At 38.3% G+C, this 72,089-nt stretch overlaps 1 protein-coding gene across 3 annotated transcripts; it reads right to left on the bottom strand.

The window, feature by feature from the left end:
• Positions 1 to 11,633: 11,633 nt before the first annotated feature.
• Positions 11,634 to 58,381, bottom strand: PLS3 (plastin 3). 3 transcript variants are annotated; one of them, XM_065901217.1, is made up of 17 exons: positions 58,299 to 58,381; positions 54,601 to 54,681; positions 36,999 to 37,162; positions 30,655 to 30,784; positions 30,017 to 30,149; positions 27,717 to 27,798; positions 26,532 to 26,697; positions 24,694 to 24,836; positions 22,520 to 22,546; positions 22,150 to 22,245; positions 18,339 to 18,534; positions 17,149 to 17,227; positions 16,189 to 16,303; positions 15,867 to 16,000; positions 14,861 to 14,984; positions 14,520 to 14,644; positions 11,634 to 12,859 (listed from the first exon to the last, which is right to left on the bottom strand). In XM_065901217.1, exons 2-17 carry the CDS (start codon positions 54,671 to 54,673, stop codon positions 12,727 to 12,729), a joined length of 1,920 nt encoding a protein of 639 aa, XP_065757289.1. In that variant the 5' UTR covers positions 54,674 to 54,681; positions 58,299 to 58,381; the 3' UTR covers positions 11,634 to 12,726. The 3 variants fall into 3 exon arrangements, with proteins under 3 accessions (XP_065757289.1, XP_065757290.1, XP_065757291.1); XM_065901218.1 differs by lacking the exons at positions 22,520 to 22,546; positions 58,299 to 58,381; XM_065901219.1 differs by lacking the exons at positions 22,520 to 22,546; positions 58,299 to 58,381 and having other exon boundaries at positions 12,727 to 12,859; positions 37,080 to 37,162; positions 54,601 to 54,673.
• Positions 58,382 to 72,089: the final 13,708 nt, after the last annotated feature.

Genomic DNA, 72,089 nt, shown 5'->3' with positions numbered 1-72,089 from the left:
TCGTGGCTCGCAGGCTCCAGAGCGCAGGCTCAGTAGCTGTGGCACACGGGCTTCGTTGCTCCATGGCATGAGGGATCTTCCCGGACCAGGGCTCAAACCCGTGTCCCCTGCATTAGCAGGCGGGTTCCTAACCATTGTGCCACCGGGGAAATCCCTCAAGTACACTTCTTAAATGAATGATCTTGTCTAATTGGAATGTACCACATAGTGACCACTGTGATTCTAGATGGTCTTAGTAAGATTTTGCCATTTTTGTAGATATTGGCAGCTTCTGGGACCACAGTTCTTAGACACAGAATTAGCAGGTGTGCCACAAGGTGGTGTGCTTAATTGTTTGAAACTTGAGGATCGCATTTCTTTAGCTAAGTCTTGGGTATCTCAGAGCGAAATTAATACCTAAGAGGAATGTGCCAGTGGGTTGGGGATTTTGTGGTGTTTTACAGCATGCCTGTTTGCATAGAACTCTTCTTTGTTTTTTTTTTGTTTTTTTGCGGTATGCGGGCCTCTCACTGCTGTGGCCTCTCCCGTTGCGGAGCACAGGCTCCGGACGCTCAGGCTCAGCGGCCATGGCTCACGGGCCTAGCCGCTCCGCGGCATGTGGGGTCTTCCCGGACCGGGGCACGAACCCGTGTCCCCTGCATCGGCAGGCCGACTCTCAACCACTGAACCACCAGGGAAGTCCTAGAACTCTTCTTGAGGTTGGCAGGTAAGGTTAGAGTTAGGTGGCAAGCACTCTAACGGCTTTTAAGTGCTTGACCTGTACCCACCAATTTTGTGGCTATGGCTTCTGAGATTCCTGTTAGCAATAGATCTATTATTCCTTTCATGAGAAGATTTCTTTACAGTGGCAGACATCCTAATGGTTTTTAATAGTCTGACTTGTGCCTACTTAGATTTTGATGTGCCATTGGTCAAAACAGTCGAATTTCTTGTCTTAATTTGTTCTCCCAAGTCCCACTCTGGCTTATGCTGTGAACTTACCTTGAGGCTTTGTGACTCCCCTAACAGCTGCCATCTTGTTTTCTTAGATTGAAGAGTACCCATTATTTTCCCCTGTCGAAATAATCCTCCCTAATTCAATGAGACTTACTGTTTCTGGCTGCCTGTGCCCAGCTCTTGAGACCTATGAGGACCTCCTGAAGGCAGCTTACCTTGTAGATGAAGCTGGCAACAAACTCAAATGTTGTGATGCAGTGAGTCTCACCCAGAACAATCTGGAGTCTTTCACATCCTAATTTTCCACTCAGAAGGATGAGGACAAACAAACTTAAAGAGCTCAGAACACAAAATAAGCGGGGATAAACCCAAGAGAAGCTTACCAGAGATCCCGGAGAGTGGCTGAAGAGGCCGCAAACTAAAAGGGCTCTGTGGGTAACTTCACCTGTGTTTTGAAGCGGTTCATGAGATCTTCAGTAGCTGTCTTCAGGTCCCAACTCATTGCCAAAACCGTCAGTTGACAAAACAACTTAGTAATGAGCTTGATGTCCTTTATTTACGGGAAAACAGTCCACGGATTGGGAGAGTACAATGCCTCACAAGTAGTGAAGCGCTCTTCCTGAGGGATTTTGGCAAGAGCGAGTTTTATAGAGTTGAAAGAGGCAGTGCCAAAACAGGGCATGATTGGCTACGAGGTCGGGGAATTCCTTATAAGGCTAGCAAGTCCTGTTTTCTAAGGTAAATTGCTAAAGCTGAGCTGGAGGATAGTGATTGGTGTATAAAATTCCTTGGCAGGTGTTTCCTATAAGTGCTGGCTGATTTAGGTTTAGGTTTGTGATGTGGGCCTGGCCACCGGGGTCGGCTTCACTATATGGGTCCTGATATCTGAATCACCTTTATCAATAGGTACAGCAATAGTGTTTGCTGTAGCATAACTTCCCCTTTGGCTGGTTAAGAGGGAATCAAGGACTGCATGATTGATTGTCCATAACAATCCTAACTAATGGGTTTAGACTAGTTTGTCTTTCGAAGTTGAATTTGTGTTACTTATGATTTTTGTTAGGGTCTAAGGCAAGTTTTGGGCCGTGTTTGTCAGTGATATTATCCCTAATGGGGGAATTGCCAGTTACATAGTATGCATGAAAACAGAGTTACTTATACCTTCTGGGAGTTTTGTTTTGTTTTGTATTTTGTTTGGTTTTTTTTGCAGTACTCGAGCCTCTCACTGTTGTGGCCTCTCCCGTTGCGGAGCACAGGCTTCGGACACACAGGCTCAGTGGCCATGGCTAACGGGCCCAGCCGCTCCGCGGCATGTGGGATCTTCCCGGATCTGGGCACGAACCTGTGTCCCCTGCATCGGCAGGCGGACTCTCAACCACTGTGCCACCAGGCAATCCCCCTGTTCTGTTTTTTAATAAGCTTGGGTGCACTGCATTTTGAAGGTTTCTGGGTCGTATTTTTTCCAGAGAAATAGGATCCACAGGAGGGATGGTACCTCTAAATATGTAAAAGTGTCTCACAATTATCCTGAATACACAGGATAAATCAGTGTGTGGCAGATCGGTGTAAGCCTATCCACATAAAATGGAGTACTCTAGTTGGAAGTAAACTGTACTGGACGTATAAGTATCATTTATCACAACAGGGGTAAGCCGGTTTGGTGTCCTTCAAGGCAGACAAATTTTTGAGTGGAACTACATAGTTCAGCAAAGCAGGGTGTTTTCTGAAGAGGATGAACTGACTGTCGTGGTCCTGATTGGCCGGTCTCGCTGATGGTATTATAATAACCTTAGCAAAAGCGTTCTGATAATGTGAGGTCAAGGTCCATTTTTATAAGGCTGAAGGTTGGGATTAATGATATGAGGGAAGCTTAAGTGCCAGAAGGGGCCTATAAAAGGGAATCTGTCTTCCGAGATGTTTAAAGGAAGTGATATTATATTAGTGTCAGCAGGGTCTGGTGGAGGATACTAGATCCAGCAATCAGTTAAATTCAGAGCAGCACCTTTGACTAGGAAAAACATATAGGAGAGTTCTCTTTTCCCTGAAGTGGCAGAAGAGGGCAATAGGGGTTCAAAAATAATAGGATGAAGATAAGGGAGATCACATAGCGTTCTGGAGGGTGTAAAAGTGTCTTAATAGGTAATATTAGTAGAAGGGCAAAGGGACAGAAAAAGAATGTTGAAAAATGAGAAAATTAATCTCACTCTGTCATCTTGGGTGGAACCTATCCCCTTCCGAAGACAGCAGCTTTTGTTGTCTCAGGGAGAAGTTGCCCACTTCCGCTGTTAGCGGCTTCTGGAAGATTCCTAACAATCCTTAGTCTAAGGTCTTCTGATGAAATAGATGTCCAGTAGTGTGGGAGGAAGTGATGTATATCTTTTAAGTTAAACATTTTATATACTGAAAAAAAATCTAAGTATCAATACCTTGGAGTTTTACTGATATATCAGTTGTTAATAGTACCAACAAGAAAGTTTTCACTAAGGGTCAATGGAAGTTTTATTTCTGTTGCCTATTTCAGAAGACTAAACCTCCAGGTGGCAGATCACACGGAGGATGTGGTCATAAAGTTGGAGATATTTTATGAATCTCCTGGAATATTCAATCACATTAGCTTGTAATAGAGTAGAACCTGGGATTGGAAGTGAAATTCCCAAATGCATGAGGCAGTTTTTTATTAACATATAAGGAGGAAACTTGTGGATCCTTGAGTGGTTTATCATCATCGGGCTAATGGCAGTACTTTGGGCCTGGGAAGTCTGAGGGTTTTTGAGAGCTTTAATAATTAAAATTTTAGAATTCTGTTAATTTTCTTTATTTTTTTCTGAGTTTGAATATGGTATGTACAGAGGAATTTCTGAGTAAAATGTAATATTTTAAAGGATTTTAAAATGGCAATACCAGCAAAATGTGTGTCCCTGTTACTGGAGAGATACCTTGGGATTTCCCATATCAGAAGTGGGAAACCATTTCACTCAGCTCTCCAGCAAGGAGAGGCCTCAACTCACCCTAAGAATACATAACAATAACCGGAACACACTCATTGCCCATTTGGAGATGTTTAAGGGGACCTCGAGGCTCTGGTTCCTATTTCCTACCTTCACAGACTTTCAGGATTTGTGAGATTACAGGTAGGACATGCCTCAGTAATACCTCTTACCATTTCCCCACTGCTGTTGGTTCAGTGCTGTGGCCAAACCATCTCTGCTATTAAGGGTGATACCGTGAAGTGTTTTTGCTAAAATCTGTTTTTATCATGGTTATCTTAGATAATGGCAAAGCATCTCAAGGTCTTTTAAGTCACCATTTATTTTATAGAGGTTCCTAGAGAGGTCAGGAAATCTTCTAAACCATGAGGACATCATGGAATTAACCTAAAATCACATATTTACTATCAGTATGAAATATCCTCCTTTATATTTTGTCAGTCTGAGCAAGGGCAATTAAGTTAGCTATCAGAACTGATTTAATTTCTGTGAGAAGCTTATATTTCAAGGGGACATTTAAGTCCATAATATCATACCCTATTTAGCAATTTTTTAGTTTTACTTTTCCTGTTTGAACCATTAACAAATACAACTAAATCATAGTTATTTAAGAGTCTCTAGGTCTGTCCAGGGCATAGATAATCTCCTAAAAGGCATAAGCAACCATGGGGGTTTTCTGTTTCAGGTGAAGGAAGGAGCGTGACTTACAGCTTGCAAAGTGGATATGTTATGTTTTGGTTATTGGATCTAAGCAATAGGCCTTTCATGAGTCCTATGTAACTGAGTCAGTACCTCAAGTGCCTGTCCACAAATATTTTGAACAAAAAAGAAAAATGGTTTGTGAATCCAGAATCCTGGAAAAATGTTTGGAAGAGAGTCATTGCATCAGTCTTTGTGCTTAAATGTATGTTTCTTTTAACTTGAAATGTATTCAATCATTGAAAGATATAATTACCATATTTAATTATGCATAACTAACATAGGAAGATAAACTCTTAATTTGTTAAGTTTATCACCATTATTTTTACAGTTTGAACTTAATTAAAAGGTGGAAAAATTTATTCTTATTGTTCTTTCTTGTATAGAATTGAGAAGCAAATCTTCATATTCCCTAGTGGCCATTTCAGGAAACCCAAAGATAGTTTAGGCATAAAAGACATTTTAATAATTTTATTATTCTGAATTTGGAGCCTAGATTTGGGAGAGGCGAAATCAAGGCTAGCTGTCAGAGGAGATAAGGTGTAAGTCATAAGTATCTAAAGACAAGAAATATTTATAATCAACACTATAAAACTACACTAGATTATACCAAGGCTAAAGCTGTATTGGGGGAAAAAAGACAGCAGCAGGGCCTCATATAAGCCAGTAGAGGAGGGTGTTTGTTCATTTCTGAGATTTGGATGACATTCATATTTTGTCTGTGTTCAGACATGATTACACAGTGGTCTTGGTTTTGTCTCACTTCGTTGCCATCATAGAGGGGCCTTGTCAGTCGTTGGTGTGTGAATTTCTCTATGCTCACAGGAGAACAGGCTGAGCCTTGAGTGCCAGGCCAGCTTCCATATGCCAGGGGCTGTTTTCCTCTTTCTCATCAGTGACATAGACTCTGAGAGGACTGTCTTATCTATATTTTAAGTGTCAGCTGTCAAGCCTTACAAGGAGCCCCTTCCATGAAATCTGAGTATAGCAGTTTTGAAACCCGGGAGTAAGTATGGGTCAAATCTGGACCTCAAAAAGAAGCCTGTAGGGTCTTTAAAAACTCATCTGGGCCCCTTTATCTCCAGTCAAATTTGTAAGAAATAAATCAGCAGCTAAAGCATCACTTTGCATTGGGGATTTTGCTGACCACCACGACCCCAACCCACACACATTTTGTTTACTCCCATCCAAATCTACCATTTTGGACTTTGTGCTACTGATACAAACTTTCATAGACATTTTACTTAGTGATAAGTGTTTACATCCCAGATCCGCAACTATACAGCTCAAGCAAAAGAATGTCACTCATTCATCTTATTCAGGCCTTGGACAAAAGCCTGAAATTAAGCAGGTGCTCAATATTGTTTAATCGATTAGTGAATTATTAATGAAAAACATTTAAACAGAAGACTCAACATAAAATGTAACTTTGAAAACTTCTCTATCCACAGGAAGTATGTTGAGTAAAAAGCAACAAAAGAGGAAGACAGAAGTCCGAAGTTCTTCCCTGGGGACATTTCACAAAGTGGACAAAATCTAATCAATTCCTCAGGAGTCGCTGCCAAGTTCCTTAACCTGGTTTTTAATTTTTTTAAAAAAATTATTTATTTTTGGCTGCATTGGGTCTTCGTTGCTGTGCGCGGGCTCTCTCCAGTTGTGGCGAGCGGGGTCTACTCTTCGTTGCCATGCATGGGCTTCTCATTGCAGGTGGCTTGTCTTGCTGTGGAGCACAGGATCCAGGCGCGCAGGCTTCAGTAATTGTGGCTCGCAGGCTCAGCAGTTGTGGCTCGTGGGCTCTAGAGCGCAGGCGCAGTAGTTGTGGCGCACGGGCCTAGTTGCTCCATGGCGTGTGGGATCCTCCCGGACCAGGGATAGAACCTGTGTCCCCTGCATTGGCAGGCAGACTCTCAGCCACTGCGCCAGCAGGGAAGCCCCAATGGTTTTGTTTAAAAACCTTTCACCAATACTATTTGTTTCCCAGTAAGTCGTTGTCATCTCCCATCTTGTTGATCCTTAAAATACACCTTCCCATGAAGTGTTTCTGGGAAGGTATATGAAGGACAGAGGACCACTTCCCATTAAATTCGAAATGATTTGTTTTTATCTTTAAGAACATTTAACAGGGGATCTACCCTCTTAACAAATTTTTGAAGATCACACGATTGTATATGTAGAAAATCCCAAAGAACTTACCCAAAAACTCAAAATAGAATGAAATACTTACATATAAACTTCAAAAACTGTACAGATTCTGTATACAAAGAAATTTTAAATGCTGATTAAAGAAATCAGAGAAGACCTAAATAAATGAAGAGATACACTATACTCATGGATTGGAAGAGTTATAATAAAGATGTCAGTTCTCCCCCAAATTGATCTATAGATTTCACACAATTCCCAGCAAAATTCCAGCAAAAAAAATTTTTGGTAGACATAGAAAAGCTTATTCTAAAATGTGTGTGGAGGGACTTCCCTGGCGATCCAGTGGCTAAGACCCTGCACTCCCAATGCAGGGGGCCTGGGTTCAATCTCCAGTCAGGGAACTATATCTCACATGCTGCAACTAAGAGTTCGCATGCCGCAACTAAAGATCCCGTGTGCTGCAACTAGGACCCGGCATAGCCAAATAAATAAATAGAGATTAAAAAATAAATAAAATGTGTGTGGAAAAGCAAAGGGCCTAGGATGGCTAAAACAATTTTGAAAAAGAAAAATCACTAGACTTGATGTTAAGGCTTATTATGCAGCTATAGTCATAAAGATGGTGTGGTATTTATTGGCAAAGGGCTATATACATAGATCAGTGGAAATTAATAGAGAACCCCCAGATAGACCCCAGGGCTAAGGATGAAGGCTGGTGGGTGTGGCTATTAAAGGGGTAGCACTAAGGAGCATTGATTGTGGTGGTTGTTCCATGACTCTACAAGATACAATTGCACAGAGTTATATATATATATACACATACACATACAAATGAGTGCATGTAAAACTGGTGAAATATGAATAAGCTCTATGGATTGTATCAATGCCAATTTCCTGGGTTTTTTTTTTTACTCTTTTCCAGTTCCTGTTTTTTATTCTTTAACTTGCAGTAATAACTGACATATAACATTGTGTTTGTTTTAGGTGTACAGCCTAATGATTCAGTATTCGTATATATTACAAAATAATCACCACAATAAATCTAATTAACATTTGTCACCACACGTAGTTACAAATCTTTTTCTTGTGATGAGAACTTTCAGGATTTACTCTCTCAGCAATTTTCAAATATACAATACAGTGTTATTAACTATAGTCACTGTGCTGTACATTACATCCCCAGGACATGTTTATTTTGTAACTGGAAGTTTGTACCTTTTGACCCCCTTCACCCATTTCATCCACCTGGTGTTTGATATTGTACTATATACATATACACCTCATTTTATTGCAATTCGCAGATAGTGCATTTTTTTACAAATTGAGGGTTTGTGGCAACCCTGCATCAAGCAAGTCTATCAGCACCATTTGTCCAACAGCACTTACTCACTTCAGGTCTCTGTGTCACGTTTTGGTAGTTCTCATAATATTTCAAACTTTTTCATTATTATTATATTTGTTATGATATCTGATCAATGATGTCACTACCGTGACTTGCTGAAGGCTCAGATGATGGTTAGCATTTTTTGGCAATAAAGTATTTTTTAATTAAGGTATGTACAGTTTTTTTTTAGACATAATGCTGCTGCAAACTTAACTGACTACAGTATAGTGTAAACATAACTTTTATACATACTGGGAAACCAAAAAGTTCACTTTATTGCGGTGGTCTGGAACTGAACCCACAATCTCTCCAAGGTATGGCTTTATTGCTATATAGGACATTATTACTGGGTGAAACTGGATGAAGGGTGCATGGGACCACTTGTTCACTTTTTGACACTTCCTCTTAACTTATAATCATTTCAAAATAAAAATTTTAAGTGACCCCTCCCCCCAAAAAGCCATGTCACTTATTCAACTGTACCCACCTAAAACAAATGCTACAAACTCATCATAAGCTCATTTATACCAGGTTTTGTAAATATTATTTTGTCTAAATGGCAAATAATTTTTTTTCCGTCTTTTCACAATCAAATTCAGATGTGGGTCATCCTACTACAAAACTGGTCTAAACTCTTAACAAATGTCAGTGGCACAAAAGACGAAAAGAGCAACAGATTGTTCCTGTGTCTTACATTTTAAAGGCAGAACAGGGACTTGACAATCAAATGCAATGTGTAAATTTTTATTGTATCCTGGATTAAAAAGAACATCTTTAAAGATACTTTTGCATATAACAAACCCACAGGTATCATCATTCTCAGTGGTCAAAAGCTGAAAGCATTCCCTCTAAGGAACAAGGCAAGGATTCCATCGTCACCACTTTTATTCAACATAGCTTTGGAAGTCCTAGCCACGGCAATCAGAGAAGAAAAAGAAATAAAGGGAATCCAACTTGGAAAAGAAGAAGTAAAACTGTCACTGTTTGCAGATGACATGATACTATACAAAAGAAAATCCTAAAGATGCTACCAGAAAACTACTAGAGCTCATCAATTAATTCGGTAAAGTTGCAGGATACAAAATTAATACACAGAAATCTCTTGCATTCCTATACACTAACAATGAAAGATCAGAAAGAGAAATTAAGGAAACAATCCCATTTACCATCATATCAAAAAGAATAAAATACCTAGGAATAAACCTACCTAAGGTGGCAAAAGACCTGTAGTCTGAACAATATAAGATGCTGATGAAAGAAACCGAAGACCACACAAACAGATGGAAAGATATACTGTGTTCTTGGCCTGGAAGAATCAATATTCTTAAAATGACTATACTACCCAAGGCAGTCTATAGATTCAATGCAATCCCTATGAAATTACCAACAGCATTTTTCACAGAACTGGAACATAAAATTTTTAAAATTTTGTATGGAAACAAAAAAGACCTTGAGTAGCCAAAACAATCTTGAGAAAGAACAGAGCTGGAGGATTCACACTCCCTGACTTCAGACTATACTACAAAGCTACAGTAATCAAAACAGTATGGTACTGGCACAAAAGCAGAAATATAGATTAACAGGACAGAAAGCCCAGAAATAAACTCACGCTATGAACCTAAAATTGCTCTAAAAATAAAGTCTACAGGAATTCCCTGGCTGTCCAGTAGTTAGGACTCCACGCTCTCACTGCTGAGGGCATGGGTTCAATCCCTGGTCAGGGAACTAAAATCCCACAAGCTGTATGGTGTGGCAAAAAAAAAAAAAAGAAAAGAAAAAAAGAAAGTCTACTAAAAAAGGCAATTCTTTGTTGGTTTCATTACTTTTTGGGAATCAGCATTTGCTTTTTATGTTCATTGGTTAATTATAGGTTTTAAGTTGGATATTTACCTCCTTTGCCCATTTTTCTAAAGGAACTTTCTCTTTCATAGATTTGTTAGTCCTTTGAATATATTAGTGATTTTAGCCCTTTATTTGGAGGAAAGAAGAAATGGTGTGTTCAGGCCAATTGCTTTATGTGAACACTTAACAGACCAAAGGTGCATTCCTACAGACTGTGGGCCTTGTACAGTGAACCACCCAAGAAACCAGCTCTTTTTTTGAATAAAGGACAAGATGGAGTAAGCCTTTTCTCTTGCTTCAAAGGCATTTCAAGGCATTTGGGACATAGTTACTTACAGAGAAGAACTTTTGTACTTGGAAGGAAACAATGTAGATAAGCATAGGAAACATAAGGCGGAAGATAGGTCGTAAGATACAGTCATCCCATCTCATCAGTTACCCTGGCATATGTTTGCAGAAGACTTGTCTTTTATTTATTCATAAAAGGTGTCCTTATATTAAGAAAATCCATGATATGGGCACCGTAGACCAAATGTTTGGGTCTCCTCCAAAATTCATATATTGAAACCTAATCTCCCAGTGTGATGGTATTAGGAGGTGGGGCCTTAAATTATAAGGGTGGAGTCATGAATGGGATTAGTGCCCTTATTAAAGAGCCTCCAGAGAGCTTCCTTGCCCCTGCCACCATGTGAGGCTACAGCTAAAAGACAGCCATCTATGAACTAGGAAGTGGGCCTTCAGCAGACAGTGAATCTGCCAGTGCCTTGATCTTGGACTTCCAGACTGCCTAACTGTGAGAAATAAATTTCTGTTATTTATGTCACCCAGTCTATGAATGGACTAACACATGGGACTAAACTTTTTTCCTTGGTCATCTATATTTTACTTTATTATATTTATTGCAAAAGCAGAATTGTCACATTTATCATTCTTTCATTTTATGTCTCTGGGGTTTGTATCATACTAAGAGAGGTCTTTCTTATTCTTAAGACTATAAATACAAAATATTTTATAGTATCACCATGCACTTCCTCAAAGGACTACATTTCATATTACTCATTCACACAAAACCTTGAAATGGTACCATGAACAACAGGTTGTCAACTAGGGATGATTTTGCTCCCACCACAGAACATTTGGCCAGGTCTGGAGACATATTTTATCTACACACTGGGGGTGTGCTACTGACATCTGTGGGTAGAGGTCAGGGATAGAGCTAAACCCCTGCAATGCACAGGACAGCTCCCTCCCACCTCCAACAAAGAATTATCCAGCTCAAAATGTCCATATGGCGATGAGGTTGAGAAAATCTAACGTAAACCATCTCTCTTCCCTGGTTGTTCTGATACCCACTGTTTTGATCTTCTGTATAAAATCAAACTTTGAAAAGAGTGAATGAGATGGAAAAGAAAGAAAAAGGGAGAAATTGGATAAGGAAATTTTGGTAAGTTGGAGAAAACCATCTTACCCCACTGATTGTATCCTTAACTCAGTCAGCCCCTGTAATTCAGCTCCAAAAGCTTAAATGTAACAAACATCATTTTATAAAGTACACCAGAAAAAGAGTTAGAATATTGGAGGAAAAAACCTGGCAAACATTACTGGCATACTACTAAGGGACAGAAGCATGAAGAGACTAATTATTATGTAAATGCCTTTATTTGAACTAATACATTGCTACCAGATTACATCACTTTTCAGAGTTAGAGTAACATTGTGATCTTGAAAACTATAGCAAACAGCTTGACAAAGCAAGAGTACATTAAGTCCTACATATATGTTTATTTTTTAGTGACCACATCTCCTTGTCTTAGGTGTAAAATTAGAAAATTTATTATACACTTAGCATACTTGGCCTACCGTATCCTGCCTAAATTCTGAGCCCACTCTCTCCTCGAAAGTGTCATATTCAACAGCACTTTAAATCTAAAGAGAGAGTTTGATGATACAGGTTTTAAAACAAATAAGCATATATTGAACCAAGTGTTTTAAGACAAAATATGTCAATTGTTTACAGCTTCGGTGTGAGAGGGAAGATGGAAATTCAAGGTACATTTTTCTTCTACCTATAATGTATGTTTTTTACTTACTTGAAGACCCCTTAAAAAAAGTAGCAAAATCAGCAGTCTTATTTAATGTAATCAAAATATTCTTAAATGTACAAAAAAGGATCATGTAGAAAGAATACTGTAAAAAGATACTGATTTTTAAGAATAAACGAATATGAAAAGCTTCTATTACATTCTACACAGCCAGTTACTTCTGTAAATTTTCAGTACTAGAGAGATAAGCAAAGGATACTCATATCCAAATACCCTCTGACCACAGTTCTTGAATAAGAACTAGCATCCTGGATGAAAAGCAGAATTATTGTCTAATAATATTCATATCCAATCATCTAAGCAAGTCCCAGGAGGTGGACATTCTAAGAGGGAAACAGAAACAGAGAAATACGTACAGCAATGGGAAACGTCAAGGGCAGCGATCTAGGAGGAGCGAGTAAATGATTTGGCTATGAGCACATTTCAGGTGGGCATGACAAATCCACCTTGACTACGGGAAAGAGGAGTTGTTATTAAAACTCTTTCCCCTGAGGGCTCCCATGATGAGCTTAGTCTTGTTAAAAGTCCTTTAAATAACCAATGGTTCCTTAAGCCATGAGCACTTCACCTGGAAATTGCTGACCTGCTAATCATGCACTTGGGAGCAAGGTTGTTTTTATTCAAATTGGTTATTTTACACTCTCTTCATTCCCCTGCCCATCAAGCATGCAAACACGGTCATGACCATCTTGGGCTTTACTTCCACAAGGTCTTCCGGGAGAGCGTACACTCTGGCTCCAATTCTTCTAGCCATTGACACTGCGTACCTATTTTTGGAGGAAACAAAAATTAAGGTGAAATTCTGGTCAGTCAAGGGCACAACATGAGACATCTATTTCCTCTTATATAATCATTTGTCTGGGACGCAAAACCTCTATAGTGAAAGTTCAAATCGGAATGATTTCATTTTTCGTTATTTTGTTTTCTGTTTTATTTTGTTTGCGAGGTCACTTATAAGTGACACCAGATTTTTAAGCTCTACTATTTTGGGCTGATAATATTTATTCACTCTTTTTCTACAATATAAAATGAGAAATAATTTTGGTGCACTGATTTGATATGAAAAAATATATATTCTAGTTTTCTAGAATATATAATTACCCAGTATTTGATATTCTCGTTGAGCATGTAATAAGATAATAGTAACTCTCATGAGATCTTAGAGATTTGGGGTGGAAAAAATTATGCCAGACGCAAAATACAAATTGGTAGATGCAGTGAATACTTCCAAATATTCAAGGGAGGGGAGAGAGCCTACATGGTACATGGCCAGAGTGGCCGAAGCAAGGAATGCAGTGTAGAGAAAGGAAGGGAGAAAAGAACATGACATGTCCAGCTGGGGAAATTTGCAGGAGCTCCCCTCAATTAATACACAAGGCATTTCTAGGTGTTCTGTAACAGGAATCTTTAAAGATGATCAAGCATCTGGAAAAAGGAGCCTCAGGAGTTCTCTATATATTATGGATATTAAATCTTTATCATATTACGCTACAAATATTTTTTTAAGGAGGGCAGAAATGACATGCTTAACCACGAAGTTTTGCAGTAATGTTTCTTAGCTATCCAGTGAAGCCCAGCTGGGGGCTGATTTTCAGTGTGTACTGGGAAAGTTTTCATGGGTTACCCGTGAAACCAGATCACAGTCTAGGTCTTTGGAGAAGGGAAGAGACAGGTGGAAAAGACCTTCTCAATACTGTTGAAACACAGGAAACTTTCAAGGCACAGTTCCACCTGAGGGTTTAGCATCCTACCCACTTAAGGGACCAAGATAATAAACTCAACATACATAGTAAAGTGGTCTATGCACAGTAAGAGAGACATCACTAGATAATGTGTGTTAAAAGAGTGTGACAGAAGAATACTCTTATCAAAGGCATGGTTATTCTTAGCTCATCTTTCACTTGTGAGTTTGCAGCTAAGTTGCATTAAAACACACATTATTTCTGTAATCTACTAAAGCAACGACTGACTGAGCACCTACCTACTAGGTCAGGTGCAACGCTAGGCTCTTACAGATTTTATACATTTCAAAATCTCCAAGGTAAGTATTATTATTATTATTTTTTTTTGCGGTACGCGGGTCTCTCACTGTTGTGGCCTCTCCCGTTGCGGAGCACAGGCTCCGGACGCGCAGGCTCAGCATCCATGGCTCACGGGCCTAGCCGCTCCGCAGCATGTGGGATCTTCCCGGACTGGGGCACGAACCCATGTCCCCTGCATCGGCAGGTGGACTCTCAACCACTGCGCCACTAGGGAAGCCCTCCAAGGTAAGTATTATTGATCCCATTTTACTGATGAGGAATCTGAGGCTAGAAGAGGTTTCCCCCAGGTGACATCATTCTCAAGTGGCAGAAACTGAATGAGAATGCAGGTCTGCCTGACTATAACGCCTGTGCTCTTGCCAGGATATTATGCAGCATCCCTTACTTGGCATTATTGTGCTTGTCATCTTCTGTTAGATTGCCGCTCTTAACAAGGTCATAGTTTATGCAGCCTGGCTGGATGGCATCAATTAAATCCACAACTGCCAAACTGGAGCTGATCGTCTTGTCCTAGTGTAAAAGGACAATACATCTGAGAATTTCAATGTGTACAAGTTAACGTGGATTACCTATATAAAGCTGCCAGAAACAAAGTCCAGTGAATTAAAAAAGAATCACGCCATTGGCCCAACAATGATTCTCACAAAGAAACCAAAAGCTAGCCTTCCAAATTATAGATACTTTCTAGAGCAAACAGTGTTTAATAGTCAAACGTGGAATTCTTACCTTAAAACTCTGAATGGAAGTTGATTTTCCAGCTTCACTCAATGTTCTGTTCACCCAGCTTACAATGATGTCATCATTAGCTTTCTGACCGTCTCCAAGATCTTCCAGGACATTGAGGGTATATCTAAAAGAAGCAGAAGGAAAGGTCCTGATCTACTTCATTGAGCTGCCTTTTGCACTGGTGGGGGGAAGATTCTCAGTGCTTTAATGAGTAAGCCCAACAGTCTACTGCAGTCTCATTTTGTACTAGTCCAACCATGGTAAGGACTTAAAATAAGCTGTGCTTTGGCTGGTACCCAGTTATAATGAATGCTTTTCAGCATTACAGTTAAGAGATCTTTCTCAAATGTACACATGGGGTATTCATAATTTTTGCTATTTTTATTCACCGACACTAAATGAGGCTCAAGTCTGTCAGGCTTCCTATGCAAAAAGGGAAATAGTCACAGTTCTGCTGCCTCACTTTCAAGAAGCCATCTCTCATTGGCCATCCAACATATATTCATTACTTAAGCTCACTTCAGAGTCTAAACACAGAAAGTTCAAAGATGTAGTCATCGATACATTTGCTTAAAAATAATGACTACTGCAATGAAGAGTGACACCCCGCTTGCTGCAACTGGAGAAAGCCCTCGAACAGAAACGAAGACCCAACACAGCAAAAATAAATAAATAAATTACTTAACTCCTACTCCCAACATCTTCTTAAAAAAAAAAAAAAAAAAGACAAGAAGATACTGTGGCAGTGCTACCCGCAGAGTTGCTTAAACTTGTGCTTTCTATTTTAGATGTCTTAACAAAATGGATAAGAGCATATACCAGTTCACACAGAACCTTCCTTGACAATAACAAGTTTCTGAACTTTTAGCTATTTATTGAGAGAATTTGATAACATCACTAAGTCAACAAAATATATTTCTTAATTTTTAAAAAAAAAAAAAAATAATGACTAGATCACAGACTTGTATTATATTGAAGCTTAAACAGCTAAAATTGTGTACCATACCTTCTCATCAGCTGCCAGACTAGAGCTAAAGTCAGGGTTTGGTTCCCATCATTCAGGTCTTGCCCTCCAATGCCAACCAGGGAGAATTTGGCAGGATGCTTCCCTAATTCAACAGCATAGTTGCAGTTTTCTAGCTGCAAACACACAAAAGCAAATGCTTAAAAGATTTTTCACTTGTTTAATCTGTATATGGACGTGTGCACAAAACTAAGACACAGTTCCTTTCCTTAAGAAGCTCAGAGCCAACGAGTTTCCCAAACAAAAGAAACAAATTGTGAATTAAAAGTCTGTAAGAAATACGTGCAGCAACCTAATTATCTACCTTTTTCATGTTGGCTCCAAGTTTCGGGTATGGAGGTTTATTCACCTTACTCCAGTCAACAGGAACTTTAATTCGTTCGTATAACTGTAAGATTACCAGGGCATCTTGCAGGTCACTAATGATTTAAAAAGAATTTGATCAATGCTTTCAGACAGCTGGGCCTATGTTTCCTTAAAAACAATGACACTACACTGTCAAACAAGATATATAAAACCATAGATAATACCCAAGACTCCTATTTTTTTAATCAATCTGTGCTGAAAATAGAGCTAACACCATCCAATTCTCTTAAAAATATTTATTGAGAGCTTATCATTTGAAAAGTACTGTTCTAGAAGCTGGGCACATAGGACAAAAATCCCTGGCCTTTAAAGTGAGAGAGAGAGAGAGAGAGAGAGACAGAGAGAGAGACAGAGAGAGAGAGACAGAGAGAGAGAGACAGAGAGAGAGACAGAGAAAGGGAAGAAACAAGTATATGGATAATATGATTTGGGGTGTGTTTAATTGCTATGAAAAAAAAAAAGAACGAGGTTAGGGGTTAGGTAGTGGTAGGTGGTGGTCAAGATCTGAATCAGTGGCTTGAATATAGCAAGGGAATAACGCATTAGATGTGGAAAAGAACATTCTGGGCTGAGAGAACAGTGAGTACAAAGGCTTCAAGGCATCATGGATGGTCTGCTTAAGGCACTCTCTGGTCTCTGTTTCAAAATATAAATATCTGTTCCCTACGGTGTTAGAAAGACATTTATACATTCTTTCACTTAATGTTAATGATCATGTAAAGAAATAATCTGGGCTTTTGTGTATTTGGAAATGAAAATGGGAGTCACCACTCAACATTTTCCAATATAAGTAATATGCTACAAACTAACATTTAGGAAAGGTTTAGAGCTGTAATTATTTGTGTAGCGGCCATTCATGATGTTCATAACTGTTTACAATAGCAGTAGGAAGGCTTACGCATAGAGATGGTTTACATGGGGATTAACACCAAGAGAGTTCATCCAGTTACGGAAGGTTCTTTCTTCACGAGTTTCTCCTATTAAAAATATTTACAATGTTTATATATTCATTAAATACCTTGTATATGTGCATATAACATCAACCCACATATAAGATTATTTTATTTCTTCTTTACAGATCTAGAGCTTTTTCTCCATTGTCTCTAAGATACATGCTTATGTATGTATCTCTATGTATGAATGTATCTCTAAGATACATTCTCTCTAGATACATGCTTCTTTTTTAAACTGGATGAATTTATTTTAAAAGTAAAGAATACAACCTTATTAATAACCAGTTAAGCAATTTAGAGGTGTATGAAGTTTTTAAAATCTCCTCCTCTGTCTAATCCTTCTCCAGTATCTCCCCAAATCCCCATACCTCTAAAGTAACTGATGTTACCAGTTTCGTTTTTATTTTAAAAATTTGCTAGGGTCATATCATATAAACCTCTTTACTCATATTAACCTACATCTTCCCTCTACCCATTTAACAAATACTAAACTACATATATGTACTCCTTTTACATGCCTATATTAGAGCAACAAATTATTTGAAACTTCAAAAGCATAAAATTTAAAGATTTTATAGTAATGATAGTAGACATGCAATGAACTACTATTTACATTTGTTAATTTTTAAGTACTATACTTCATGCATATATAATCTGGCAAAGGTAAACTCTGCCTTTCCTGAACTTAAACGAATAATTACCATGCATTATTATTATTTTTTGAGTAGGTTAAGTGTGAAAGGAACTGGGGCCAGTTTCAGTTAGTCTGACTGGAAGAATGAAACACAAATATTGTAAATTTATAAATTTTGTGCAAATGTGTGTAAATTTTATGCATATAGGCATTTTTCTGGTGAGAGGTTTAAAAAGTGACCTAATTCTAAAATATTAAAATAAAACATTGGTTTACTAAGTGGCCTTAAATTAAGTGACCCTAGGCTAGCTTACTTTAAAAGTTCCCTTGTATCATTCCTTTCTATCAGCTGCCACTTTTTACTCAGCCCTTGGGACTACTTCTAGCAGACGGTTGCTAAAGGGGATAAGGAAACTTATTAAAGTCAAGATTATGAAATCACTGTGGCCTATGTATTTCTACTCTGTAGTCCCAAACATAATTTAAGAAACCTTTAGTTACCTTCTAATAGAGTCCAGTCAATATCCTGGTTCTCTGGCTTAGTTAGTGCCGGGTATTTATTAAACAGGTTAGCCACAAAGGCTAAGTTCAGTTTGGGGTTTCCACTGACAACATCAGCAGGGGTAACAAACTGTCTGCAACCTAATTTGTCTGCTTGTTGAAGCATGCTTTCGGCTCTCTTCAAATCATCTGTTTCCTGTTGAAGTAAAATAAGAAGACATTTTTAAAAAGACCATACTAAAAATATAGAAATGTTTTCCTACAATGGTAGGCTTGGTATACAATTCTGTTTTCTCTTAGTCAATATGTGGTACTTATTGTTTTGAACGCAAAAAAAAGAAAAGAAAAAAAAGTTGGCTGTGCTGGATATGCAGTACCTTGAAAATACCCTAGATGGCACCAGATCGTATATCTAAGGACAATACATTTAACTCAATTGAGATTACATCTCTCATGGCAAAATTCATCAAGAAAAGAGCAAAACCTGTTCAGATTTTTAAATTAAGCCCTAAAGAAGGTGTAAGGCTGAAAAAGATGATGGAATTATGAGAAAATATTTTAAAAATAATAATCAGGGATACCAGTTTCCGATAATTTTATTTCAAGTTTAAATTGCATATTTTAAATCGTAGTTTTTCTCTTCAACTATTTTTTGTTTGTTTTATTTTACTTTTCCACCTGGGAAGCAAAGTTGTCCATTTCTGTAAAAAAAAATACTTTCAACTAATTCCTAGGACTCCTAACTTTTCTTCTTCTCCATTTTTTTCTTCTGGAAAGATGCATGCTGATCTCTTGACTAACGTATGGTTTGGTGAAGATTTTTAAGTTATAGATCTGATGATTTCAGACCAATGTAAAAATACTTTCCCAGGTGCTCACCATTCCCACCTCCCACCAATAAAAGTTCCTCCTCCTGGAGCTGCAGGAGAAACAGTTGCTTTTGGATTATTCCTTTCCAGTGACCTGCCCTCCAGACTGTTCTTGGCAGCTACAACAGACATCTCCACCCCAGTCTACCCCAGGGCAAAAGTAGCTCTTCTGGAAAACAGTGTCATGTGAAAAGAAAAGGGATTTTATAACTGGGAGGAAAAAAGAGAGAAAGGGAACTTGAGGAATGTTACTTCTAAACCAACAGGGTGCATGCAGATTGTATACTTTGAGAGTCTTAACTCTGTCTTTAATGGGTGGTGGTATCTTTAGTTTTTTAATCTCCAGTGAGGTGCCTTGACTGTCTGGGACTCCAGAACAATGTGTATTTATTGTGTTACCCTTCTCTGTTACCATCTGCAGAGCAATCAGTAACCACGAGCAGATGGGCAATTGAGTGGGATTCAGCCTTTCTTCAGGACTCTCTGTGAGCCTAGTGACTTCCTCTCACAGAGCCTATTTTATTTCTTGTAACCTATCAGTTGTTACTAGAATGCCTCTGGTTTATGCTATTTACCATCTTTATTTTAAAATCCCTTATTTGTTGATCATCTTGGCATTCCTAAACAAAAAGCATTGATAATATTGGAATAGAAGGAAGCTTTAAAATAGCCCAAAATTAAAAAAAATTCAAATAGTTAAATACATTGTAGAATAGTGAAACAAAAAATAATCAAATAAAAAATATACATATTCAAAAAAGAACTTCAGCCCACACCTCACATCATATTCAAAATTAACCCCAAACACACACACACAAGTGTATAAACCCAACACTATAAATCTAAAACCCAAATGTAAAACTAAATGTAAAACCCCAAACTATAAAACCTCTAGGAGAAAACATAAGGAGAAATGCTTGTGACCTTGTGTTAGGCTAAAAGTTTTTAGATACAACACCAAAAGCATGATTCGTAAGAGAAAAAAATAACTAAATCTGACTTTGTCAACATTAACAACGTCTGTTCTTTGAAAAACACTGGGACTAAATATTTGCAAATCACATATCCAATAAAGGACTTGTATTCAAAATATGTAAAACACTCAACACTTGACAGGAAGAAAACAAACAATGCAATTAAAATGGGTAAAGTGTTTAAACAAAGATATATGGATGGCAAATAACTACGTGAAAAGATGTTCAACATTACTTGTCATTAGGGAAATGCAAATTAAAATCACAATGAGACACCTCTACACCTGTTAAAATGATTCATGTTTAACCGCACTAAGGTGTCAGTGAGCATGTGGACGTACTGGGACTTTCATGTCCTGCTGGCGGCAATGTGCAAAGGTACAACTACTTTGGAAAACAACTTGGCAGCTGCTTAAAAAAGTTAAACACACACATACCATACTACCCAGCCATTCCACTGCTAGGTATTTACCCAAGATAAATGAATGCGTATATGCATACAAAGACTTGTATATGAATGTTCAGAGCAGCTGTATTTGTAATAGCCCCAAACTGGAAACAATTCAAATGTTCATCAACAGGTGAATGGGTAACAAATTATAGTATATCCATTCACTGGACTATTATTCAGCAATAAAATAGAAATGAATTTATGATACGTGCAACAACATGGATGAATCTCAAAATAATTATGCTGAGTGAAAGAAGCTAGATAAAATAAGAATACATACTGTATGATTCCATAAAATTCTCAAAAATTCAAACTAAACTGAAAGAAAGTAAATCAGTGGTTGCCTGGGATGGAGGAGTATGGGGGCAGGGAGGAATTACAAAGGATCATGAGGAAACTTGATGTGGTGATGGATGGAGATATATATATATATATATATATATATCCCTAAAGAAGATGTAAGACTGAAAAAGATGAAGGACACTGAGAAACAAGGGGAAAAGCAAGAGTAAAGGCTCAGAGGTAAAATGAGTGTGTGTGTGGTGGGTACACAGTAGTGGGAAATTGCACTGGTATAGCAGGGCCTTACATGATCAGCAGAACATTTCGGATTGAACTCTAGAGTCAACGGGGAAACCTTGAAGGATTCTGAGGAGGTAAGAGACAATGAAGGGAGTGCTTTAAGATCAACTAGGGAGGAGTGATAGAGACAGCTCCCTTAGTGCACAAGAGGGCCCCTTGTTCGTGCCAAGAGTGACCTGAACTGAAGAATTTCACAGTTAAAAACAGACAGAAATATAAGCACTACAAAGTCAGTTACAAATTCAGTTCTGATAAGGGCAGCATAAATGGTTTAGCCAGTGTAATCCACTCAATCCTACTGTGAAATATGCTAGAAATGTGGATTTTTAAAAACCAGTAGAATACATTCCATATCTAATGAGTATTAGCAACAACAGGATCCTAGAAAGTTGGGACTAAATAGTCTAGGCCAACTCTTTACTTCATGTATGAACAAAGTGAAATCCAATTTCGGGAAGGAACTTGTCCAAGGTCATTGAACAAATAAGTGATGTAATCAGGGAACATGTTCCGTGACAGTAATTCCCCAAACTGGATTTCAGGGATCAGGAGTTTGTAAACATATTCACATTACTCTCAACACAGGAATATTACAGATGCATATATGAATATGTAGTCATTAAATCTATCACTGTGATTGTAATCCAAACACTTGGAAAAGGTTAGTCTCTAGTGCTTATTTCCCCACACTTGCTTTGAATATTTTATGCCATCCATATGAACCAATGCCACCGTAATTACAGAACTCACTAATAAACTGTTAACATAAATCAAAGCGTCTTTCTGCCTCTGAATTACACCTACAGTAATAAATTTTAAAATAATGCTTAAAATTGTCAACACCACAACATGCAATTATAAAAATTCTTGTTATTTATAAGACATTGACAACAACTTTGTAAGCTTGTAGAATTCAAAAGAACACCTATACTTACATTGAAACCTGACATGTTAATATCTATCCGTGGTTCACCTTCCTTTTGTCCTTTTGGTGCAATTTGATTGAGAAGATGAAAATAGGCTTTGGAATCCTACAAATGAATTGAAAATGTCAGTGAGATCACATTTATAAAGAATGAATGTATCCTATTGTCCCATGTTTGGAAAGATACTTGCATCGGATTTTGTGAGAATGTACGACACAAATCTCTATCTTCTAATTTAACAGCTCCTTTCCCCAGAAAAGTCCACTTTTCTGGCCTTAGGTCTGCCTTGAATATGGATGAACTGGATTTTGTCATGACTTTACAATTTATTGAAGTCATCAATACAATAATGCTAGTAAACACATAACTAGTTCTGTACCTTCACTGAGTTACTGAAGTCAATAAGCTTGATAGATAAAACAAGCAAGAGAAAAAAGTAGGACAGGAGAAATCCAGGAAGCATAGGGAAAGAAAAAATAAACAGGTTACATCATTACAAAGCACAATATGTATATACCATAAGGTATGGAGAAGAGATTAGCTGTGTTAAAGATGTATTTAAATGACAAAAATTTTTAAATGAGTAACACTTGAGGTGGTGAAATAACATTAAACCCTTAATTATCTGAATATATTTAACTAAACAAGCTTCTCTTTGTTTTAAGCCCCTGAACTCTTTCATCACTTGAACACTTTCACTTGGAATCCCAATACCTAAAACAAAATGGCATCGCTCATACGGGGTGTGCGCTGGGTGAATGCAGGCTGTGTGGACACTGCACAGAACAAAACGTGAAAACCACTGTACCAAGTGCAAACACTTATGAGGTTCTTCAACACACATGTCAAATTGTACCAGAGGACAGGAACTGGAGTGAAGATTCCTTAATCATGTTATATTTGAAGATCACCTTCCCAGCTATGATAGTTTTCTATTACTAGGCCTTGACGGTCCAGGCAGATTATAAAGGAATGTTTCTTGTGGTAAACCCTATGGATTATGTGCATCCTAATCCCCTGGAGAAGTTGTTCAATATGGAGATTGCTGGATCCAACCTCAGACCTACCAAGCACAGATCTCTGGGAGCTGCCCGGAGAGCTGCATCTTAAATGAGCCACCCCAGTAAGTTTGATACACTCGCCAGAAACGATTCTAAGATCGGGGAGAATCAGGTGAGTGAAAGCCACTTCAGAGCAATTCATGGAATGCAAACCCAGATCATACCATTAGTGGGCATAGGGGTTATCTCCTTCCAAGGAGTAGTGCATTACACTTGTGAAAGTGCTTTCGCTTACAATTACCTACTAAAGGTGCAGAAACAATTCGTAATCTAACCCTATGTACTTGAGAAAGACAGGTAAAGAGCAGACCCCACAGAGTCTGTACTTACTACCCTGAAAAGGGGCTGTACAGGTGAAAATCTGAACTTGAACATACATTACCTAACAATCCTCTGCTTTTTAAAAATATTCAAAGCAGAATATTTTTTAAAAAAATATTCATTTGTATATAAGATTCCCTTTTATACATTTAAATTATGTGCTCCGAACATAAAATACATTTATGAATGGTTTTTGGGAACGTATCTAATGTGTAAAGCAAAATATAGCTGGCTAAGCATGTTGCATAAATTAAAAGAAGAGGTGGGGTCAGTTGGTTTTATAATTTTGGGGCCATCCTTAATTTTCACTGATGAAATCAGTAATGCAAATATATCCCATTACTTTCTCTCACCACTGAATAAACTGATGTGGTCACAGACTATTTTCACAGCCCTACTGGCCAGTGACATCTGGTGAAGATCCTTGAGTTTGTTCCCTGTGTTCCAACATCTGGATTTTGGAGAGTCGAGTTGGTTAATGAGAATGCCAAGATATCTGCCCTGGTGATTTTGGCCCTGTCTCCCCGAGATGCCAGAGGCAACGTGTGGTAAATGAATGCTACCGATGTCTCCGCCCTTGCGAGTTTTCCCTAGTGCTCGTGGTGAGCAGTGAGTGCCAAAATTCAACTCAACGCAAGAAATCTTTGTGGGTCTTTATGTGCCAGGTGTTGTGTTAGAGGTGGGCTTTAGCAGGAGGGCGGTAATGCAAGGGCGGGGGCTGAGGTAGGAGACACAGACATAAATAAAAGTATGTAACTACCCTCAAGAACTCAGTGCCTGAAGGAGGGAGCACGTGACAGAAGGGGACAGGGAACCCTGAGGCCCTTTCTCTTCCAGGTCTTTACTAAAAGGTACACTGAGGCCGGGGAAAGGCAGTTAGCAACAGAAGAGTCATGACTGCCTGTCCTTTCATACTCCATGTTGAACAGTAGGTAGAATAGAAAATGTTAGGACTATAACATAATACTTTTTACCCCTTTCCACAAAATGAAAGCTAGACTTGGCGCTAGTGCTCCTTACTTGGCTCCATCTCTCTACTGAAATCTACCGTCAGGGCCAAGAGGCAACAAGGCTGGGTGATAAACTCATAGGAATGACCCCCTCCTTTAAGCTGGCATGAAATCTCCCGAGTCATTATATTCCCCCAAATTGTCGATAACTGCACAGTTACCTTGATGTCAGCACTAAAATTGTTGATTTTCTGCCAGCCTGAGTTTTCCAAATGAAAGTTTGCCCATCTAAGCAGAAGCTCTTCTGGAGATAATTTCATAAGCTCCTCCAAGGTCTCACCGTCTCGAAGTAAAGCAGCCAAGGCTATAAGGAAAAAAACCCACAACCAATATATTCCATGTAACAGTTATTACAAGTTTATTGAGTCTTTTGACACTCTATTAAGTAAGTAAGAGAGGTACTAAAAGTACTGTGACCTGGTGCCTTGTTTTCAGGTACTCACAGTCTAATAACAAAGATAAATAAAAGTAGATAATTATGATACAGATAGAAACACTGTATTATGAGAATACACAGCAAATATATATTATAACATATTCTTTATTATTCTTCACATTCCAAATACCAAATGTTCTAGCTTTTAAGTTGAACATTTTCACATTATGTCATATATTTACAGAAATTGTTCTTAAATAATATTAAAATCAGAGACTTGGGGGAGTATGTTTAAAATTTTGGAGCCCTTTACTTAACCTTTTGATTAAACGAGTATACAAACCCTAAGGTATTTATATTTAAGCATAACTAATTAACTCTTGAAGTGTTAAACCTACTTTTAAAGGAACAGAATTCAACTTTACATTTTCTATAGCATCTAACATGTAAAAGGCTGCTCAATAATTTTTTGTTGTTGAATTGAATGCCTAGAAGAAGCCAAGGGTTTTTTGATAAATATTCCCAGAGGTAAGAGGTAGAAGCTTGGGTGTCTGTACAGAGCACTGTCTAAATTCAAGCACTCTTTTATGAAGAAGTTGTGTAGTCCTTATGCAATAACTACCTCCCATAAGATAAAAGGAGATTTATATTGAACAAGACTGAAACTGCCTGACTTCCAAAGAGGTCTAAGCGATACCTCTAACAGGCAAATTTCATCTTTCGTGGACTCTGCTTCATGCCATGTCACTCTGGCACTGAGGGATTTAAGCAAGGGCAGAGGCAACATTCTTACTTGTGCAGAAGCCTCTGCTCAGAAGAGGCCAGCAATTAGAAAAATTTTATTTGTTTAAATATAGGCCCCTTTGAGTGGATTGAAAGTGTAAGTGTAATAAAGTTTTGGATAAATGTGCAAAATAAGACTGCTGACAGGCATTGTGAGACCCTGAAATACTGAGAACCCCCAGTATATATTCTTCCCCCAAAGTAACTGAGGATTGATATGGTGATTTCCAGAAGAAAATGTGAATATTTGGAGCGATGCTTAATATTTTAAACTTCAAAAGGAGAGGATAATGTAGTACTTCCGAGCACCCCAGGACAATTGTATTGCATATGCTTATATATCCTAGAAGTCTATGATGTGATATCAAAACCTATCCTATAAGAACGATACTTCTGCTAATTCAGGAAACATAAGACCACCAGGGGCAATTTAGAATAGTTTTGAAGAGGCCTAAATCTATGATAGAATAGAAAAGGTATGGAAAATAATAGGAGATGGTGTGCAGCAGTGGAGCTGAGGGTGGTGATGGGGTGGGGACTGTGTGGTCAGAGCAGAAAAGAATACATATTAAGTTTGGGGACTTTGGGCAAGTTCCTTAAACTCTCTGTGCTTTCGTGCCTTTATTGTACAATGAATTCTAAAGTGCCAGACAAATGTTAATTACTACTAAAGAAGAAAGTTATAATTAGGCTATTTTCCTGAATAACACTATAACATTACCTTATGTTTAATTCTAGTTATCATCTAATCACCTCAATTAAGTGAAAGCATGACAGTCTGCATGACTAGAAAAATATAACCAATAAACGACTTTCAAAATTATGACTGTGTTCCATTACCTTCATTCCTGCTTAATTCAATGTCAGCAAACAAACCGATCTTAATGATCTGCCAAAGCAGTCCCAAAACCAGATGAGGTTTCCCAGCCCGCAAATCTTCTGCACCAATATTCACAACGTGACACCCAATGGCAGAAGCAGAGTTCAGTGCCAAGTTCAAGTTTTCCTGCAAGACAGCCAATTTACAACACTTGCTTCTTGACCTTTCTGCGTTTTTGCAGTCTATTTCTCCCTTCACTGAAAATAACACTCAGCAAGGAAATTATGTCTTAATTTTACCCATACGTGATCCACAGAAAGCAATATCCAGGCTTTGGTGTTAAAAGCATAGCTAGGGACTTCCCTGGTGGTCCAGTGGGTAAGACTCTGCGCTCCCAATGTAGGGGGCCCGGGTTTGATCCCTGGTTGGGGAACTAGATCCCACATGCATGCCACAACTATGAGTCTGCATGCCACAACTAAGAAACCCACGTGCCACAACTAAACATGCCTCAATGAAGTTCCTATGTGCCGCAACTAAGACCTGGTGCCGCCTAAATAAATAAATATTTAAAAAAAAAAGCATAGCTAAAACAAATCTAGCCTCATTGTTATTGTCTTTTTCAGATTTACAGGGGAAGTTAACTCGGTATTTTTATTTGGTCCCTTCTTAAGGACACTGACACTAAAGGGAAAGGCTGAGTTACTAGAGTAAGGATATCCATATGGGTTAAGTGTCGTATTTCTAAAAATGCCTAAATGAGAGGTCTATTGAATACATCTGAGAGTTCTAGAAGTTCTCAATCTCCACATCCCAAGATGCTCTTGCCTGAGGGAATTTTGCTATCTAACAGTCTAATACTCACTAAATGGAAAATAAAAGCCCTTTGTTCTTTAAGCATGCTAATTAATTAAGAGCTTAAATGTTTTTGCTTATTTCTGTATGTTTGAACACAAAATGCAATGAAAAGAACACAGGGCTTCGCAGTTAGACCTGGATTTGAACTTTACTTCCAGCAGCAACGTCAGTACAGCTCAGAAGCCTTTCTGAGTCTCAGTTTCTCTTTTCTATGAAATCTGGAAAACAATCCTCAACTCAGACTTGTTATAAGAATTAAATGAGAAGATGAAAAGTGCAGAGCCTATGGTCTGTAGAACAGGTCCTCAAACAGTAGTTTCATGGAAGGAGGGGAGAATGGTGCATACCTGAATGATGAAGGGTGTAAGTTTCTTCTTGTTGATTGCTCTCTCATCAATTGTATCAGGAACTGAAAGGTTGATCATTTTACTGAAACAAATTTTGAAATGAGTTGACTTATTTTAAAATAATCTTTAATATACACAAATACTGTAAAGCTTATTATAACATGTCTCTCATATAATCTGAAAAAAAATGCAACATATGACTTTTATCATGTTGATCTCAAAAAAACTATACATATAAAAATGCAAATAAAAAAGACCAAAGTATTTACAGTAGTTGAGTATTTCTGAGTTGGGCATTAGGGTATACTGTCTTATTTAATTTTTTGTAACTTCCACATTCTTTTAGAAGAATGAATTACTCGGATATTAAAAAAAACTTTATTGAATAAATATTAAAAACAGATAATATCACACATTGAAACTGAATCTCTCTTCTAGATTACACAATGCACAATTAAAATGACCATTTATCTACAAAGAGGTAAAATTAGTTGAGCATGAGATTCTTTCATTCACCAAATACTTATTGAGTGCCTAGATGATGTACCAGGTACTATATTTGGTGCTGGGAATACAGTGATAATACAGAGAGAAAGAAAAGTTATCTTAATTAGGTTAGAATCTGACTTAGGAAGAATGTCATTTGGTAAAATTTGGAGTTAGACTCTAACATCTTAGATGTTTATAATACTGCCCTAAAACAAGTTATTCTGCATAGGGAAAACCATGCTTCTTTCCATGCAAAATTTAAATATTAAATAAATAGTACCATATGAGTCTCTATATTAAAACATATCGGGAATATCTCTTTACAGCCTGTAAGTGGCAAGTAAGGGGATATTTCACATTTTTAAAAGCAGCTTTTCAAACAACCAAAATGACCTTATTGAAAGAAAAAAGAATTTTATATATTGTACACTGTCATCAGAAATATACCCATTGTGCTGTTCTAAGTGCTCTATATATAGTCACTTAAAGCTCACAACAGCCCTGTGAGGCAAGTACAATAATATGGGGATCATAATGGATGGATCCTGAAATGCAAAGTGATCAAGTACCTTTTATTTATTAAAAAAAATTCTTCCCTATTATGGTTTATTACAGGATATTAAATATAGTTCCCTGTGCTATATGGTAGGACCTTATTGTTTATCTATTTTATATATAGTATATTTTATATATAGTGTGTATCTGCTAATGCAAAACTCCTAATTTATCTCTTTCCCTCCCTTTCCCCTTTGGTAACCATAAGTTTATTTTCTATGTCTGTGAGTCTGTTTCTATTTTGTACATAAGTTCATTTGTATCATTTTTTTTTAAGATTCCACATATAAGTGATATCATGTGGTATTTGACTTTCTCTGTCTGACTTACTTCACTCAGTATGACAATCTCTAGGTCCATCCATGTTGCTGCAAATGGCATAATTTCATTCTTTTTTATGGCTGAGTAGTACTCCATTGTGTATATGTACCACATCTTCTGTATCCATTCCTCTGTTGATGGACATTTAGGTTGCTTCCATGTCTTGGCTATTGTAAATAGTGCTGCTGTGAACATTGGGGTGCATGTATCTTTTTGACTTACAGTTTTCTCCAGACATATGTCCAGGAGTGGGATTGCTGGATCATATGGCAACTCTATTTTTAGTTTTTTAAGGAACCTCCATAGTATTTTCCATAGTGGCTGTACCAATTTACATTCCCACCAACAGTGTAGGAAGGTTCAAAGGGGTCAGTATCTTGATTGCAGCTATTGATACACAGCTACTGAGTGGCAGAGCCTGAATAGGAACCGGGCAGACCGATTATGGAGCATGCTCTTAACCACTGTACGCCACTGCCTCAAAAAAGAGTTGCATTCACTGACAAACTATTGATAATCTTATATCATTTCTGCCAGGACACTGTTGGGTCTGGGGCAGCAGGAGCGACAAATGCATTTTTCAGAAATAAGTAATTGGAGGGTGAAAAGTGACGAGTGGCCTGTTTTTCTCTTTTGGAACCTATGGTACTTGAGAATAAAGAGATGCTGACATAAAAAGTTCAACTAAGTTGTATTGTTTAGCTTACTCAGTGGTGAGAAGAAATTGGAAGCTGAGAGCTTCTCTAGGAAGAGGTCTCTGGTCTAAATGACTGAGTTTTAGATTTACCTTTGGTGGTACTTTCACGGACAGGCCTAGAGATGAAATGAGCAGAGCCTAGACAAATTTCAATTCTGGCTATTCCCCGAGATCAACCCGTCAAGCATCCAGAAACAACTATGTCAATTACATGGAAGACTATTTTTGGAAATCTTACCAAAGCACAATTCCATCACCAACAGCTTTGAACAGGTCATCGGTATTTGGGTTCATTGGTATGACATGTCGGCAATCTGGATCATTTTCCAAAGCTTTGTTTATCCAGTTAACGAAAGCATATTTTTCTTCCTCTAAAATGTGGAATAAGAAGACATTAGTTCATACTCTAGGTTAAATATTTGACTCTAAAGCCAGAAATAGTTGTTCAGGAGAGCTGTACGTTAATGTATCACAAGCCTGTTGTTATCCTCTTTGGAAACCCAGACAAGCGAATGCAACACAGTGGCTATTAGGAGCTATAAAATAAACAAAAAGAATAGAGCAGGGTTAACTGATCCTTAGAAGTTAGTTACAAAATTCTTTAAAAATTCTATTTATATTACTGTAGGGCTCTGCTGTAATAAAGCCTATCTGTGCACGTATTGTATCATGGCTCTTACAAGCTAACAAAGCCGTACAATAAATACCTGTAATGCCTTTATGGGAAGTATTAGTCCCAAGTCCAAACATAGGTCACAACGACTTCGACTGTATTCTTAAATAGGAGGCAATGTATTTCTAGAGCCCCTCCTTGACATTATAGCAGGCAACCTACTTAGTTCACTGTGTTCACCTAACACATGTGAAACTATTTACCTGAGTAAGAATGCTGCGTTCCTTCACTGGACAGCTCTGAAGTTCCTCCCAGAGCACAGATCCCTTCTTTCCTATTGATTGCTTTGCGGAAGGTTTTGGCAATATCGCTGCTTTTTACCTCTTGGAAAATCTAGTAACGAGAATATGTTGTTGATTCACAATTTTCAATCAGGTACAACCATAAGCTATTTATCTTCTTTTATATTGTGGTAACCTACATTTTCCCCCATAGGTGATGAGTGTTAAAAGATAAGGCAAACTAGGCTTGAGTTTTAAGATGCTAAACAAGTACTTCAATACTGCTACCAAAAATGAAGTGCCAGAGGTCAACTGCACACACTTGTCAAAAACATCAAGGGCCACATGCGCTGAATCCGTATTAAGCCAAAAACTAGTGTTGTTCAAAGGCACAGGTAAATCTGTTAATTTTCTAGAACAAGGAAGGCTTTGTTCCTTTCCTGGAGAGAAAAGACTGAAGGATTCCCCCTTCTTTAAGCACGATTCATAGTGCAAAGAAAGATGAAAATTTTGGGGCTTCCCTGGTGGCGCAGTGGTTAAGAATCCGCCTGCCAATGCAGGGGACACGGGCTTGAGCCCTGCTCTGGGAAGATCCCACATGCCGCAGAGCAACTAAGCCCGTGCGCCACAACGATTGAGCCTGCACCCTAGAGCCCACAAGCCACAACTACTGAGTCCGAGAGCCACAACTACTGAAGCCTGTGTGCCCAGAGCTCGTGCTCCGCAACGAGAGAAGCCACTGCAATGAGAAGCCTGCGCACTGCAACGAAGAGTAGCCCCTGCTCGCTGCATCTAGAGAAAGCCTGTGCGCAGCAACTAAGACCCAACGCAGACTAAAAAAAAAAAAAAAAAAAAGAATAAACCCAGAAAAGAGGCTTTACAGTGATCAAGCTTCTCTTCACAATAAGGCACATGGCTAATGAAATTAACCTGTACATTCTAATTGTACAAAAGCAGGCTGTAACGAAGCAAATTTCATACCCTACTCTAACCGCTTGACTGAATGACCGGATATTCCAAAGGTCTGCCTATACATGTCTGAAATACTGGAACTTACCTAATCTCCAATTTGTTCCTGAGCTACCAATGTGCATGGCTAAATTAGCCACTGCCAGAAAAACAAGAGCAAGATGTAGCATTTTCATAAAAACTTCTTTAAAACATGTTTAGAACACAATAGACTTATCGAAAGAAACTTACGGCCCTAATGGAAAAGTTGCTGAGCAAACAGAAGATAACCCAAAGGCCTTTAGCATTACTGACAAGTACATACTCACAAACACACCTCAGGAGGGGTAGCCTATGTTTGAAGGTCATAGAACAGGGTCACCGTATTTAGCAGTTCAGGCTGTGTCTATGAGAGCAGGCATGAGTAGAAGCTGAAATCCAGCCCATGCTCCCCTAAGCAGGCCTGGTGTCTTGTGCAAGACTGTGGCAGGCAGAAAGAGGAGTGCCTTTTTACATTTAGTCTCTCCAGGAGAGCATCTTTTTGTAATTAATCAACTGAGACAGACTCTTTCTAACTGGTAGGAAAGTTGCTGTAGCCCCATCACAAAGTCATCTTTTCCTGTTACCGTCCTGAAATCTCAGCCTTCCTTGGACTTATAAACCCAATTTTATTTAGGAAAATAGTTAGTAAGCAGTAAGTTTTACAAAATCAAGCTTACTCAATTTCCATAGCTGTGATTTTGTGCTATACCTGTAATTTCAGAGGTAGACTCAGAATGTGTGTGCATGTGTCTATGTCTGTATATATATATAGACACACACACACTGACTACTCTAAATATTACACACAACCAATGAAATCACTCTTCCTCCTCTCTGGCCATTATACTGACTCCTGCTAAGTATCCATAATGTGGAACTGACTCATGTACTCTGGGTAATTTCAAATTATTAAAATTATTTTTACTCACACTGATTCCACCTGTAATTTCATTTAATTTACCTTACCTTCCAAGCCAAGATTAGACAACAAAATGGTTACTTGGGAATGTAGCAATCTTAACTGTGATGCATTTTGTTCCCACAGCTCCCTCGTTGAGAACTATACGTACCTGCTCAGTGGAAAAACAATATTTACTATTCTACCTCATTCTGAACTTTACTTCATTTAGTATAACACTGTGTAGTAAATTAAAATAAAAAATGTGTGCTTCTCCTGAGATACCATAAATCACTGGAACGACAAAAATCTCCAAAATGTGATTGCCTCGAAGCTACTACCCTCAGAATGACATATGAAAAGTTATTTTTCTTATCACACTATTTTTGCCTTAAGGATCATTAGCTTCTAAAAATTACGTTGTTTCCATGATCACTATTTCAGCTGAAAAACTTTGTAAACATCATGGAAAAGATGAACAATACAAAAAATAATAACTTTTAAAGAACAATGTCTACTGTACAATATTCTAACGCAATTACTTACATAGCTCTACTTAAATTCTTGATGCTTGGGAATAACATGTTGAATACAAAGTTGCAATTAAATGAGTTAATTTTCAATTGTCTTACAAAAGTTGCATGACCTTCCTTTTCTAAATATTTTAAAATAAATTCTTCCAGCCAGGCTCAAATTTTCAGTTTCATAGTATTTTCCTCTGTTCTTTAGGTTTAAAAAAATGTTAAAAGATAAGTGATAGTTGAAGATTTATGTATCTGTTAAATTGATTCACCTCGTGAGAATTTGCATTTTATTTTCTACTTTAGTAAAGGAATCAGTCGAGTGGATGATAAAGCAATTTGAGTATAAGCCTTGGCTTAACAAGAATCTCTGAAATCAGAGACAGCACCAGGCCAACTACTGTGCTGGAGAGTTGTCAATGAATCTTTTCAAAGCTGCCCGTGGTGATACTAATGAGCTCACTGTTTCATGCTGTTTTCCCTCCATGAGGAGGGACTTGCTTTATCATGTGTGAACAAACTCGTGGTGTACACTGCTCACTCTGGTTCTATATATCTTTTCCAGTCTCTTTTATGAAACGTATATGTTTCTTATTCCTTTCAAAAGTGTCATCACCTTCCTAGATCAGCACTAGTGGCCAAACCAAAGCAATGCAGAGGCACAGGACTTAAGAAGGAAAGATTTTAGAATGAATTGCAAAAAAATACTGACTGGCTTCCAGTGTTTGAGGCTTGTTTCCAACGCAGCAGGTTTGAATTTTTACTTTTCGGGGAATCTGCTGTAGGCCTAAACTTAGTAATAATAGGAAAAGAACACTGCCTTTTTAATAAATAGAAATAACTACCAACAACTAACACCTGTATAGCATTTGCTATATACCGGGTATGGTTCTAAGCACTTTACTTATATGAAGCTACTTAATCCTATGAGGTCAGTAATATTAGTACAAGTTCTAAAACAGGTCAACAACTTATTACCATTATGTACGAGCAAGGTTCTCACTGTGAAAATAAGAGTTTAATGCAGATTTCTCTGCTGAAAGAACTTATCGCCATACCAATCTTTTTACAGGTGAAGTAAAAACCCCACTATTGGGATTCCCTGGTGGTGCAGTGGTTGGGAGTCCGCCTGCTAATGCGGGGGACGTGGGTTCGTGCCCCGGTCCGGGAGGATCCCGCATGCCGCGGAGCGGCTGGGCCCGTGAGCCATGGCCGCTGAGCCTGCGCGTCCGGAGCCTGTGCTCCGCAAGGGGAGAGGCCGCAACAGTGAGAGGCCCGCGTACCGCAAAAAAAAAAAAAAAAAAAACAAACAAAAACCCCACTATTACCTCGGAAGTATAAAAATCCAGTAATTTAGTTTTGAAATACTTAGAAGAAATAAGATCAGTTAATATATTTAATTTTAACACGTGAAGTTTATATATGATTTGGGGGCTCTTTTCTGCCATATATATATATTCTTCTCCAAAATTAATATAAACATGTTGTTTGTAGCCTGGTTTGCAATGAACACCTCTTAGGTAGCAATTTAAAATAAAAACCAAAAATCTAACATGCAAGAACATGTTTACTTCTACTTCCTTATGTTAATCCCTGACAGGAATAAGGTGCTTCCTCTTTCTCAGGTAACTAGGATCTACCCATACTTTGTCTGACGATTTGTAAGATGTTTCATTGATGACAAGGCAGATGGGAGTGGACAGACATTTGGTTGGTTACATATCCATCTTTCTTTCAGTACAGTCATGGTGGTATCATTCTGAAACTTCAGGTGGGTTATTTTACTGCCCTTCAGATTTCAAATTTCTTGAATAGAAGGGAGGTAACCGGAAAAAAGCCACTAGTCCCCTGTGTAATGTTGGGCAAGTCACTTCCTTTTTCAGGAACCCAGGTTTTTTTAATTTGAAAAATGAAGGAGTATAAACATATTGATTTCTTCCAATTCTAAAATATACATTTTAACCAACAAGGTCCTCATTAGTATTTTATTTTTTAAAAAAATCCCTGGTGATGCCAAAATTATTATGCCTGTTATTCACTTTTTAAGAAAATACTAGGGTAATCACAGCCTTCACTTAAGAGCCACAAACAGCTGTGTGGAATCAGCAACGTTTCAAAATATACAAAATTAAATATTTCCCTAAGATGATTTTTCTCAATTTCATAACTGTGTCCTTCAAAATACTGGCACACTGCAAATCTTGATTATTTAAGTCTGTTCTTTTTAGTAGATTAAAAAATTCTGGGGGCTCCCCTGGTGGCGCAGTGGTTGAGAGTCCGCCTGCCGATGCAGGGGACAAGGGTTCGTGCCCCGGTCCGGGAGGATCCCACGTGCTGCAGAGCGGCTGGGCCCGTGAGCCATGGCCGCTGAGCCTGCGCGTCCGGAGCCTGTGCTCCGCAATGGGAGAGGCCACAGCAGTGAGAGGCCCACGTACCGCCAAAAAAAAAAAAAAAAAAAAAAAAAAATTCTGAGCAGAAAATTATATCAAAAATAAGTGATCATAGTTATCTACTGCTCTAAGCTGCTTTAAACTCACAATTAAACATGCAGTTACAAGGGAGGCAAGTTATATACATCAGAGGACATGCAAGCGCTCATATTGCAAGTCAATTGCAACTTACTATTGAACATAGGATTCGAAACAAAAGGCTTTGGCAATAACTGGAGACAAAAAATGGTGGGGAGATCAGTATTTCAAAAGGAGATGGCAAGAACTATAGCATTATAGTTATGAAATATGTCTGCATTTTTAAAAAAAAGTAACACTCCGCTCCTCCCAGCCATGCCCTGCCCCACCCCCAGGCAAATGCTATCAGTTGAGTAGACACCACTACTTAGTCAATTTGCTTCTGGAACTCAAGGTGCTCTAAAGGGGTTAATTCTAGTTGGAAAAAACATATCAGAATTTCACCTCCTTTACTGAGCTATGGTTACTGATGGGAGTATATGCTATCATTTCAGGTGTCTTGGGGCAAAAACAAACGTGGAAAAGGATAGGAGTGCTAGAAAGTTTGTGATAAGTATTAGGCACTAATTACCTATCTGCAATATATATAAGGAATGCCAAATTCGATCTAGTCAAACTCAGCCTTAAATGAATAATAAATAAAAACAATAAAATCTTAAGTGTCCTTAACTGAGGGGAGAGGCAACAGCTATTCTTTAATATATATCTCAAATACCTTGTTAATGAATATGGATGGAAAATGCCGTATGTCTAGAAAAATCTTGACCCTGCTAGCTAGCAGCTAAACGCATTAGGCTTCAATAGTGAGTACCACACATACACTCTCTACGCACTGAGTATGGAACACTAGGTGCTTGGGGGTAGAAGAATTAAGAAATCAGCCCCTAACCTTGAAGAGTATTTGATGATACTAGAGAAGAAAACAAGAATTTTAAGTGCCTCTTCCAATGGACCGAAAAGATGTGCTTCTAACTTTTAATTATCTAAGTCATCATCCTAGGGAAAACGGTACAGTTAAATACTACTACCACAAGAGTAGCAAACATCTTTTTAATCAGAAAGTTCAACTCAGGAAGCATCCAAGACTGTGAGTCAGGGTGTATTGTTAAAATTTGGGAGTACACTGTTCCCGATAGAAAAAGCACTTGGAGGATGTCATTTCACACCTTGAAAAATGCCCTGCCCCCAAAGGAGACTGTTCACCTTACACAGTGAGTAGAGCGTTATATCTTTGATTCTGTCAGTGTTCTTTTCTTGATTCTTTTGTTAAGATATTCTAATGGCTAAAAGAATGAACTAAATGTAGTGGGTGGGATGAGAGAAATTTTATTAGTTATAACAGTACTACTATGATATATTTAGGAACTTAATAGGACTTACTACTAAAAGACCCCACAAGACAAAGGAGCAATCATCACTTCTAATAATGGTAGGTTTTCACATACTTACATAAACAAATTCGTCAAAACTTATCTTCCCATCTTTATTCCTGTCACCATCCAGCATGAGTTTTTGAATAATTTCTCTCACTTTATATCCCGGTAATGGCATATTAGCTTCCTTGAAAAGCTCATGAAGTTCATAGTCACAGATGAATCCATTGCTGTTGAGATCTTTGTAAAAAGGGAGACCAAGCAAAAACGGAAACAAATTAACCTATTAGAGTATTTTTCTTCATTTTAGGCTCAGTTCATAAGCTCGCCTAAATACAATGTTTTTCTTTCTTATTGATTGTTACCTAAGGCTGTTTGAAAGGGAAATGCGAATTTTAACTGAAAGGGCATGGTTTACATCATGTTTTTAATGTTTTAAACAGTGTATAAGTAGCTTTACTTAAAAATAGCATCCCTAATTTTAAGAAAGCATAGTTGCTGAATAAAATTATTATTAAATCATAAAGCTGACAGGACTTTAAAAATTAAACAATTAATATATTATACACCAATAAAACACTGCCATGGCATAAAACAATTTCTACTGTAGCTATTTAGAAGTTTTATGCCCCTTATTCTCCCCTTAGTCTAATAGAACAGTTTATGAATTAATGCTGATTATATTACATAGTACATCTGAAATTACAATACCATCTTCAGTGCCAATTTTTTCAAGAGTTAATGTAAATAAACGTTTAGCCAAAACAAATATAGAGTTCATAAAAATAAATGCAGTCATGAGTAATGCAAATGTATAGATAACTTTAAAATTTTTGTGCTTTCATAACTTAACACTGTATCTAAGTGCTAATGAGCTTTATTCTGAAACTGTTAAAAATGGGGAAAAAAAACTGATCAATGACGAAAAGTTAATTTATTGGGAAAGAGGGCTATGTCCTGAGGGTTATAATCACTTGGGTATATTTTTTTAGTAAAGAAAGTTGGACTTTCAACAGCAATTTCAAATACTTATTGTTCAAAAATGCTTTTTATTCCTTAGGTCCTCCACTGATTTTCATATATAACTTTAATTATAATAAAGGGAAGCAATCTGAATAGAGAAATGACTCAAGATGAACACAACACCATTCAAGAAAATGTACTATGAAGTTAATCTATTTGATATATTACTGCTTAAAAACTGTACCAGATACTGTTCCTGGGATTGGGGATACTGCAATCAATGAAAGAAAGTCTTGCTGTACAAAAGCTCACATTCTAATGACAACTAATAAGCAAATAACATATAACATAAGGTATGATTATAAACATAATGTAATATGGCGTAAGTGCTATGAAGAAAAATAAAGAGGGGTTAGGGGTTAGACTAGGGACTATTTTGCCCCCCAGGGAATATTCAGAAATGTCTGGAGACATTTTTGATTAGCACACACAGCTGGGGGTGGGGAAGATTCTCCTCGCATCCAGTACATAGATGCCAGGGATGCTGCTAAATATCCTACAATGCATATGACCCTCCTTCCACAGAATTGTGTGGCCCAATATGTCAACGTTGAAGTTGAGGAACCCTCCGTTATAGTGACAGGTGGGGATGTGGGTGGTGGTGGGGGTGCTATTTAGATAGAATGCTCAAGGACAGCCACTTTGATGAGGTTATATTTGAATGAAGACTTATGTGAGGAAAGAAAGCACATCATATGGCTATCGGGGGTGGGGGGGAATTTTAGGTAGAGGAAATAGCAAATGCCAAGTCTCTGATGTGGAAGAGTGTCTGGTGTGTTTTGGGGACAGCAAAGATCCAGTATGACTTCAGCAGAGTGAGCAAAGGAGAAAATGAGAGATGAGGTCAGGGAACTGATCATAAAAGCTCTTATTAAAATATTAAATCCCCTGTATGAAACCAATACATTGAAAGCTGATGATATTGTTATGTTTACTTTTAATGAAGTATATGATTTTAGAGTCAAATATTCTTAAACATAGATTACCATATTTTTAATCTATCTATTAAAATATCTATACTTTTAAAGCATCATCACCAAACTACCCAACACTTCTGAAAACCACTAATATTTCCTTTGAGGTAAAGCACTTGATTCCCCTAGGGCACATCTTCAAGTTTTTTTTTGCTTTGAACTTACAAAAGGCCATACATCAAACACTTGATTAGTAAAGTGTTTATATGCAGAAATCAATCCAGCAACAACATCTGCAGCTGCTAAAAAGAACAAAGTAATCCACGTGGCACTGTGGCAGGATTTTAGCAATTTTTGATGAGTGAAATTCGTGGGTTTCAATACACCTTCTCCTATGCATATACCAGGCTATTTCTCCCATTTTCTTTAAAAAGAGAGCTCAGTACTAGAGACTTAAGTGTGACAAAGTGAAAGAAACACAGCATAGATGAAGGGACACAACAAGAGAGAGTAATGGGACACCAGATCTAATTTCATCTTGGCTACTAATTTGCCCAAGTCATCTCTCCAGATCTTAGTTTTCTCATCTGTAAAAGGAGGGCTTTAGATCAAATGATCTCTAACGTCCCCTTTTAGCTCAAAAAACTGGAGATAGGGCTTCCCTGGTGGTGCAGTGGTTGAGAGTCCGCCTGGTGGCGCAGGGGACACGGGTTTGTGCCCCGGTCTGGGAAGATCCCACATGCCGCGGAGCGGCTGGGCCGGTGAGCCATGGCTGCTGAACCTGCGCGTCCAGAGCCTGTGCTCCGCAATGGGACAGGCCACAATAGTGAGAGGCCCACGTATGGCCAAAAAAAAAAAAAAAAACCAACTGGAGATAAAAACCATCATACACAGGAAAAACAAATATAGAGTAATAACATTCTGATCACTAGTATACCTCAGTATCTAAATACTATATTCCTTCATTTTATGATATCTTTAGAGAAGGAGATAGCTTATTCCTTGCAACTATCGAAACTCTTTCCAAGAGACCTTCAAGATGGCAGAAGAGTAAGCCATGGAGCTCACCTTCCTCCCCACAAATACATCAGAAATACACCTACATGTGGAACAACGCCTACAGAACACCTACTGAATGCTGGAAGAAGCCCTCAGACCTCCCAAAAGCAAGAAACTCCCCACGTACCTGGGTAGGGCAAAAGAAAAAAGAAAAAACAGAGACAAAAGAATAGGGATGGGACCTGTACCAGTGGGAGGGAGCTGTGAAGGAGGAAAGGTTTCCACACACTAGGAAGGCCCTTCATGGGCGGAGACTACGGGTGGCAGAGGGGGTAAGCTTTGGAGCCACGGAGGAGAGCACAGCAACAGGGGGGCGGAGGGCAAAGCGGAGAGATTCCCGCACAGAAGATCGGTGCCCACCAGCACTCACCAGCCCGATAGGCTTGTCTGCTCACCCGCCGGGGCGGGCGGGGCTGGGAGCTGAGGTTTGGGCTTCGGTCGGAGCGCAGGGAGAGCACTGGGGTTGGCGGAGTGAACACAGCCTGCAGGGTGTTAGTGCGCCACAGCTAGCCGGGAGGGAGTCCGGGAAAAAGTCTGGACCTGCCGAAGAGGCAAGAGACCACTGTGTTGGGGTGCACGAGGAGAGGGGATTCATAGCGCCACCAAAATGAGCTGCAGAGATGGGTGCGAGCCACGGCTATCAGCTTGGACCCCAGAGGCAGGCATGAGACGCTAAGGCTGCTGCTGCCGCCACCAAGAACCCTGTGTGCAAGCACAGGTCACTGCCCCAACATCCACTCCGGGGAGCCTGTGCAGCCCGCCACTGCCAGGGTCCCGGGATCCAGGGACAACTTCCCTGGGAGAACAAACTGCATGCTTCAGGCTGTTGCATGTCACGCTGGCCTCGGCCCCCCGCAGGCTCTCCCTGCATTCCGTACATCTCCCTTCCCTAGGCCTGAATGAGCCAGAGCCCCCTAATCAGCTGCTACTTTAACCCCGTCCTGTCTGAATGAAAAACAGATGCCCTCAGGCGACCTACATGCAAAGGCAGGGCCAAATCCAAAGCTGAACCTCAGGAGCTGTGCGAACAAAGAAGAAAAAGGGAGATCTCTCCCAGCAGCCTCAGGAGCAGTGGATTAAATCTCCACAATCAACTTGATGCAACTGTGGCATACCTGAATAGACAACGAATCATCCCAAAATTGAGGCGGTGGACTTTGGGAACAATGAAATATATATATTTCATTATTGATTTGGTTGCTCTCTTCCTTTACATATATATATATATATATATATATATATATATATATATATATGTATGTGTGTTTGTTTATATTTTCTCTTTTTGTGAGTGTGTATGTGTATGCTTCTTTGTGTGACTTTGTCTGTATAGCTTTGCTTTTACCATTTGTCCTAGGGTACTGTATGTCCGTTTTGTTTTTTATTTAAGTATAGTTTTTAGCACGTTATCATTGGTGGATTTGTTTTTTGGTTTGGTTGCTCTCTTCTTTCTTTCGTTTTATTCCTTTTTTTATTACTTTTAAATTTCTTAATAATTATTATTTTTTATTTTAATAACTTTATTTTTCTCTTTCTTTCTTTCTTTTTTTCTCCCTTTTTTTCTGAGCCGTGTGGCTGGCAGGGTCTTGGTGCTCCAACCAGGTGAAAGGCCTGTGCCTCTGAGGTGGGAGAGCCGAGTTCAGGCCATGGGTCCACCACAGACCTCCTGGCTCCACATAATACGAATCAGCAAAACTCCTCCCAGAGATCTCCATCTCAATGCTAAGACCCAGCTCCACTTGACAACCCGTAAGCTACAGAGCTGGACACCCTATGCCAAACAACTAACAAGACAGGAACACAACCTCACCCATTAGCAGAGAGGCTGCCTAAAATCATAATAAGGTCACAGACACCCCAAAACACACCAGCAAACGCGGTCCTGCCCACCAGAAACACAAGATCCAGCCTCATCCACCAGGACACAGGCACTAGTCCCCTCCACCAGGAAGCCTACACCACAACCCACTGAACCAACCTTAGCCACTGGGGACAGACACCAAAAACAATGGGAACTACAAACCTGCAGTCTGCGAAAAGGAGACCCCAAACAGTAAGTTAAGCAAAATGAGAAGACAGAGAAACACACAGCACATGAAGAAGCAAGGAGCAAGGTGAAAACCCACCAGACCAAACTAATGAAGAGGAAACAGGCAGTCTACCTGAAAAAGAATTCAGAGTAATGATAGTAAAGATGATCCAAAATCCTGGAAATAGAATAGACAAAATGTAAGAAACATTTAACAAGGACCTAGAAGAACTAAAGAGGAAACAAGCAATGATGAACAACACAATAAATGAAATTAAAAATACTCTAGATGGGATCAACAGCAGAATAACTGAGGCAGAAGAATGGATAAGTGACCTGGAAGATAAAATAGTGGAAATAACTACTGCAGAGCAGAATAAAGCAAAAAAAAAAAAAAAAAGAAAGAAAAGAACGGAGGACAGTCTCAGAGAACTCTGGGACAACATTAAATGTACCAACATTCGAATTATAGGGGTCCCAGAAGAAGAAGAGAAAAAGAAAGGGACTGAGAAAATATGTGAAGAGATTATATTGAAAACTTCCCTAATATGAGAAAGGAAATAGTTAATCAAGTCCCGGAAGAGCAGAGAGTCCCATACAGGATAAATCCAAGGAAAAACACGCCAAGACACATATTAATTAAACTGCAAAAAATTCAATACAAAGAAAAAATATTCAAAGTAGCAGGGGAAAAACAACAAATAACATACAAGGGGATCCCCATAAGGTTAACAGCTGATCTTTCAGCAGAAACTCTGCAAGCCAGAAAGGAGTAACAGGACATATTTAAAGTGATGAAAGGGAAAAACCTACAACCAAGATTACTCTACCCAGAAAGGATCTCATTCAGATTCGATGGAGAAATTAAAACCTTTACAGACAAGCAAAAACTAAGAGAATTCAGCACCACCAAACCAGCTTTACAACAAATGCTAAAGGAATTTCTCTAGGCAGGAAACACAAGAGAAGGAAAAGACCTACAGTAACAAACCCAAAACAATTAAGAAAATGGTAATAGGAACATATGTATTGATAACTACCTTAAATGTAAATGGATTAAATGCTCCAACCAAAAGACATAGACTGGCTGAATGGATACAAAAACAAGACCCATATATATGCTGTCTACAAGAGACCCACTTCAGACCTAGGGACACATACAGACTGAAAGTGAGGGGATGGAAAAAGATATTCCATGCAAATGGAAATCAAAAGGAAGCTGGAGTAGCAATTTTCATATCAGACAAAATAGACTTTAAAATAAAGACTATTAGAAGAGACAAAGAAGGACACTACATAATGATCAAGGGATCGATCCAAGAAGGTATAACAATCGTAAATATTTATGCACCCAACATAGGAGCAGCTCAATACATAAGGCAAATACTAACAGCCATAAAAGGGAAATCAACAGTAACACAATCATAGTGGGGGACTTTTAACACCCCACTTTCACCAATGGACAGATCATCCAAAATGAAAATAAATAAGGAAACACAAGCTTTAAATGGTACATTAAACAAGATGGACTTAACTGATATTTATAGGACATTCCATCCAAAAACAACAGAATACACTTTCTTTTCAAGTGCTCAGGAAACATTTGCCAGGATAGATCATACCTTGGGTCACAAATCAAGTCTTGGTAAATTTAAGAAAACTGAAATCGTATCAAGCATCATTTCCAACCACAATGCTATGACACTAGATATCAATTGCAGGAAAAAATCTGTAAAAAATACAAACACATGGAAGCTAGACAATACACCTCTTAATAACCAAGAGATCACTGAAGAAATCAAGGAGGAAATCAAGAAATATCTAGAAACAAATGACAATGAAAACACGACGGCCTAAAACCTATGGGATGCAGCAATAGCAATTCTAAGAGGGAAGGTTATAGCAATACAATCCTACTTCGAAACAAGAAACATCTCAAATAAACAACCTAACCTTACAGCTAAAGCAATTAGAGAAAGAAGAACAAAAAATACGAAAGTTAGCAGAAGGAAAGAAATCATAAAGATCGGATCAGAAATAAATGAAAAAGAAATGAAGGAAACAATAGCAAAGATCAATAAAACTAAAAGCCAGTTCTTTGAGAAGATAAACAAAATTGATAAACCATTAGCCAGACTCATCAAGAAAAAAAGGGAGAAGACTCAAATCAACAGAATTAGAAATGAAAAAGGAGAAGTAACAACTGACACTGCAGAAATACAAAGGATCATGTGAGATTACTAAAAGCAACTCTATGCCAATAAAATGGACAGCCTGGAAGAAATGGACAAATTCTTAGAAAAGCACAACCTTCTGAGACTGAATCAGAAAGAAATAGAAAACATGAACAGACTAATCACAAGCACTGAAATTGAGACTGTGATTAAAAATCTTCCAGCAGGGCTTCCCTGGTGGTGCAGTGATTGAGAGTCCGCCTGCAGGTGCAGGGGACATGGGTTCATGCCCCGGTCCGGGAGGATCCCACATGCCGCGGAGCGGCTGGGCCCGTGAGCAATGGCCGCTGAGCCTGCACGTCTGGAGCCTGTGCTCAGCAGCGGGAGAGGCCACAACAGTGAGAGGCCCACGTACCGCAAAAAAAAAAAAATCTTCCAAACAAAAGCCCAAGACCAGATGGCTTCACAGGTGACTTCTATCAAACATTTAGAGAAGAGCTAACACCCCAAAATATAGCAGAGGGAGGAACACTCCCAAACTCATTCTACGAGGCCACCATCACCCTGATACCAAAACCAGACAAAGATGTCACAAAGAAAGAAAACTACAGGCCAATATCACTGAACACAGATGCAAAAATCCTCAACAAAATGCTAGCAAACAGAATCCAACAGCACATTAAAAGGATCATACACCATGATCAAGTGGGGTTTATCCCAGGAATGCAAGGATTCTTCAATATACACAAATCAATGTGATACACCATATTAATAAGTTGAAGTATAAAAAGCTATGATCATCTCAATAGATGCAGAAAAAGCTTTTGACAAAATTCAACACCCATTTATGATGATAACCCTCCAGAAAGTAGGCATAGAGGAACTTTCCTCAACATAATAAAGGGCATATATGACAAACCCACAGCCAACATCATTCTCAATGGTGAAAAACTGAAACCATTTCCACTAAGATCAGGAACAAGACAAGGTTGCCCACTCTCACCACTCTTATTCAACATAGTTTTGGAAGTTTTAGCCACAGCAATCAGAGAAGAAGAAGAAATAAAGGGAATCCAAATCAGAAAAGAAGAAGTAAAGCTGTCACTGTTTGCAGATGACATGATAGTATATATAGAGAATCCTAAAGATGCTACCAGAAAACTACTACAGCAAATAAGTGAATTTGGTAAAGTAGCAGGATACAAAATTAAGGCAGAGAAATCTCTTGCATTCCTATACCCTAATGATGAAAAATCTGAAAGCGAAATTAAGGAAACACTGCCATTTACCACTGCAACAAAAAGAATAAAATACCTAGGAATAAACCTACCTAAGGAGACAAAAGACCTGTGTGCAGAAAACTATAAGACACTGATGAAAGAAATTAAAGATGATACAAACAGATGGAGAGATACACCAAGTTCTTGGATTGGAAGAATCAACATTGTGAAAATGACTATACTACCCAAAGCAATCTACAGATTCTATGCAATCCCTATCCAACTACCAATGGCATTTTTCACAGAACTAGAAGAAAAAAATCACACAATTTGTATGGAAACACAAAAGAGCCCAAATAGACAAAGCAATCTTGAGAAAGAAAAACGGAGCTGGAGGAATCAGGCTTCCGGACTTCAGACTATACTACAAAGCTACAGTAATCAAGGCAGTATGGTACTGGCACAAAAACAGAAATGTAGATCAATGGAACAGGGTAGAAAGCCCAGAGATAAACCCATGCACAGATGGTCATCTTATCTTTGATAAAGGAGGCAAGAGTATACAATGGAGAAAAGACAGCCTCTTCAATAAGTGGTGCTGGGAAAACTGGACAGCTACTTGTAAAAGAATGAAATTAGAACACTCCCTAACACCACACACAAAAATAAACTCAAAATGGATTAAAGACCTAAATGTAAGGCCAGACACTATCAAACTCTTAGAGGAAAATATAGGCAGAACACTCTATGACGTAAATCACAGCAAGATCCTTCTTGACCCACCTCCTAGAGAAATGGAAATAAAAACAAAAATAAACCAACGGGACCTAATGAAACTTCAACGCTTTTGCACAGCAAAGGAAACCAGAAACAAGACGAAAAAACCACCCTCAGAATGGGAGAAAATATTTGCAAATGAAGCAACTGACAAAGGATTAATCTCCAAAATATATAAGCAGCTCATGTAGGTCAATATCAAAGAAACAAACAACCCAATCCAAAAATGGGCAGAAGACCTAAATAGACATTTCTCCAAAGAAGATATACAGATTGCCAACAAACACATGAAAAAATGGTCAACATCATTAATCATTAGAGAAATGCAAATCAAAACTCCAATGCGATATCATCTCAGAGCAGTCAGAATGGCCATCATCAAAAAATCTAGAAACAATAAATGCTGGAGAGGGTGTGGAGAAAAGGGAACCCTCTTGCACTGCTGGTGGGAATGTGAAGTGGTACAGCCATTATGGAGAACAGTATGGAGGTTCCTTAAAAAACTACAAATAGAACTACCATATGACCCAGCAATCCCACTACTGGGCATATACCCTGAGAAAACCATAATTCAAAGAGTCATGTACCAAAATGTTCATTGCAGCTCTATTTACAATAGCCAGGAGATGCAAACAACCTAAGTGTCCATCGACAGGTGAATGGATAAAGAAGATGTGGCATATATATACAATGGAATATTACTCAGCCATAAAAAGAAAAGAAATTGAGTTATTTGCAGTGAGGTGGATGGACGTAGAGACTGTCATACTGAGTGAAGTAAGTCAGAAAGAGAAAAACAAGTACTATATGCTAATACATATATATGGAATCTAAAAAAAAAAAAAAAAGGTTCTGAAGAACCTAGGGGCAGGACAGGAATAAAGACACAGACATAGAGAATGGACTTGAGGACACGGGGAGGGCCAGTGGTAATCTGGGATGAAGTTAGAGAGTGGCACGGACTTATATATAGTACCAAATGTAAAACAGATAGCTAGTGGGACGCAGCCGCATAGCACAGGGAGATCAGCTCGGTGCTTTGCGACCATCTAGAGGGGTGGCATCGGGAGGGGGGAGGGAAATGCAAGAAGGAGGAGATATGAGGATATATGTATAGCTGATTCACTTTGTTATAAAGCAGAAACAACGCACCATTGTAAAGCAATTATACTCCAATAAAGATGATAAAAAAATGAGTTACCACGAAGAAAATTAAATATAAAAAAAACTGTTTCCACGCCAGCAATTTCTGATAGGACGATATTTTTAAATGTATTCTACTTTTCTCTAACTTCTGAAATGACATATCTGAGCAAAATTTAAGCATGTTATTTAATCCAGTTGAGAGCTAGAGTGTTGTTCTTTTTGTGTTCTTAGGGATACAACAGAAGTGGAAGGTAGAGATGTTTAAAAATAAATATTGGAGAACTATAATGAATTCAGGGCTACATGAAACTGACAAAGGCCCTGAGAGTCTAGTCTATCTGGTAGTTTCTTCGCTTTAGGTAGAAGAGAGGTGCAGGCAATGGGGGAACTACCACTTGTGCGCACCCTCTCTGAAATAACCTCTCTTGAGCATTAATTAGAAGCTCACCGATGTGATTAAAAGATGCCAGGAAGTAGCCACCCTAAAATATAACTAACATAAAATAGCCACATGTGGAAATACCATTTTGAAGTAAGTATAGTAGTAACAGATGCTTTTAGTAATGGACAGGAATGTTTTAAAGGGCGGTTGGAGGAATAAGAATTTGTCATTACCTGACAATCTTATGAGACTGTAAATCTCTTGATGAAGATTCTTCTAAACCTTTTTATCTCCCACCCCAAAATGTAGCACAGTACCTCGCATAGAATAAGCAGAGGGAAAAGTAATTTTTGTAGACTCATTGATCCTCAAGTATTTTTTAGTTAATTTTTATTGGAGTACAGTTGCTTTACAATGTTGTTAGTTTCTGCTGTACAGCAAAGTGAATCAGCTATACATATACATATACATATATCCACCCTTTTATAGATTCTGTTCCCATGTAGGTCCCAATATTCATTACAGAGTATTGAGAAGAGTTCCCTGTGCCATACAGTAGGTTCTTATTAGGATCCTCAAGTATTAAACCAGGAAAAGAATGCTCTAATCTAATGAGCTTTTAAAAAACAGAACTAAGCAAACAATAATGACCAAAAAATGCAGAAATAGCACTGAAAAACTGAATGGCAATTCATCAGGAAACCCTGAGGACAGAAATATCCCTTAAATAACATTCAATCTCATTCCCTTTGTTCTAATTCTGTCCCCACCCAGCAGCCTTCAGATCTGTAATTTGGTTTTCTAACTGAACACACCCACCAAGGAGTCTCCAAGTAGACTACCAGTGATGGCTGTCAGGTCAGGACCTCTCTCTCGTTCTAAATGTAGAAACCTGCTTTGACTTTATTAAGAAATACCTGTGCATTTGTATAGCAGCAGTCAACCTCCAGAGCAAACTGAGTACCTACTCTGTGGCAGGCACAGCGCTAGACACCAAAGATACAGAATTAATCAGACAGAATCTGTGGCTCTTTCTTGAAACTGTGGCTTCAAAATACTTATAAAAATTTGGAGTCACTTTGAATCTCTTTCCTGTATCCTTCCTGATATGGGAAAAGAATCACTGACCATGTGTCATCTACTTTTAACATATTTGTAAAGTTTTATCTACTCTGTTTCTCCATATTTTAACAGCAGATCTGGCTTGTACTACCTCCCGAGATCAAAGGCATTTTAGTGTTAGTACTAGTAAATTACTGCAAGGTTTTCTTAGAGTCCCCAAATCATACCTTTTGAAGAAAACAATTTTAATTTCAATAAGGCAGAGGGAGCCTAAAAAGGCAGCTTGCAATTAATTTTGGAAAATCTCCCAGCTGCGAAAGTACTTGAAAGACAAAACAGGGTGCAATTATTTTAAAAGAGTTTTATGCTAATTTTATTTCCAATCCCCAGCCAAAACACACATACATACACACACACACACACACACACACACACACACACACACACACACACACACACCCTTAAACAATATCAGAGATCTAATGTGCTGCGCTTTGGAAGGCTAGAATACGGGACAGCACAAAGGCATTTTAGAAAGCTTCTCCCTCTTCAGTGACGTTATTAACCAGGAGCTCGAGACTATGTTTGATGGTGAACTTTTCGTATTCTGAGTTTTGACATAAACATGAGAATTTAATAACAAATGGACCCCAAAACACAGCTCTAGACTGAAAGCAGTTTTAACAACTGGAAATCACAACCTCCTGGCATGATGGCAGTCCTTTATTTACTCATTAAAGCTGCCAATATTCTGAAGGCCCTTTCTGGCTCATTTGCCCCTTCCTCATTAACTACAGATTGGTGTGGGGTGGAACAGGTTCTGCATTTCGAAGACTCTTCTGTTCCAGCATCATATTTTCGACCACCCGATAAAGTAGATATTATCATACAGCCTGTATTATCTACAGTGTTCTCAATGTTTCTGCAAACACAGGTCTCAACTGTTCGGTTCAGAAAATATGGCCAGTGTGGGCAGACACTGACGGGCTGCAGGGAAAAAGAAGAAACTCCACTTACTCAATGAACAAAGTTCCCGCATGGAGTCCAGAGCTGAACTTCAAGAAATGGATCAAGTGTTCTATTTTTAAAGAAAGATCGCTAGACTTGAAAAAAAAAATCACTAAGACACTCCCAGTGCTGTACCAGAGAGGCCAGTGTCTCAGTATCTTTCAAACTGGCTGCTGAATTCATCAGAGAGGAACCAAATGTTTTTAACAATAGATCCTCTCTGTCTGTCTGTCTGTCTGTCTCTATGATGACACGTGTAGGTTCACATCTGCATTGTTTTGAAAGAAACCTCATTATGCTCTCTTACCAAGTATTATTTTAGATGCCAGTTAACTCTCCCAAAACCCTCCCCGCAAGTAACCTTAAAGTAAATAAACTTATTATACAGCCATGTTCCTGCAGAAGTTTGAATCACACCAAGAATGCATATCCTTAAAAGGAAATGTTTTCCCTCCCCTTGCATCCTGTTATTTAAGCTATTTTAAGTACTTGTCTGGAGAAAGCTGAGCCAGAATTCAAGTAGTTTTGATTTTACCTCTGTTTTACACTGCCCATGTCCAGGTGGTATGTGGTACAATCTATCACTTCAAATGCATCTTTTGGGGTGCTACTTTGCCTTATAAATCCGACAGTGAGAGAGAACGGGATTTCCCTTGACCCCTGGGTTTTGTGTGTATCTGTGTGTTGCTTTATTCATCCTTGAATCTGTTAAATCTAGTGTCTTTCTTTATAAACAGGTCACGTATGTGTGTCCTCATCTGCAATACATATGCAACCTCTTTACAAACCCACTACGGACAGTACTCATTAGGACTTAAAGAAGAAAACCAATCAAGTGCAGATGCACATCCTTTCAGAAAAGCTGTGTTTAAAAGTTCCATTTAGTTTAACCAATATATTCCACAAATTTTTTGCACTAAAAAAATGACAAAAGGAATCTATATATCTAACAATAATGGATTTAAACACACACACACACACACACACACACACACACGATCCTGATTGCCTATGAAAGCACACAAAATATTAATTTAAAAGACTCAGCCAAAAGACTGTGCAGAAGAATTTAGATTAGATTCCACCCTCAGATCTAAGCAATAAAGTCGAGCTTTCATTAGGCATTAAAACTTTAGAAAAGGCAGCTGCTAAACATCTCCAGATGCTTAAACGCGGGTTTTGCCTTTCACAGCTTATACCTTTTGAGGTAGCTCATTCCAGCGAATACATATAAGAGGCAGTTTAATGAGTCCCAGCTAAGGATAGAATAGAGGTCGCTACCAAAGAGTTCATCCTAATAGTGGATCCCCAAAGGTGGAGGTCAATTACAGCTGAAGGCTGGACAAGGTTAGAGGGCTGAGACCAGGCAATCAAAAATGCTGTCTATCAACTGTTTTCCAACTCAAAATTTCCAGCAGTTTGGCCATCATTTTCCACCTGCTGCCACTTTCCCACTTAAAAAATACACACACACACACACACACACACACACACACATGAGCGCATTCTCGCACACCCCCAATCTGTGTTCCTATCTTCCACACAGTCAAAACATGGTTTTCAGACTATCCTGAGACCTTCATTTCTAATATTCCATCGATAATTAACCAGATGGCACAGTGAAAGAGCACTGGTTTATTTATTTATTTTTGGTTGGGCTGTAGTTTTAATTTTTTAAGCCATAATTAAACAAATATGCACTGGTGTCATCTTATTGAATACTAAAAGTAAATTAAAAGAGACCACCATGCTTTTTGCGGCATCAACCTGATGTGGTGTTTATATACTGGAGAATATCAAGTAATTTGAAATAACTCAGCTTCCTGAGATGAGAAAATCTGGTACAGCTACAATCACCATAACCAAAAATTGTTGTCTTAGTTTGGTGGGCAGCCTCAAAGGAATAAACCCACATTCTTCCTAGTCATTTATGAAACCCCATTATTTTATTTCAGAAGTGGTGAATTCCTGTTTGGAAAAAAAACCTGAGCGGGTATTGCTTAGGAGAGACAAAAGTGTTTGCAGGACTAAAGCCAATCTGAGAAGATCTACAATACATGAATTTATCTTTATGACAAGGCATCATTCAAATGACCTTTAGCTTCTATAACAAGATTAAAGTCCCAGAGTGCAAAAGACATTTTCTCCTTGGTAAAATATTTACTTCCTAAGTGTTCTGAAAAGTTTTATTTATTCTTCTTTAGAATGAACTTATACAGCATTGCAGCATTTTAAATTAAAACAGAAACATTATGAAGTAGGAAAAAATGAGAGCCAAGGATTCTGCTATCCCAGTGGAAAATACTAGAAACAAATGTTGAGAAAACGAAAATAATTAAATGAAAATATACTGCTTGGAACTTAACACTAAGCAGGTGCAGAAAGTGAGTGAAAGGAGAATTGTAAATCTTAATACTCGATTTTTATTGCTAGTAAAGAGAGTTTCAAAGCACTATTAATTGATTGAACAAAACCCATGATTAGTGGTAATTACAGAGATTTTCTCCACACACTATTATTTTGCTGAATTTCTAAAGAGATAATCAAGGCTATTATTTTTAATAGATGGGAAAAATCATATAATGATTTCCATATTGTGTCACAATTGAACTGAGACAAAGTAGTCCTCCCTCCCCTCCCCTCCCCGTAAGAAAGAATTGCCAGGAAAATAGGTTATAGAGCTTGTTTTTAAAATCAAGTTTCCCTGAATGAAAAAAAAAAAGGGATTTCCATAACACCTTTGACAGTTGCCTAAGGGCTCTGCAAATAAGAATAACTAAAAACTACAAATATTTTAAGGGAAAATCAAAAGATTCAGCTGGGTCTTTAAACACTTTTCTAAAAGACAGACTATACACAAGCATATTAAAAATATGCTGAAAAATATAAATTTTATGTGTTACATTGTAATGGCCAAAGCCTTCAGAATAAATTCCGCCATGATGAAAATCTTCATAACAAAGACCGCTTGTGATAATGACAAAGTCCCAGTACATGAAAAGACTACCTATAATTCCTTGGAATTCAATCAATTAACTATTTATGTATTGAAAACCTAACGTGTGCAACAGTGAGCTAGATACTGAGTGGGAATACAAAATAATAATATGTGGAACAGGCAGAAATTTTGGACTCCAGAATTCCTATTTACAGCATATAGAGTAATAAGAGTCTACATATCATAGAAATACATGCCTGGTAGGGCTTCAATAAGACACACGGCTCAATCTCCCACCTTTGGGAAGGTGTTTGCCTACCCTAAACCCTCCAAGATGTATGATTTTAAAGTAAGACAGTAGTTCCACAATGACCCTTTCTTGCAGTCCAAGCTTTAATTGACCTCTCAGACCAATTTAGCCCTGTTTCCTCCTTGGAGATAACTGGTCAACCCTCTTTATATCATTAAGCTTTAAAAGAGCAATTAAGCTCTTTTACTGATAAAAGTATCCCAGTGCCATCAGGTAAACCATATTCAAATTAGCTTTAATTTTTAAAAAATATTGCACACAAATATTTCCAAGATGCTGCACATGAGAACAAGGCTTGTATTCAACAATAAACATTGATTTGAGGAGGTGAGGCCTTGAAGATTAAGCAATAGCAATAAGGTCCCCACCCCCAAATCCTATTCGTAAAAAAAACAAATCAGGCTGTCCCAAACACTGAAAGATGAATATAAATAAAACAGAAGGTTTGAAGGAAACAATTATGATAAGAACAATTTCTACAGAATAATGCAATTTAAAAAGTCTTGCAGCCAAGAATTCACCTGCTGTTTTTTCATAATCAATCTATATTAAACTGAGTAGTACACTTCTTCCAGTAAGTGGTATCTGTGGCAAGTTAATTGCCTTTTTTTTGTACACGTACACACACACACACACACACACACACACAAAAGTGTTAGATCCAGGACTTATTTTTTCCTAGTTAGAATTCTGATGGGATTATGAATAGTCACGCCGGCTGGGGGAGTCATTATTTTTCCCAAGGCATGTTGTTATTACTAAACGACTTCATAGAAAATGTTGCTCATAAATGTATGAGAATAGGGATGTGTATTTCCTCACTTTTCACTGATGGGGTTCCCAACACAAGTCAAAGAGTAGATTCTGATTTAAATAACAAATCATTTTGATTTAACTTCATACCCTTTAATCAAGGAGATACCAAATAGTATTAGTCTCCCTCGCAAAGCACATGTTGACTCATGTGAGCACACACATCAATAATCAGGTCTTACCCTGTTTTCTCATTATCTTCACTGACTTGACCTGAGCACTGAAATTTGGAATGTAAATACTATAAATTGCTTCCAATTCAGCTGCTGAATTGAAAGACATGTTATGTGATGTTTAAGGATAAACCAAGTGGCAGGCTAATCCTTCCCATCTTATACCAATGCTAATTCAATTTAAGAAGGTCGAACAGTGTGCATTCTCCAAAGGCACATAAGATCCATGAAAAAGGCAGGAAAGCCACGCTGATTAGGGAAAGGTAAAACATCATCTAATGGTTCTTAACATCTTCAGGGGTCACCTAGCCCTTTAAGAATATGGTGAAAGCTCCAAATCCTCTCCTCAGAAAAATATGATAAACAAAATACGATAACAACACAAAATTTGTCTAAAAATTTCAGGAGCCACAGCAGCCCCCAGTTAAAGACTGGGATCCTGGACTAAAAACCTTTGACCATATTAGATACTAGATATAATTAGCAATAACACAGTTTAAAGTGTAGCTTCTAAAACTTTATTCCATTGGTTCTAACCATCTTGCCCTAAGTTTCATGATTAACCATTCATATAATTTTTCAGAGAAATAACTTTGATTAGTACCAAATAAAGTTTGCTTTACTATAGTTACTCTACAAAAAACACTTACCGACTTTTGCAAAGGCCTCTTTGAGTTCATCAAGCTCATCTTTGGAAATCTGAGTGGTAGCCATCTCATCCATTTAAAGATCTAAAGAGAAACCAGAAGGGTTTAAGACTTTAAACAGAAACAGAGTCATAGATACAGAGAACAAACAGGTAGTTGCCAGAGGGGAGGGCGGAGGGGGAGGAAAGAAATGTGAGGGAGCTTAAGAGGTACAAACTTCCAATTATAAATTGGAAAATAAATAAGTCACAGGTATGAAATGTACAGTGTGGGGAACATAGTCAATAACTATGTAATATCTTTGTGTGGTGACACATGACAACTAGACTTATCATGGTGATCAGTTTGAAATGTACAGAAATATTGAATCACTATGTTGAGTAACAGGAACTAACAGTGTTGTGGGTCAATTATACTTCAAAAACAAACTCACAGAAAAAGAGATCAGATTTGCGGTTAGCAGAGGCAGAGATAAGGGGAGGGGGAATTGGATGAAGGTGATCAAAAGGTACAAACTTCCAGCGATAAGATAAATAAGCACTAGGGATGTAATGTACAACACGATAAATATAATTAAAACTGCTGTGTGTTATATATGAAAGGTGTTAAGAGAGGAAATCCTGAGTTCTCATCACAAGGAAAACAATTTTTTTCTATTTCTTTTATTTTGTATCTATATGAGATAATGCAAGCTTACTAAATTTATTATGATAATTATTTCATGATGTATAGAAATCAAATCATTTTGCTGCTCTCCTTAAACTTATACAGTGCTGTATGTCAATTATATCTCAATGAAACTGGAAGAAAAAATTTTTTTAAGACTTAAAAAAATTTTGTGATGATTATAAGCGCTCCTGCAAACTCTCATTTTAGGGATAATTTACACTTTCTAGAAATGCAAACTACTAAAACCATCTGAATAGGTCCTCATATTTCTAGCTACAGCCATAATAAAGAAAACAAACAAATGAGAAGTTATCATTTACCAAAAGTTATTCAGAAAAAAATACTTGTGAATCTTCCTTTCAAGGATAAAATCTTACATTACGTTCAAAGAATGTAAGGAAGGGGAAGGTACCAAGTAATGACAGAAATTCTTGGTTATATGTGCCAAAACTAAGTCAAAATTATGTGACCAAAGATTCGTGTAAAATATAACTTTTTTGGGACTTCCCTGGCGGTCCAGTAGTTAGGACTCCAAACTTCCACTTCAGGGGGCACGGGTTCGATCCCTGACTGGGGAACTAATATCCCGAATGTCATGTGGCGTGGCCAATAAATAAATAAGTAAATAAATGAATAAGTGTTAAAAAAATAACGTTTTCATTTAGCATTTACGTATCTATCTATCTTACTGGCTATTTCCATTTTTCCCATCTTTATTGAGATATGTGACATATGATACTGTGTGAGTTTAAGGCGTATATCATAATGATTTGATATACATATATATTGCAAAATGATTACCACAATAAAAGTTAACACATCTATCACCTCACATAGTTATCACCATTTTTTCCATTTATATATCACCATTTCCATATATCACCATTTTTTTCCCATTAAGCCATTTAAAAATCTTTCACTGTGAAAAAACTGATTTTCAGGCAGTATAAAAACAGCTATCCGCAAGAGGGAAGACATATGGGAGCACATGTATATGTATAGCTGATTCACTTTGTTATAAATCAGAAACTAACACACTATTGTAAAGCAATTATACCCCAATAAAGATGTTTAAAAAAAAAAAAAAAAAAAAAACAGCTATCAATCATTCCCATTAAAGGAGGAGTCAACTGGGCTTCCCTGGTGGCGCAGTGGTTGAGAGTCTGCCTGCCGATGCAGGGGACACGAGTTCGTGCCCCGGTCTGGGAGGATCCCGCATGCCGCGGTGGCGCTGGGCCCGTGGGCTATGGCCGCTGAGCCTGCGCTCCGCAACGGGAGAGGCCACAACAGTGAGAGGACTGCGTACCGCAAAAAAAAAAAAAAAAAAAAAAAGGGAGTCAACTAAAACAAATTATTTTTGGCTTTGATACAGAAACACACACAAGAGCAGGCAAATTAACACATCTTTGTGTACACAACTTATTAATATTATTTGAGTTTATACTCTTTCTGATTTGGCCCTATTTTACCTATTTAACCAATAGTCAGGGCTTGACAAACTATGGCCTGTGGGCCAAATCTGGACCACTGCTTATTTCTGTATGGTCCCCAAGCTAAGTATGGTTTATACAGATAAACATTTGCTGTCAAATGTTTGAACCTCAATTAAGTGAAATGTTACCCCGGGGTGGGGGGGGGAAATTCCATTCTTCTCATCAGTAGAGTTGTATTACCAAAAAAGGTACTCAAATATTTATTATATTTTGACTTTTGTCAGTAAAAATCTGTGGAAATAATATTTAAACCCTTGATATTAATAATATAATATTCTTATTTTGCCTCTTGGCGTACAATATACATGATGTGGACCTTTACAGAAAAACTTGACTGAGCCCTGCAACAGAGAAAGGAGGTCTGTATCACAATGGAAAATTCCCACATACCAACCTATTAACAATTTTTAGACAGAAGGAAATGAAAATGATTATGTGTTGTCCTTTTTTGTTTTGGCTTTGTTTTTTTCTGTCTTTTTAATCTTTTTAAAGAACTTTACTCTTTAGAACAGTTCACGGCAAAATTGAGCAAAAAGCACAGAGAATTCAGTTCCCACATACCCCCTGCCCTCACACTCGCACATAATGTAACTTGCCTGTTCATCTTCCATCAGAGGGGTACATTTGTTACAACTGATGAATCTTCTTTGATACAGCATTGTCACCTAAAGTCCATAGTTTACATTAGGCTCACTCTTGGCATTGTAATACATATTATGCATTTTGGCACCATTATAGTATCATACAGAATAGCTTCACTGTTGTAAATGTGTTGCCTTTTCAAAAAAGTAGTCTATGTGTAAAATTTCACAAACTATGTGAAATGCAAATTTGAGATCTTATATTTACCCCTTTTAGACATTTCAAAAATAATTTTTGAATAGCCTTTCATATGTATTTGTGGGATTTATTTATTTATGGCCGCACCGCGGCATGTGGGATCTTAGTTTCCAGACCAGTAATTGAACCCATGCTCCCTGCAGTGGAAGCATGGAGCCCTAACCAGTGGACCATCAAGGATTTCCCCCTTTTAGACATCTTTATTAAAAGTTAAAAAATTACTAGCCAACTCATCTTTTTTGCCATGATGACTAATACTTAGTACAGAGACGCTCAAGAGAGAGCTGGGCCACATCTGTCTTTTGCACACCCATAGTTGTCACTTCTACAACTTATCACAGTCCCAGGCAGGTAGTAAGGCACTCAATAAAATAGTATTTTCATAAATTCATCCATTCAACAACTTGTGTCAAGGCCTACATTAGACAAATTCATATTCCTACTAATTCCCTGAACGCTCATAACAGCCTTTTGAGGTAAATATTCCTACTCCCTTTTTTCTTATTAGAGATAACCTAGGCTCAGAGAGACCATGGACCTGGAATTCAAACTCAGGTTTCTCAAATCCCTGGGAAGTTTTAGCTAAGTTTCCACCATAATGTAACACATTTATAATGACTCATATTTTAAAAAAATTAAATAAAAACAGACTTTTTAAAAACATAAAACAGAACTTGCTGGTTCATAAACTTTTCTTACCTATGGTGTTAAAATGTCACTAAAGAGGGACAACTTCTCAGTAGAAAGTTGGGTAAATACTCCTTTCAGAGCAGTCTCGGAATCTATAAGGTGAAGACCTTCAGTTGGACACGAAGGCAGACATTTTAAAGATTAACAGTAAAAAGTGATTTTGCATAAGTTAAGCTGCAAAGTGATAACAGTACTTTTACAAAGTATTGTAGGGACTTCCCTGGAGGTCCAGTGGTTAACTCTGTGCTTCCACGGCAGGGGCTGCAGGTTTGATCCCTGGTTGGGGAACTAAGATCCCACATGCCCCGTGGCGTGGCCAAAAAAAAATATTCTATATTTTATTAACATGGTGTTCAACACCTCTCATTACAAAAATACTATATAGGATTTACTCCAATTTTCTTCATGTATATTTTAAGTAATGATGTTTTCAATACAAAATTATTGCCCATCTCCCGTAATAATACCACGCAGAACAATGGCACAAAAAGTTTGAAAGTGAGACTGTCTCAGAAAATCCAAAACATGTGGCCTCTCCTTTACTTCTTTTTTTTAAAAAATAAATTTATTTATTTTTGGCTGCGTTGGGTCTTCATTGCTGTGTGCGGACTTCCTCTCATTGCGGAGATCGGGGGCCACTCTTTGTTGTAATGCACGGGCTTCTCATTGCGGTAACTTCTCTTATTGCGGTGGCTTCTCGTTGCCGAGCACGGGCTCTAGGCTCGCGGGCTTCAGTAGCTGTGGCTCGAAGGCTCTAGAGTGCAGGCTCAGTAGTTGTGGCGCACGGCTTTAGTTGCTCCGCGGCATATGGGATCTTCCCAGACCAGGTCTCGAACCCGTGTCTCCTGCATTAGCAGGCAGATTCTTAACCACTGCACCACCAGGGAAGCCCCTCTCCTTTACTTCTAAAGGTCCTTTCTAGTTTGGGCAATTCGTGAGTCAATAATAATCTAAAGTCTTTTTTTTTTTTTAAAGACGATTTTATTCTCATACTACTATATCACTTCTATAAAAGAGAAAATTAGACAAAGATGGTTCTGGACATACCCCCCGCCCCACCGCACCCTTTATCCCTGCTGAACAGTGGGTTCTGACTCAATCCTTCCCTCCCACTTCTCCCCTTTGCAAGCAGCGGGTCTGAACAGGGTAGAAATCTCTTCCCTCTTTTTATACACCTCCCCCAACACACACCTCTACCCTCACACAATTTACCAAGGCGTCTGTTATATGCCTAGTTCCTGCCCTCAAGGAATCTACAATCTGGGGAAGACAAAAAAAATGTAGATAATTATAATTTGACATAAAGTGAGTTAGTGGTTGTAATAAAAGGTAGAGAAGGAGAAAGACTCTGGAGACCATAAGGATTAATTCCATCTCAGGCAGGCCAAGAAAGTAGTACTTTTGTTCTTCGTGCAAAATTAGGAAATACATAAATCTCATAGAAATGATTTCGAGGCACTTGTTTACTTAAAACAATATTAACACAATGCAGCATTTAAAAAACCCAAAATATACTTTCTGTTCTTTCTTTCTTTATTTATATGGCTGCACTGGGTCTTAGTTGTGGCACACGGGCTCTAGTTCCCCGACCAGGGATCAAACCTGGGCCCCCTGCATTGGGAGCGTGGAGTCTTAACCACTGGACCACTAGGGAAGTCCCCAAAATATACTTTAAAGTTTTCTAACTTCTTATTCCTGTCTAATTATCATAATGAAAGCTTAAAGTGTCCCCTTTTATACCTGTAACTCAGATTTTTCATCTACAGGAGACATGAAGAGGCACAACTAAGAGTAAAAAGAACTGCAATACACATATATTCCCAAAACAACATTTGTTTGATCCAGGATAACAAAATAGCTTAATTTAGGAGTCTCTCACTTGAATAAATTCAATTTCATTTATTTACAATTATTTGAAAGTAAATAAATAAATGCTACCCTGAGGCACCTGAGCTAAAACTAAGAAATCCAACATAAAGTTTAAAAGGCTTACAATATACACTTCAGTTGACAAAAATCACAATATTTAAATTAGCTATTTAATGCAGACTTTTTTTTCCCCACTATGAATAAAAAAAGTTTGTCCTTAAGACTACTCAAAGGTACTTGATGGAATCTTTAAGGAAATCAAGCAATGAAATATTATCTTGGGAGAAAATATCACATTTAAATAATTTAGGGAAGACAGGAACATCAGATTTTTAGAAAACTTGCAAATTTACTGAAAACTCTATCCCTCTTCATCGGGCATTCATTGAATTTTTTCTCTCAAAGCAAGTAAAACATCCCAGACTGGGGTTTAGGAAGCAAAATAGATGATGACATCATTATTGCCCTATAGACACGTTGATTCAATTCTGAACACTTGCGGCAAACTGTTGTTCCCCACTCAAGAATGCAGTATGTTATGATAGGAAGATTGTGAGATGTGGAATCAGAAGACATCAATTAATGCCCCGGCTCTGCTACTTCCTAGCAGTGTGTCTATGAGCGAGTTTATTTAATCCTGCTAAGGCTCAGTTTCCTCTTTTGAAAACAGCGATAATAACTACTTCCCCAGGGTCCTTGTGAAGATTAAAGATGGCATGTGAAAGCATACTGTAAACTATAAAGTATTATACAGCAACTTCAAATCCTTAATGAAAGAAAACGGTGAACAAATCAATGCCTAAGTAATTGTGAGAGGCTATATAAATATAAGGCATGAGTTCTACTAAGAACCTTTTAAATGGAATGTACGAAAAGTTATGTCATTTGCCCTATAATTATTGACTACAGAGTATAATAGATCTCCTTCATATATAAAAATTATAAGCCTTTAAGTCGAAGTAATTTAAGAAGGATGGGAATAACAAAAATCTGTCAGCCATTTTTTACCCATGACTCAGTTTGGCTCCTGCATAAGACCAGTTTCTAAACACAACTTGAAGAACGGCCAGGAGATTTTTTTTTTTAAATACAATTTTTACTTTATATCAGGACCACTTAAAAAAATAGCTAACAGCTTGTCAATATTGTCACATTCCTCCTACACTGCACATTTTTTTCATAAGCAATGCAAAATAAAAGGTGAAGAGGTAAAAAGTAATATTATTGCTGAATAAAAGTTTAACGTCAATTTCACAGTATGTGATTGGTAGGTAAAAAGAAAGTCTGACTTTTGAAATATGTTGAAATGTGTCCTTTTCCCCAGTCTGTCTTCCCACAAAAGTGAACTTTATTTACATGGAGAGAGCAGGCGCCGATATTAAAGAAAGAAAGAAAGAAAGAAAAGAAATATATTTTCCCTCCATTTAAATTTAGCCAAATGAAATACCATCAAAAGTAAAAGCTTCCAGGGTCTCTGCATTTTTCTCAATTCTCTCATCTGCAGAGCACTTTGATCTGTCCCCAATTCTGTTTCCTCCCTAGCTCCTATGCCTGCTTTCGCTATAAAGGGAAAGCATCAGGAGAAAAGCAAACCCTCTCCCTAAACATCTGAGACACAGGAAAACAGATTTTCAAATAAGGGAATGAAAGGAAAGCAAACAAAACCTTGTTTGTTTGTTTTGTCATAAAAGGATATGGTGTACAACTGGGTCTGAATTCAGGGCGTCACCCATAGAGGAATCTTATGCCTATGAAGTCATCCCTAATTACAGAGTTTGACTAACAATACAGCAATTATGAAACCACTCCACTGGCTCCTTTAACTATACTTAAACCCTCAACACAAATCTTTGCTGAGAAGGGTGTACCTACAACTACCTACCTGAAACTATTACTCAAATTCTAAAAGGTATTTGATGGAGATGAGGAAAGGGGTGGTGGTGCCTGTTTTCATCCCCTAAGGTGATTCACTTTAGGAATGCTGCTGACTAAATAATCTACTTACTAATCTGTGTCATTCAGAACCACTCCGGTCAGGAAGCAGGGCACACAATGGGAAACTTAACCATAGATAATCAAGAGTTGATTACGAATTTTATATTTTTTTCTTGAAGTTGAGAGGAACTAAAAGATAAAAGCAGGGCATATTCACCATAGACATTATCCAGCCACTTGTATGCCAGGTAAACAGAATTGGTAAAGTGAGGCTGATGACTTAAAATCAGAGATTTGGCCACACACACTTAAGCTGGTAAACTCAAATCATGAAGAGAGGGTGGACAAAACATGGAAGAATACATTATTTGTATTTGTGTATTTGTCACCTTCCTCTGTCCAAAACAGGCAGCGCTTTGGAGCAGCCACACTTCACATACCTACCTGTACCAACAGAAACTACCACCCTGCCTCCTCACTAGTAGGTAAGTCAACAGCACTACTCTCCAGGTCAGATGGGCGTGCAACATTCTCAGCTAAAGCTCACCCACTCTCACTATGATTACCAAGCTCTAGTGCTCTAGTGCAACATTCTCAGCTAAAGCTCACCCACTCTCACTATGATTACCAAGCTCTAGTGCCGCGTTTCCAAATGACGAGAAGGTTTCAACTTGAATGTCTATCATATTCACCCACTTATTCATGTATATTCAAGCCTTAATTGAAGGCTTAATATGTACCAGGCACTGTGTTGGGTGCTGCAGATATAGAGATTTAGGACCCAAAGTCTCCTCTCAAAGACCTTATTGTCCAGCGGGGAGAAAGATGGAAAAACAAAGACATAATATTAATGCCATCAGCCTATTCACTGAGTGGTGGGGTGACAGTGGTGGGCTTCAGGAAAAGTTTTCCAGAGAAGGTGACTTTTGAACTTTATCTTAAAACATAAGTAGGGCTTCCCCAGACAGATATCACTGGTAAAGGCATTCCAGGCAGAGAGAAGATGATACTCTAGAGGAAGATGATACTCTAGAGCTGTAGAAAGATAGTGTGGTTGGAACACTGTGCCTAGGGTTTGAGAGAGACACAATTGGAGCAGAAGGTCAGGGTCTAATTTAGAAAGGCCACACTTAAAATCTGGACTTGACCCTCTGGTCAAGGGAGAAGCAAGGTCAGTGAGGAAAATTCCAGTCAGGAGAGTCTAAGTGTCTACATTTGAACTTACTGCCACATTATTTCTCCCTTTTCAAATATCTCTCCTGTCAAATCAGGTCTCCTTTTCAACTTCCCTACTTTCCTCAGTCTCCAGGTTTACAAATTTGAGAAGTTTGGCCACAAGAAACCACTGGAGATTGAAGTAAATCACTAAGCTCTCTGGATTCTTCCATCATACCCCTTTATCACCTCATGTCTGGCCTTTTCCAAAGGCCTTTTAGCTGATCTATCTATGGTCCTGTCTCCCTCCAATGTAATCTCTACGCTGCTAACTTCCTGAAGAGCAGATCTAAGGTATGTTTCCTACAAAAGCAAGTCCTAACTTTTTTTTTTTTTTTTTCTTTTTGCGGTATGTGGGCCTCTCACTGTTGTGGCCTCTCCCGTTGCAGAGCACAGGCTCCGGACGCGCAGGCTCAGCGGCCATGGCTCACGGGCCCAGCCGCTCCGCGGCATGTGGGATCTTCCCGGACCAGGGCACGAACCCATGTCCCCTGCATCGGCAGGTGGACTCTCAACCACTGCGCCACCAGGGAAGCCCAAGTCCCAACTTTTAAGCACAACATCCTAAGCCCTACACTCTTCTGTATTGATACCTATCTTTCCAATGTTTCTTCCGATTACACACACTGCACACCCTGGAATTACACTCTCTTCACACCCTATTCCCCAAACAGGCCATGTATTTTCCCACCTCTGTTCCTTCTCCTCTGTGCTTCTCTCTAGTGGAATGCTGTTCACCTGTCTCCTATGTACTTTTCAAAAGCATCTTTGAGAAAGACTCTTTGGAGTGTCCCCACCTGAGAGAAAAATTCTCTGTTCCCAGGACTCTCACAGAACTGCATGCTTTCTTCTGTTACAGCCAGTGCTGGATCCTTTCAGACAGCTCCAATTTTAAATATCTTACTGTCAGACCATATGTACTAATTTTTGAATGGGAAAATATAGTCACCACAAGGATAGCATTTAATACTACTATACATAAGCTCTTTGATGGGATGGAAGGGACCGTTTCCCATTCACCTTCATATTCCCAGCCCCTCTCACTGTGCCTACAGAGTAGGTAATATAAATAATTAAAATAATAACATATCATTGTAAGTTTATACTATAGCAGCTAACATTCTTGGAGGACTAATTGTTTATATGGACTGTGTTAAATGCTTTATATACATTATGTAAGTTATTTCTCAGCAAAACTCTATGAACCACGTAATATTGTTATTTCCATTTTACAGAAAAGCAAACAGGATTAGAGAAGTTGAGTAACTTGCCCAAAGTCACATGGCTAGAGAGAGGTAGAGCCAGGTCTCAAACCCAACTCCACCCGACACCAAAGTCAGCATTCTCAATCGTTATGCTGTACTGCATAGCTTCCTCAACCACGGCTCAGTGAATGAATTTATCTCCCCACAGACTATAAACTTATTAAAGTAGAAACACAGCTTACTCATCTCTGTATTCACCACAGCACTCTACGCAGAGACACAATGCATTATCAGTAAATATCTTGAATCAAAAAAGGTCCACATCTAGTACCCACAACCATTTTGATCATGTCAGTCCCATTTCAGGAAGCTATAATTTCTTATGCCTAAACAGCTGGTCTAAACTTTGCCTGGTATTCCTGGTCCTCTAGTGTTCCTACTAGTCACATCTAACCAGTTTAACCTTTCAACAACACTCAAAATTAGCTTTTTGATCACAACCATCCTCCTGAACGATACCCGTCCTATTAACTCCTACATCAGCATCTTTTATCCTGCCGCCACTACCTCCTGCCCTCCCTGCTAGTAAGAACTCCCTCTCTGTGTATCTACCTTTCACACTTATAATGCCCTCCTCTTTATTCCTCTTATCTTCTTATCCAAATCCTACTCATCCTTCAAGTCTCAGCAGAAGCCTCATCCGCTCCCAAACCACATCTCCCAGTGACTCCACACCCCTGCTGACCTTTCTCTTCAACTCCCACAGGATCTAGAATCCTGCCACAAAATTTAGCAGTTTAATTATAGACTTCCTCCTATAGTTATATAAGTGGATGTGAGTACAGTCTGGCTGGGACATCCATCATCCTACTAGATTCAGTTCATCTGCCTCCTCCACACTGATCCTCAAACTTGGTCCAAGAGAATAATCTTCCCCAATCAAAGACAACCATTCTTTCACCAAGAGCACGCAAATACTTGTCTAATTACTTGCTCTGCAAGTCTTATTTCAAGATTGTTTGTTTCTCAAGAACAGAGTCTAAACTTCATCTTCCTCTCGGATACTCCCACAATGATAATCCATTGTTGGATGCTGGGTACAGAGGTATGGCTCAAAAAATATTCTAGTTGACTGCAATGTTTTGAGGGTGGTGATAATCTGCAACATGCCCAATATTCAATGATTACTGAAATTATATTAGGGAAGAAACAAGAGCCTAGGGTAGTTGAGTGACTTTGCCCAAGACACAGAGCTGTGCAGCAAATGTAAAATTAAAAAAAAAAAAAAAGAGTATGTGAGAGAGAAGGTAATTAACTACTCATACCATAAAAATAAAAACAAAGAGGCTACACACTGCTTTGTGGAAAGAAGGCTCATGCCTATTATACCCTATGGAAGATAATTTAAAAACTCCTAACCAGGAATTCCCTGGCAGTCCAGTGGTTAGGACTCTGTGCTTCCACTGTAGGGGGCACCGGTTCGATCCCTAATCAGGGAACTAAGATCCCGCATGCTGCATGGCACAGCCAAAAAACAAAACAAAAACAAAAAAAAACCTCCTAACAAATGTGACCATCATATTGAGAAAAATGAACGGTTGCCAGAAAATGCAGTTCCTTTCAGCTAATTCGTTTTTATTACTTAAAGGAGGGATTCACTTAATCCTTGAACTGAAATCACCAAAACTGTAACCGTGTAAAATATATAGAATATTGGCAACGGGTTCAGTAGATACTATATATTATAGAGTTCTAAAATTTCTTTCTTCAAAATACTGGTGTTGAGTGAGTACTGACAATAAAACAGGCCATACTTTTTAAAAAGAAGGACATGAATGCTGACCTTCTCTTGTGGCACATTCATTCCTATATATGACATGTTTCTGCTTCCCTGTATTTAATATCCCTTAATTTCAGCCACTTACATGCTAACTACTGTAAACAACCATTCCCATTGTATCAGTGCTAATAACTTAGTACAAATGTAAGCAAACACTCAAGTATCAATGTGACGAATTGATTTTGAGTTTAGGATTTCTCTTTTCATACATAAGCCATCACTGTGGTACTCCTAGTTTTTTTAGTGATTAGTTTTTTACCTTACAGCTGATTTTTCTCCAGGGGCAAGCGGCTTGGAGTTTTGTTTGCTTACTTTTAGAAAACTTTAATGGAATCTTGGTAAAGGAGCAACTGTAATAATTTAAGAGGTTCTATGCCTCTTTCTCAATTTAATGATCTGTTGCTCTGAAAGTCACAAGTGAGTCAAACTCTAACTGGTCTCACCTGTGTCACAGGTTTCTAGTCCTGAAACTTTAGGAAAGGTAAAAGCAGACAGAAGAAGTGGTGAAGGATTTTACTGTTTATTATTCCAGCACCTCAGCATTATTAAAAATTGCTCGTTATAGTCAACGTGGAGAGCAGACTTCTGTGATGAAAGCAACATTCAACATGTAGAACATACTTTACTTAACGAGGTTGTTTTTCAGGCCTAGACCCTCTGGTAATTCTACTTGACATTTCAGCCGCAAATTGGTAAAACTACACAGAGGACATTGATAGATAACCCCCAACAGAACAGACAGTGTTTTCCCATGAGGCACTGTTATATATGCTGTTAGGCTGTACAGGATTCGGGACTAGAGAATAAAGCAGCTGGCTGATGGAACGCACATCTGGATACATTTAGCAACTATGCTTCTACAATTCATTTAGATTAAAATAATAGGGACACAAAAACATATCATTTTGGTAACATAGCACACCATTTCAGGGACATTTGTGAAATGACCTAAAAAACCTTACTTACTATTTACATGACAAAATACGTTTCAAATTCCAAATCAATTGAACAATGAACTCTGGAAGGTTCTATCAGTGACTGAAGGCTAACTCTCCCTTTTATCCAACCTCAAGTAGCTGCCTGCCTATAAGTGCAATTTTGCTTTGGATGTACCCCAAAACATTAAGGAGACTGAAACATTAGCTCACTATATTTAATGTGAAGAAGGGATTGCTATCTCCTGCGTGTATGCTGCTCCAACAATGCCCATGGATGCATGAGAGAGGGTGAAGGTTTATTAAGGAGGGCAAGGGAGCAGAGGCGGCTGTTATTTGCCAAGTAATGCGCACAGAGTTAAACTAGCCCTCTTCCTACTTCCCTAATACCTACACCCAATTAAGCCACCTCAAATGTTCTGTCTGTGTTGTTTTAAAGGAGATGCAGCATAGGGTTCTGGTTGCTAACCAGTGACGCCCCTTCCCCAATTCCGGGAGCTCCCCACCCCCCAGCATGTCCCACCATCTACTTCTCTATCTCCTCCTCTAGGCTGTGAGCTCCCTGAAAGCAGGGCTGGTACCTCGTTTGACTTTATATCTTGGCTCACAATAAGCCCCTACTAAATATTTGTGGAATGAACTGATGTTCGAAAGTAGGGAAAGTGAACAGACTTAAACATACTGCAGGCTAAGTAGTTGTCACGCGTGGTTTTCAACATGCATACTCTATAGAGAAAGCTGGGAACAAAATAGCCAAGACATAATAATGTTCCCACATTCTTCACAGGCACTTGGCCTGTTAGCATGCTTTAACTATCTACTGGTCTTTAATACTTCAAGATACTACAAAACTCTTCAAGATGTTTGCAACCTGTTCTTTGAATTTAGCTGAAAGTCAAACAAAGGTTTTTTTTTCTTTCAGAAACAGCTTTTACTTGGCAACAATTTTGGCAATCAAGCAGCACATTTCACCTTTACAATAATATACATCACGCACACATCATGTTTTGACAAACCTGCAATTTATAGATAAATGTATCATTTAGAAATAAATGTAAATTGCTGCAAACTAAAGCTGTACTTAAAAATTTTATTATGAAAATTTTCAATGTATACAAAAGAGAAAATGTACAGCAAACACCCATAATCCCATCATCCAGATTCTACATTTATCAGATTTATCAGGATTTCCACACTGATTCTCTCTTCCTGTCCTCTTCTTTTCCCCTGCTTCCTCCCTCCCTCCCTTCTTGACCCCCTTCCCTATCTCCCCCTCCCCCACCCCTCTCTCTCCCCCCCCCCCCACCGACCTCCTGAATTACTGTAAAGCAAACCCCAGACATCCCATGAGTGATTTCACCCTACTTAGCTATTAAATGAGTTCATTTCCTGGAAACACCTCTATTCTGTTCTAGGATCTAGCATAAGCTAGATTCTAATTGATCTTTTTTTCAAGTACCAATATCTGTGAGTCACTTAAACCCCAAAGGGTGCCCAATCCTGTGTCATTTCCTGGAGGAATATCAAATACTTCCATTTTAAGTAAAAGTTTACTTTCCTCTTTTTGTCTTAATAAAGATAAGATCTTTAAGCAATGGCTATTTTAAAATAAGTTAATAATTTTTCCCATAGAAACATTCACATCAATTAAGTCAGATTGAAGACATTCTTTAAATTCTTGCTAGACAAGAGTTTTGTAGATATTTAATATACATCTTAACCGTATTCTAAAAGCCCCCTTTCCTATTATGAAGAATACTATATGAAACCCAAAGACACAACAAAGTTACACCTCTACTTTCCCGTCTTTACAAAGCTAAGAAGTATAAACTCCTTGGATCGAAATAGCACATTCTTCTTTTAAAAGGTCCAATCCCTTTATTTCCTAAGTAAACTCTGACATTTTCCAAAAGTATCTGAATAATTTATGAAAAATACATATCTGCTGCTAATGAAATTAATTAACCTTCACACTTGAGGAGTATTTCCATTCTCCTTTCCTGTGAAAAATAACACGGAAGCCAAGGGCAACCTTTAGGTATATATCTCTCACAAGGCAGATCAGACCAGTTAACTCAAGACAAAATATTATGATGTACAACTCAGAAATCACTAGAGATAAAATTTCAGCTTAGACTTTGAGCTAAGCTGGAAGTTTATCTATTAGTCACTAAAATGGCCTCCTGCAGTGTAACATACCCTGCTTATATGTTCTCAAATATGGTAGTTGTTAATTGAGAAAACTAGACTCTTTTGTTTCATACTTCACTTTTTACCTCATACGGGTGTAGTTAAGTACAACTAATTTGAGAGGTTACCCTTGATTCGGAGTCGAGATTTATACAACCAGCTATATTGAAATAGGAGAAATAAAACATATGATCACTATGTGATAGAAAACTCTGGTGAGTTTGTAAGCATCAGAAATCACTATCACTACCATATTATATTAACACCACCAAAATCTCATCACCAGTGATTTTCATGTATTTTGGAAAGTATGAATAAACACCAGTACAACTGTTTGTCATAAGTTATTTTGTAAGAGTAGAATATCAATCTGTTTGCCATATTCTGTCATGACAGCTACCCTCAACTTCTATTTCACAGAATTTTGAAAAACCATTTAACAGGGATCAAAAGTATTTGAAATTCCATTCCCCTTCGCCCCACCCCCCAGATATAAAGTAAGAGCTTCTGTCATTTAAACCTTTGGCATCTGACTTGATAGATACAGCTATATAATTAGGATTACAAAACCAATTTTTAAAAAGTACAAAGTCCCTGAAATATTCCCCAAATAAAGAAAAGACAATATATAGAGAGAGAACAAGTCAGATTCTAAACTTCAAATTTTTCTCTTAAAACAAATTTGCTTCTACTTGAATACATAAGATTTAGAAAGCGTCTCCAAATGTGTAACTACCCAAACACATAATAAGAATTTCGAGATGTTTAAAGTAAATTTCTGCTTAAATATTCCATAATATAAAAGTTAGAGCCTAACGAAATAATATTAAAATTGTTACCCTTCCGGGATGAGAGCAAACCTGTTGTTTCTTTCTCGCAGCACTAAACAGAAGGAACCTCCCACGCCCAGAACGCCAATCTGGAAACCCAACATTCTTCTCACAATTGCAACTTTAGAGAGCAAGTCATAACACTTCCTGCTAGAGAGAGAGAGCACCCTGACAAAGCAATGATACAATACTTACGAATCCCCTTCCTGTCAGCCTCACAGTATTTTGCCAAGTATTAACAAATTCGAACTTCACAACATTTAGAGAAAAGTGAATTTTTTCATTCCAGCTCCACTGAAATCATGCAAGAACACAAGGGAATTTAAAGTTGGTTCAGGTCGAATAGCTACAACCCACATACCTATTTAAAGTCTGAACATTAGCCAAGTAACCTGCTTATTTTAGAACACATGGAACCAGCTTCTCCCCAGAGGCCAAGTCACTCGTCCATAGGAAAGTGCATTACTTAGAAAGGCAAATGAACCGTCCCAGACCACTTACGTTCTATTATTCATCTCGATCCATACTTACGTCTTTATACAACACTTACACTCCATATGCTAGGTATCAGAGCATTAACTGCGAGTATCTATATCTTGTTTTCTGTTGAATACGTAAGCTGTTAAGTGTAGGAACTATATTTTCTACCAGCCTAGCATACAGGAACGAAACCAATACTTGATGAACTGAATTTTCTATTGAGAGGCAGTGCTGCTGAGTAGTTTAGAGTTCTGGAGCCAGACTGGGTTCAGATCCTGTCTCCACAATTTTCTAGGTTGTCTTTGGACAAACTGCTTAAGCTCTTGTGCCTGTTTTCTCATCCAGGGATGATAATAGTAACTACATCACATAATGATAACTATTTTGTACATTGTTGTGATGCTTAAATGATTTAATGTGCGTTCAAATTTTAGATCATACCCTGGTAAATTGTAAGCACTAGGTATGTGATAACTGCTATATGCTTATTATTGAAATTTGTTTTTTTAACTGGTCTAGCAATTCTAATCAGTTAATTGTTAAATGAAGCAACTGGTTAGCTATGAGTTCTCACCCTTTATGGGAGAGAACAATAAATCAATAGGAGTACTGTGCTAGGTTCAGGAGACCATTTCTAACACTGACATAGGGCAAGTCAATCATTTGAAAGGAAATGGAATGCAATGGGAGCATCAGGGTCTTAGGAATCAGACTGACTTCAACTCTGCGTGACCATGAACACATCACTTAGCTTCTCTGAGCCCCAGGTTCCTATCTATAAAAGTGGAACTAATTCCACGAACTTCAGAGGGTTGCGATGATGATTAAGTGAGATAAATGCATAAGGGGCTCTGGCTCCAGCAAGGTGCTCAGTAAGTGGCGGCCATCGTTATAATCTGTCTGGGATATAATATGCATGATACCATCTGCTCTACCTACCTAATCTGCTCTACCTATCTAATAAGTATGAAAGTGAGATAATAGATCCTTCAGTCCTTTATAAATAATATAAAACAAAGTGAAGCGTTTTATGCTAACATTGAAATCTCAGAATAAGGAGGCGACTCACATTGCAGTCACTTGTAAAAAGCATCAGGACAGCCCACATCAGGAGGCAGAGTGTTCTCCTGTCCTCATCACTAACCACCATTAGCAGACACTGGATTACATTTTGTCTTCTTAATGGAAGCACTTTATTTCATCAACCACAAAAGCTGCATGAACTATCAAAAGGCAACGCAATCCCGAACAGAAGGAATAGAGAGTCAGGAGTCAGAGGACGTGTTTTTCCACCTGTTTTC

The sequence above is a fragment of the Phocoena phocoena genome, chromosome X, assembly GCF_963924675.1.
Source record: "Phocoena phocoena chromosome X, mPhoPho1.1, whole genome shotgun sequence".
Classification (NCBI taxonomy): domain Eukaryota; kingdom Metazoa; phylum Chordata; class Mammalia; order Artiodactyla; family Phocoenidae; genus Phocoena; species Phocoena phocoena.
This window is presented reverse-complemented; position numbering and strand designations above follow the sequence as displayed.

What these genes read in the sequence shown, in the direction of transcription:
- PLS3 (XM_065901217.1), bottom strand. Translation starts at nt 54,673, where the DNA reads ATGGATGAGATGGCTACCACTCAGATTTCCAAAGATGAGCTTGATGAA. An exon ending in TGAATTAAGCAGGAATGAAG is followed by an intron (nt 24,837 to 26,531) that starts GTAATGGAACAC and finishes TTTTCCTTATAG; the next exon opens with CCTTGGCTGCTTTACTTCGA. An exon ending in ATTTTAGTGCTGACATCAAG is followed by an intron (nt 22,547 to 24,693) that starts GTAACTGTGCAG and finishes TTATCTATCAAG; the next exon opens with CTTATTGACTTCAGTAACTC.